This window comes from Brienomyrus brachyistius, unplaced genomic scaffold, assembly GCF_023856365.1.
Source record: "Brienomyrus brachyistius isolate T26 unplaced genomic scaffold, BBRACH_0.4 scaffold60, whole genome shotgun sequence".
Classification (NCBI taxonomy): Eukaryota; Metazoa; Chordata; class Actinopteri; order Osteoglossiformes; family Mormyridae; genus Brienomyrus; species Brienomyrus brachyistius.
Window position 1 is genome coordinate 98894 of NW_026042335.1, and position 72089 is coordinate 170982.

Below are 72089 nucleotides of genomic sequence, written 5' to 3' on the forward strand. Positions count from 1 at the left end.
TATTAAAGTCGTTTACTCTGGTATTTGCGCTCTGGCTGTGAATGCAGCAGGTGTCCACAGTGTAACAGGCAGGCAGGTACACAGACAGACTGACTGGCAAGCAGATAGATAGACAGACAGATGGAGAGGCAGGCAGGCAAGCAGGTAGAGAAATAGAGAGACAGGAAGGTAGATAGACAGGCAAGCAGACAGACAGGCAGGTAGATAGACATGTCTAGGAGGGCAGAATGAGGCTGTGAGACCCTGATAAATACTCCTGCTTCCTGTGAGGTTTTATGTATTTCCTCTCCAGGACCAAAGAGCTTTCTCCCTTCCTCCATCTCTGAGCTACAGGATGGTATGTGTCACCTAACCTCTGCACACTGCACGCAGTGATTTGCAGTGATTTGCAGTGATTTGCATATGCCATAGGACGCTTGGCCCTTTGCCTCCTTCCTGATCCAAACTTCCAGGGTCTCCATGGGTAACCAGCATCCTGATGCCATGAAGAGGGTGTTGAGGAAGAGGAGAAGCTTCATGGTGTAGTAATACCAGCCACATTTAAATCAACATGTAGGAAAAAAAATCACCTGAGCTGCAAAACACATAGCAATCCAGTGGGGGCGCTGTTTGGCTCATTGAGTTTGGATGCTATGTCTATGATGGGAAGGTCACCTGTTCAATGTCACTACTGGGCCCCTCCGTAAGGCCCTTAACCCCCCGTTACTCCAGGCACTGTTTGGCCCTGCTTTCTCAAAAATGTCGCTTTTTATGAAATTGTCTGTTAAATCTAACATTCATTTAATTGATAGAAATGTGCATCACTGGTGAAAGGTAAGCAAGTACTTAACAGTGATAAATTCAGTGTCTTACTTTTAACAGGGTTCTAAATACATATATAAAGCAAGCTGTGATTGGAAAGCAGTTCATACCCAAAATGGTACAATGGCCAAAAAAATCCATCCGTCTGTGTCTGCACTCGTTCTGCCGTCTCATTCGAAACCAAAGCGGGTCGTACCTCCCACTTCACCTGGTGTCAGTCAGAACCATCCATCCATTTTCCAAACCACTTATCCTACTGGGTCGCCGGGGGTCCGGAGCCTATCCCAGAAGCAATGGGCACGAGGCAGGGAACAACCCAGGATTGGCAGCCACCAGAACATTCTGGACACTCTTTGGATGCTTTTCCTTTCCTCTCCAATCCAGCTCATCCCAAACTGTGTCAGCTGGGTTTGGCCCAGGTGACTGTGCTGGCTGGTTCCATCACTCTCCTCACATAGCCAGGAGACGTGTTTTGGGTCACTGTCCTGTTGATTAACAAAGAACAGGAGGTGTGTCCAAACTTTTGAACATTGTATGTAATAGAGCTACGAATCCTGAGCCTTCTGATTCTGATATACAGAAGCCCCCCCACCACCAAGCCCAAACCATTGCCATGCGTGTCAGCTGCATGCGTGTAGTACTGGCTGTAACGACTTGCCTGGTGACAATGTCTGTACTAGACTCACGGCCCTTGACCCCGACCCTCCTTGGTGACACAGTGGCTGGTATGACAAGAATCTCTGTTCTGTTCTTCCTATACTTGGCCAAGTCTAACCCCCCGCCTCCCCAATTCAACGCATTGACCCCATGGTCATGTGTGAAGTACCCAGTGTCTCATTCCAGGACCTAAAATATGCACCTTGGCCGTCCAGGGAGTCATGCTCCGCAAGACAGTGTTTATGTCATAGCTATGTCATGGGGGAGAGCCATTAAATAAAATGAGTTATTGTCAGACACAATTTCTAAATGATTTTAATTAATGATCCACTTTAAAGAACAAGAAGAACTACAAGAGCCTCTTTCCAGAAAATACTCAAATTGGACTTCGGCTGTGTTCAAAACGTCCGCTTGTTTGCTCATTCACTCACTCTATAGTTTTCGCTACATAGAACATTCGCTAGAGGATAAAGGCAGATAACGGTGGATGTACTTCGTACACTAGGGGGATGTTATTTTGTAATTTTGCTACATAATTATGCACCAGAAATTTGTAATTGCTATCTTTGTCACAGAAACAAATGCCAGAATATCCCAATATATAGTGTGAAACTACAACGCTGAAAAATGTACTTGTTGATTTGTTATATATTTTGTGATAGTACTAGTTGTACTAATTGTAATAGAAAACACACCAGAACATGGGCACCAACGTTGCTATTTTTGGACAAGTCCTCATTGTAATTGACATTCATTCACAATGCTTAAGTAAAAATAAAATAAAACTTTATAATGCAAATTTGTACATGTAACTCTGTTATTAATGTACTTGACTGCACTGTATCCACCTACACAAGCACGATGGGGACTGCAGCTGTAACTATGGTATTTTATATTAATGTTCAACACTATATTTATTGTGTGTTAGCTTTGCCCATGTAAAGCAATCAAATACAATAAAATGAGTTTTTAAGGCAGTGGTAGCCCTACCACTATGTAAGCACACATGCAAGTATTTAATGTGCAAGCTACTTAACAACGGTTAATGGTTATAATTCAGACCGTGAAAAGTTTCTCAAATATGGTTTCAACACTCACGGGACAGGCATGATGCATGATGGTCTAAGTCGACAGACGTAGGGTACAGTTTCTATACACTGCATTTTGGTGTGCCTCACACTGTTTTGCAGTGCACTGTAAAGTGGGTGAAATATATAGTTGAGAATTTGAGCAGCATTTCAAAGTGACTAACTATATAGTGGACGAGTGGACATTTCAAACACAGCCTTTGATGGTGATGATGATGATGATGTCTCCACTTTGCCCAGGATAGTGTGTGCATATTCCCTGCAAAGGCTGCTGCCAAGTGTGGAAAGTCAAACAGCATTAGTCTAATGAAAACATACAGAACCTCATCTTTTAATCATTCCATAAGTATGGGTTTTATCCATCCATCCATTTTCCAAACCGCTTATCCCAATGGGTCGTGGGGGGTCCGGAGCCTATCCCAGAAGCAATGGGCACGAGGCAGGGAACAACCCAGGATGGGGGGACCAGCCCATCTCAGGGCACACTCACACACCATTCATTCTCACATGCACACCTACAGGCAATTTAGTAAGTCCAATCAGCCTCTGCATGTCTTTGGACTGTGGGGGGAAACCGGAGAACCCGGAGGAAACCCCACAACGACATGGGGAGAACATGCAAACTCCACACACAGGTGACCCAGGTGGAGATTCGAACCTGGGTCCCAGAGGTGTGAGGCAACAGTGCTAACCACTGCACCAGCATGCTGCCCCCATGGGATTTATATGTAAGCTAATTATATGCAAAAACTTTTGCTATCAATAAACTGATCTTTTGTTGTTGTTGTTGTTTGGTCGTTACACAAACGCATATTTCAGACATTTTATAGATGCTGCACACTTTCTGCCTGAAGGTTAAACAGTAGAGCATAGGGATTTAACATTCCATTTCATTATAAGCTTCACCCTTCTGACACGACACATAAACCTGCCATTGTTATTCTCAGACGAACGATGCCTGAAGCCTGCGGAATGGCACAGGTGTAATATTCACTGTCGAGGTGTCACTTTTCATTCATGTTGTAATTATGGAGGCCCCAGCTGCCTTACTGTGAGGTCAAAGCGAAACGTGGCTTTCATGGGTTTTTCAAATGTTGCCACACGAATGCAGCAGTGCTATTACCTGTCAAAGTTTACAGGTTTTCAGTGACTGACATTTCAGTCACATTTAACTGATTTTACTGGGTCACATGATCGGGGGCGGGGCCTCAGGATTGCATTTCTCTCCACAGTGGGATTTCAGTCACTACAGTCATTGATAAAACAAACACCCAGCAAAGTATTTTTATTCTGTTCTTCAGCTGTATGATCCACTGAGGTGAAATATCGTTCTCGTTGGTTATAGAGCAAATGGAATGATAAATAGAATATAAATAGAGACATATAAACGTGATATTTTAAGACATAGATAAATAAAATGCAGTTGAGCCACCTGAGTTACTAGTCCTTAAAACAGACCCAGTCTTAGACTTGAACTCTCAACAAAGACACTGTGCTTTCTGTGAACTTTCCGAGGGAACCCTGGGCTTTGAGTTAAAGCCAGCGGTTCATTTTCAAATAATGCCAGATAAAAATAAATTCCCCCATGCCCACTGGCCCCCTGCTCCTCAATCACATCAATGCAGTGTAACGGCAGTAAGCTTTATTACAGTGTTGGCGTTGTGATGGGAAGCATACTCAAACTGCAGAATCATGTGTATGCCCCCCCACCCCCACACACAAAAACCACCCCCTGCCCTCCAAAGTATTTACTACTCAGCAACCCAAAAAGGCCAACCTCAGACAGCAGACTTATCACTCAATACTGACTCTGAAGGCAAGAGGGGCCACGAGAGAGGTGAGTGGACTTTCCTTTCTGTTGCAGTGGCGAAGAACGTGCTGTAACATCTGTGTGATTTGGCTACGCTGAGCAGTAGGTTGCTTCCAGGTTCAAAATTTCTGAGACAGCAGTACCCAGGAACAATTTGAGGAGACACTGGGAACGACCAGAAACCAGCCAGGTAAAGGGCGGAAGCGACATTCTAATGGCAGAGATGACCGTCAACTTATCCGACAGGTTCTCATGAATCGTAGGAAGACATCAAGTAACCTTCAAAAGGAACGGGAAACAGTGTTTGTGTGTGTATCACTAATGTGCCAATATGAGAGAGTACAGTGTGAAAATAGAGCAAGAGGTAATACATTAAATTCTAGATTTTTTTTGTCTTCAAAATCAATAAAAAAGACATTGAAAGTCATTATTGTCAATTATCTGTCCGTCAAATAGTATCTCATCACAAGCCTTTTAAAGGCAAATCCTCATTTTTTTCTAATTTCTTATGTGTGCTGATTAATGGTGGGTCAGGAGGACAGCGGCAGTGAGCTTCATGTGATTACCGTACATCTCAGATCTCAGAGTGAGGAGAACAGAGGGACAATTTTCCTCCAGTGATATGAAGTCACAGCACAAACTCTTGGTGTGAAAGGTGACCGTCGAGGGGTGTGCTGCTGTGCACCTCAGTGGGTCAAGATGCTATGCCTGTGATCAGAAGGTTGCTGGTTCAACTCTCACTGCTGGCAAAATGACTTCACCCTTAACCCCATACTGCTCAGGGACGGGCTGCCCTTGCTAACTCAGAAAAAGCTGTTATTTTGTATAAAATAATTTGCTATGTAAATTAAGATGCCCTTTTACTTCACTGGAACATCGCATGAACATTCATGTCTTACTGTGTAATCTTACTGGGACAGCTAAGTACAGCTACACAAGCTACAAAGCTACTGTACACATATAACAGCAAGTATTACCTAATTAACAATTACTTACTAAGGTGTTCACTAACATTTACGTATACGGCTTTAAATTATACCTTACTGGTTAAAATATTTGTTGATTTATTACAGTTAAGTGACGCCTTGATCCGGAAGCACAAAAAATGCTTTCTCTCACAAACTTTTTTATCAACAAATATCAGAAGTTTGTCACTTAATCGAGTTTCTAAGACCATCTTTTACTGCACCTGTCTATGTATGATGTATTAGACTAGCACAAAATAATTATGAAGCTTATAAATAGAAATGAAAATTCCTATGAAACCGGAAACATAAGCTTGCCGGCAGCACTGTGTCGCACGGCACACAATTTGCTCATTTTTAATTTGATTTCTGCCTCTACTGACACATCCCTTTTTGGCTGTGTCACCCTGGCATCGGGCTCCGATTGTGGGTCACTTATATAGTGGGTGTCACTCTGTCACTCTGCTTCCTGGTGAGATGGAAGCCAGCGTGACTGTCAGGTAAAAGAGAGTCAGGTTCTGAGACAGAGAGCCTCAACCTGCGTCTAAAACGGGGAGCCTCCATCCATTTATAAAACAGAGCCTCCGCCTTCCTATAAATCAGAGAGCCTCCATCCATTTATAAAACAGAGCCTCCGCCTTCCTATAAATCAGGGATCCTCCATCCATTTATAAAACAGAGCCTCCGCCTTCCTATAAATCAGAGAGCCTCCATCCATTTATAAAACAGCCTCCGCCTTCCTATAAATCAGAGAGCCTCCATCTACCTCTAAAACAGAACCTTTACCTGCATGCCTCTAAAACAAAGAACTGCCCCCAATTTATTAAACAGAAAGCCTCCATCTACCTGTAAAACAGAAGGCCACTATATTTGTCAAGGGTGACCTCGGCAGGTCTTTGTCCCATCCGCTAGCAATGACATGTGGCAGTATATAAAACCATAAAAACATTCCTTCCAAGTGCAGTTTAATTTTCTGTATACAGTAACAGTGGTAACAGTGAAACAGTGCCCCCTAGGGTGGTATCACGGTAACTACAGAGCTGGGTTTCACTATCCTGTTCGATGCTCTCATAAATACCACAAAGTTGAGAAAATCAATACAATTTCTACCCAACCCACCTTGGACACAAACTTGTTACACCTCTGCCATCTGGTAGATGCTGCAGAACCCTGTACGCAGACACAAACTGGCTGAGGAACAGTTTTTACCTCACATCCATCACACTTCTGAACTCACAGCACTGATCTCAAACATTCTGATGCAATACCCCACATGTGCAATATCCATATTTATGTGCATTTAAAACACTTGATAAGCTCTACTTCTGTGAATTGCTCACCCACCAACTTACCAGCACCGTATTGTGTGTGTGTATGATTCTATACATGTACAGTGTCTGTACATCATTTATTTTCTGATTCTGTTTTATGCCTCGGATTCTATTTAAATGTAAGTTTACTGTGCATCTGCTGGCGTGTTCCAAACTAAATCTCATTGTACTTACAATGACAATAAAGCATCTCTATCTTCGTCTGTATATAAACTAGGCAACAGTAACACTGTTGCCTCACCAGTCAAGTTAAAAGGGTTAAAATTCCACCTCTGCTGACCGTGGCGTGGGTTTCCTCTGGCAGTCCAATGGCATGTACACAGGCTGCGTGGTACCTTTAATAGCCTAGAAGTGGACCTGCATCCTGTCCTCCAGTGCTGTGCCTCTTGGGATGGACTCCAGCACCTCAAAACCCTGACAAGCATAAGTGGCTAGAAGCTGGATGAATGTGCACCTGAAGACACAGCTCAGATATTTTACATCGCTGGATAAAGTATGAATAAATCTGTACCCGCTGAAAGGCAAACTCTGTTGATGTCCATCTAAGAATAAGGATTATTTCTCTGAGCCTCAGTGTTTACTTCTGTCTCTGTTTTTGTCTACAGCGAGGTGCCTGAGTACAAAACCTCAATGACAATACACTGACATTAGGTTTATATTTGTCTTTGTTTTCTTCACCCATTGGCCTAGTCTACTTTTTGTTCCTGGGAAAAGGATTTGCATTCTTAAGTTCATTTTACACCGTTAATCTGGAATGTTGGTATAAGCTATATCAATGAATAGTTTCCCAATAATAGCAGGAAAATCTATTTCCCATAATTTGGCAGCATTTGGTGATTGGAGACGTAAATTCAGTAATTAAGCAGTGTGGGGGTATACTGGTGTTAATTAATAATATGTTCTATATTGTTACAGATTCCAAGGGCTTCCTCAAGATTATTTGGACAGTATTGCAGATGTCCTTAAAAACACAGTCCGCTACCTTGAGAATCCAATTCTTGACGACAGTGATTTTATTTACTATAGAATAGAACAGATAGAAACTACTCTAATCAGATCTTTTCTGAAACGTGAAACTGATTTAGTTTTAGAAAACTTGTCAAGAGCAAAGCTGCTCTTGAAGTGTGAACCCAAAAATGTCTGCACAGGTTTTGTTGTAACACCAAGTCATACAGGAACTAGAGGTCAACCTAAAATTAATGTCACCAAAGATCAGCTGGAGTTTTTCCTGGACCATAACTTCTCAGTTCCACAGATAGAAGAAATGTTGGGTATTAGTACAAGAACTGTCCACAGAAGAATGGAATAACATGGACTTTCAATCCATAGCACTTATCAATATCTGAGGAAGACCTGCATAACCTGGTGACAAATGTGATCACAGAGTTTCCAGATTCAGGCTACAATAACGTGTCAGGGTTTCTTTGCAGTATGGGAGTGAGGTAAGTTTTAGATAAATCTTAAGCATCAACCATATTTGTCTATAATCAAACAACAAATTTAGTTTTTTATAAATATATATATATTTGCTTGCCTCAGAACGTATGCAGGTAACTGCAGCACATACTGTACATTCACTACTGTCTGTAGTAATTTGAATTACCAATTCATCTTTTTTATGTCTTTCAAAATTTAGGGTGCAGAAAAAGAGGCTAAGGGAAGTTATGAGGGCTGTCAATCCCATTGGTGTTTTCTTAAGGGGCCTGACAATTAACACCATCAAGTGAGGAGGCTATAGTGTACCATCGCCATGGGCACTCTGGCACATTGATGGCAATCACAAGTTAATCAAGTTAGTAATAAACAATTTACATAAATATTATGAACATTTCTATTACGGAAAATCAAACTGCTGCTTCAATTTGACCAGATCATCTTAATATAGTTACAAAATTAATATAAAATATATATATATTAAATGATTTCTTTATTTTTTAATAGGTGGAGGATTATAATCCAAGGAGGAATTTGTTGTGATCGCCGGTGAAGGGGGTGATCGCACGGGCAGGCAGACGGGCAGGAAGCAGGCAAGCAGACGGAATACGGGGAAAAACGGGAATTTATTCACGGTACAGGGACCAGGAAACATCTGACATCGACTAACATCCATGACGGACAAGACATGGACTGAAATAGACGGGACTGGGCGACACAGCTGGGCAAGATCAGGGAAGCACACGTGGATAATGAGGGGGCGTGGCACACACGAGGAGCGGACGAGCCGGGCGTGACAGAATTGGTGGATACAGCAGAAAAATCATGTATCTAAAAGCTGGCACCAATAACAAAGCCTCAGTTATTAAAAACTTTCTTGAATCTGTGAACCAGTAGTGTTAGTGAAGAATACTGCTGGGCTTTAAACTGTAAAAATTTCATACAATGCAACATCAACTACGCGTAAACAAGCCATTCCAAAACCAGGCGAATTCTTAATTCCAAAGTCCATGTCGCATTTGAAATCTTCATATGAGGCATGGCATGATATTTTTAAGATGTTTGAACAAGTGCTGGCTTGAGGGAACCTTGAAGAATGATGAAGAAAATCAAGTGTAGGTGCAGGGTTACAGCCAAGAGCTGGAATGCTGTCACTTCCGGTGGCAAAAATAAGGATGTCCTCCAGTGTCCGTAAAGGCTGGCTGCTTTTGCCAGGCTTCATGTATAAAGTAAATAAGGCTGAATGGTACTTAAATATATGTGGTTAGAGTGCTGATAGGGGGCGGCATGGTGGTGCAGTGGTTAGCACTGTCGCCTCACACCTCTGGGACTGTCGTGGTTATTTCTCCTTCTCCGCCAAATCAGAAGTCAGAGGTCCGCTTGTGCAGTATCCAGAATTCAGTCTTTATTGCAACAATGAAGTTACAACCAAGGCTAGACACGTAAAAGTGTGTCCAGTACTGTTTTACACAAATTTTTATAAGTTCTTATCATTTAACAATATCTCGTCACTTAAGCATCATCATTCCTTCAGCCATTCACAATAATTGTTTATTCCCTTAAATCCACACCCCTAGGTGATAAGTTTGTCCATCATTTCTTTTACCGTTTGGTCTCTCGGCTGAACATAATGGTGGCGTGAGCAGCTCCACTTGGTTTTTTAAAAATACTCAGCCGTGAACTCAGGCGAATCCCTTCCTTCAGTAGTAAACCTAGGCAGTTTCAGCCTTTTACACATTGTCTAACTAAAAGGTTGATAATATATTTGTCCTTTAACATAGTGATAAAATATACGCTAATAAAAGTGAATATTCATAGATTCAGGACTAACATAATGTAGCTAACAGAATCTCAGACTAACAAAAGGTGCAAATACATACTCAGTTGATTACATTGTGTTGATTACATTATAATGTTTATATTGTAATGATTACATCATGGATATTTGGCATACTTTTTAATAATATCATAATACTTGTATTCTACGTTATATAGTACTAAATAATATTCCATAGGACCCGGGTTCGAGTCCCCGCCTGGGTCACATGTATGTGGAGTTTGCATGTTCTCCCCATGTTGTCGTGGGGTTTCCCCCCACAGTCCAAAAACATGCTGAGGCTAATTGGAGTTGCTAAATTACCGATAGGTGTGCATGTGTGAGTGAATGGTGTGTGAGTGTGCCCTGCGATGGGCTGGCCCCCCATCCTGGGTTGTTCCCTGCCTCGTGCCCATTGTTTCCGGGATAGGCTCCGGGCCCCCCGCGATCCAGTAGGATAAGCGGTTTGGAAAATGGATGGATGGATGGATAGAGTGCTGATTTTATGAAGAATTATCATTCTTTAGAATTCCACATCCTTCTAAGTTTGGTTCTAATTGTGGTTGAGGAATACTTACTCTTAGCATCCAAGAGATAGTCTCTCCAATGGCAGATGGCTTCATTTTCGTATGTGTCGCTCACCAAAATAGGGAAAAAAAACACTAATTTTGAATGGCCTAAAAACTTTGAACATGGATAATACATAATGATGAACACACCTTTCAAAGTGTGTCCTTGTGCTGAAGGACAAACCAATTAATGATGTCTTGCACCAGTTCGTTTTTATTGCTGACAGTGATGCTTTGCAGACATCCAGCTAGTATCAGGAGGTTCTCACATCTTTCAACAGCTTTGTCCAGGTTTTCCTTAAACTCTGAAGCCACAATCTGATATTGGATTGAAAACATTTATTTTTACAGTGAATTATTTCTTCATCCAAACATTAATATAATATCAAGCTTTTCAAAAACGCACGAGCTGAATATCTCATAAGGAGAACTGACAAGACTTACTAAGTTGTCACGCCCAGCTCGTACGATCCTCATGTGTGCCACGCCCCCTGATTATCCACGTGTGCTTCCCTGATCGTACCCAGCTGTGTCTGATTATGTTTGCCCAGCCTTGTGTATTTCAGTCCGTGTCTTGCATTGGTTCCTGGTCTGTCACTGATGTTAGTCTGCGTCAGATGTTTCCAAGTCCCCGTTACCGAAATAAATCCCCGTTTTTCCCCGTATCCTGCCTGCCTGCCTTGCCTGTTTCCTGCCCGTCTGTCTACCTGTTCGCCGCACCCGTTAACCAGCGATCCTTACAGAATGACGGACCACAAGAAGAGAAAGCAGAGGAGAAGGAGACCCGATGAGCCGACGATCAGCCTGGGAGCTTCCTCTCTCGTCAGGCTTTGGGAGCAAGTAGGAGGAGGAACTCCTCCTGCTCCATGAACGGGAGCCGGTCACCGAGGAGCTGCAGCCACCCCTCGAGCGGTATTACTTCCGGCCCGAGAGGCTGGCTAATAGAGGGGCCAGAGTGGTGCGGGACGCTATCCCGCGGGTGCCCTGCACCCTTAAAGGGGCCACGCCCGTCTCTCCTGTGCGGGACCTGGAGGTCCCGCCGCCTGCAGCCGCCCAGCCCGAGGCACTCCCTTCTCCTCTGCCAGCTGCAACCGCTGCGCCTCCGCTGGTGGTTCCAGTTACGCACGCGGCCCTCGCGAATCGATACTTCACCCTCCAGGGACTTTATTGGAGGGTAATGGACGAGCCGGCCATACAAGGCTCGTTCATTAAAGACTCTTCCCACCTGTAGATGGCAGCAGTGAGCTGCTAGGGAAGGTTGAAACTGACCCTCCGACAGAGGGGTCCTCTTGCTGCAGGAGGTCATGCAAGAAAACAGAAGACTGCAGTGAGTGTGTCCATTTGCCGCTGTTGTTTTATCTGCTTTATCAATGTTTTTCCAGTAGCATATTACGTCATGCGTTTCACTAACACCTATTAGTTCAAATAAAAAAAAAGTTGACTCAGTTTCCTACCTGTGTTACTGCGACCAGACCCCTAACCAATACTTAACATATGCACCAGAGAGTGGAAAAGGGAGCATTACTCAACCGCATCCAGTCCTCCAAGCAACAGGGGGCGCAACAGTGCTGCACAAACTGGACGAACTGCAAAGGTTTGATACGCCTGTGATCTGTGTTGTCTCACCTCTAACCACATGTTGTAAAAGTGTCTGCTGCATGTGCAGGTTCATATCGGGCACCGCACACGCCACCAGCTGCTGCTCGGATCCATCGCTGTGTGGGCGAGCTGCTCTCTGCAGCCTGCAGTGTGTCCATCATCAGCTGCCAATGGCTGTCATCAGCCCCCTGCACAGATGCCGTGCTGTGAGTGTCTGCATGTCAGGACACAGGAGTATTACAGTTATGATCTGGGTCACATAGCACCCAGACACCAAACTGTTTGACATTTTACTAGAATGATTAAGGTGCTGTTTCTGAGAATATCAATATTCTGTCAGCTGTCCCAATGTAATTTAACAGGTAAGTTCAGCTTTTAAGTAGACTGTGTGTGTGTGTGTGTGAGAGAGAGAGAGAGAGAGAGAGAGAGAAAACCTGTTACTTTGACCTTGTGAGGACATTTTTCCAGTTCCCACAATGGAAAACTCAATGTTATAAAAAGTCTGTCCATGCAATTGATGAACTAAAATACCAAAAGTCCCGTATTACTTATGGTTAAGGTTAGGGCTGGGTAGGGGTTAAGGTTGTCATAGTTAGGATTAGGGTTTTGCCAATAGAAATGAGTCCCCATAAAGATATGAATACAAATGTATTGATATCTATGTGTGTCTCTGTGTGTGTGTTTCCCTAACATTTATAACACCGCCCCAGCCTGTGCGATACCTGTGTAATTAAGCAGTTCAAGTGAAATTTCCATTCCAGTTTCTGAGAAATACACACTTAATATTTAATGACCTTCACGACTGGTCAGGACTGCTGTAAGATTTGATGCACCTTTCATCTCTGCCATACCTCTGTTTTGCCAGTTGGTGGCACTGCCTCCTCTCTGGGCCCTGCAGGCTGTTGCCTGTGGGGAGAAATATCCAGCCCAAACTGAAATCCAGAGTGAGCCTCCCAGTCAGAGCGCAGGACTTCATGGACAGAGGAGGTGAGATTGCCTCTCCAAATATCAGCTGTCATAATATCAGAATATTTAGGAGCTTATATGTATGTTTAACATGACGTGTATGTTTATGCACATAAGTGTTTAACACCACATGTGTGTTTATGTACATGTATGTTTCACGCGACATATGCTGTGTGTGCCCAGCTCATGGACTGAGAGCAGGGGCCACGTTCAGCATTTCCCGGCTCTGAGGGACAGCAGGGCCCTTTGGGGTCAGCCTGTGGAGCCCCAGTCCTGAAGTTCTCCCATCAAGGTGCTCCTGAGTGCCCCCCTCCATCTCGGCACTGAGCAAAGGAGCCACAACTCACTGAAAAGCGCAGTGATGTTTCAGTGATAATGGCTTGCAGCCTTAAAGATCATCATTTTGAATGTCTATATGGCTCTTAAAATGTAATGTTCATGTTTTTGCATTGCATTGAACTCACTTGGTCCCTGCATAGATCAACCATAAATGCAAAATGACTCTGGCTAAAGATCCTCTGGCCTGTTATCATCCAGAGCAGCAGATTCAGATCTGATTGACAATCATGGGAAGCTGCCAGGTTTGGCCAGATTTGATCACATGGCTATGAGCGCATGTTCACTAGCCACCACAGTAAAATGCAGATAATACCTTTTCATTCTCTGTTGTTCATTTTCCAAAATAATTTAATTCATTTGTACATCCATCCATCCATTTTCCAAACTGCTTTTCTTACTGGGTCGCAGGGGGTCCAGAGCCTATCCCGGAATCAATGGGCACGAGGCAGGGAACAACCCAGGATGGGGGCCCAGCCCATCGCAGGGCACACTCACACACCATTCACTCACACATACACACCTACGGGCAATTTAGTAACTCCAATTAGCCTCAGCATGTTTTTGGACTGTGGGGGGAAACCGGAGTACCTGGAGGAAACCCCACGACAACATGGGGAGAACATGCAAACTCCACACACATGTAACCCAGGCGGAGACTCGAACCTGGGTCCCAGAGGTGGGAGGCGACAGTGCTAACCACTGCACCACCATGCCGCCCCCAGGGTCATGAGGGTACAGCAGACAAATGTGCTGCAACTGTGTGGCCAGTGTGTGTATCTTCTTGACAAAGATTAACTGGCACCAAATACAGCACAGCAACAGAAAAAGGTTATATTTGGAAGAAAAGGGGTGGTTATACACTGGACCCAGTGCCTTGAGACCCTTCCTGGCAGCAGATGCCATAACAATCACTGGTATTCAAAAGCACTATAGTACTGTTAATCATTAAACGATCAACAAAAATCTCTTACTTTGAAACAGTGCTGGGCCTCAGCTGACACCTGTTTAAAGTAGAATAGAGAATTTCATATTCGTTTTGTGAGGGAAAGTATCATTCCCCACTCATCGGATCCTCCCATGTGGCCACGCCCCCTCATCAGCGTGTGGATTCCACATGTTCATTCCTGTCATTAGTTCAATGTATTTAGTTCCCGTTTCAGTTTGTTTCCCCAGACTAGTCATTATATTGTCAATATGTGTTTGCTGCTTGTTCATTCCTTTTCGCTTTAATTAAACCCTGCATTTTCCTGTTTCCTGGCGTCCTGCCTCCCTTTCTGTGCCAGAAAACTGAGTGTGTAAGTATAGCATACGTGTATATCACATGCACGGTCTGAATGAGGTCCCAACGTATATTTAGCTGTAGTGCTGAGGATTCTCACATTATCTACGTTGACATTTTACGCAGGATGGTGGTGATACCGCTCTGTCGGTGACACTGGTCCTGCGCTCATATTTCTTGGCTTGTCTCGGTCAGCAGGGGGTGTAGCAGCGTCACCCCGCTCGTGCCGAGAAGATGGGCGACCGCTGAGCAGCAGATACGTATATGAAGCAGAACGAAAATCGGAGAGCAACAAAGAATGTACGCGGTGCGCTCTGGCCAAAACGCCGTCTGGCATTTCCAAAGGGTCCAGGCGGAGCTGGGTAGCTCCTTACAGGTGTTGCATCGTATTTTGTGACCATCGTAATGTGTGACTTCAGGGTCGCTGTTTCACATGTTATTGGGAATGAAGGTTCCTGTTCACATGCACGAGCCTTCTGTGCATTTTATGTAACGGAATTATTTAAATTTTTCTAAGCAGTACACTTTTTCAAAGCAGCAGCATTTCCACTTTCTGTTCCGTCATCTTATTTGGGGACATTCTAAAACGCTTAATGTGAAAAGGGTTAATGTGGTCTAATGTACCAAAATAGCGACACCAAAATTCTTACACACATATCTGGTCATAAATACTTTCACTTGACAAAAAAAATATAAAATGCTAGTGTGTGTGTGTATATGTACAAAAAAAAAAAAAATTGTTGCACTTTCTTAACAGTGTTCGGATAGATGGTATTCATAGCTTGGGTCCTTATTGAGCTAGTATCGGAAAAATTCATCGCAGCATCTTGAAGCACTTATGTAAGTCACTCTGGCTAAGGGTGTCTGCCAAATACTGTAAATGTAAATGTTATAAGGAAAAGGCTTAACGTGACTAAATGTACTGTAATAGATTTTCCTTGCCACTAGAGGGCGATATTTAAACCTCAGTAAACAACAGGTTAAGCTGCCACCACCTTTAATTATACCCCGGTCTTGTCCAGTAGGTCAGAATACTCCACTCAGAATCAGGGAAACTGAGGCGATAACAATACTTTATTATTCAATTATTTCATTAATCAATGGGCTCACGTTGGATGCCTCGCAGCACACAATTACCCCGCATACACTAAGGGCGTCTGATAAAACAGCACAGCACATGTGAAATAAGTTAGGTTACGCTCTCAAAGCAATAAATCATTCCAGCTCATCACAGCACGGCACCAATAAGAAAGTCTACACAGCAATCAACATCGCAATCCTGACCAGGAAGATACACACGTGATAAAAGACAGAATTCCCATTAAATCCTCAGTCTCATTATCTCCAGGTGAGTGAATGTAGCAGTCTCCGTCAATTAACCCCCCCCCCCCCCCCTTTCCAAAACAGAGTCTGTACTGGTACTTCATCAGTCTTCATCATATTACCAAAACAGCCACCAATAATCACCAAATTACTCACACATATATATGGTCATAAAGACTTTCACTTGACAAAAAATCAAAACCGAAATACTAGGAATATAGACTTTATACTCTTTTCCTTGCCTGTGCCATGTTATGCTATCACAGAAAAAACAAGACACAAGCAGGATACACCAAAAGTCAAGGATAAAATAAAACCCTAAAACAAAGAGGTGAGACAGACCAAAGTCCAGCCTTCTTCCATGACTGGAAGGGTGTCAACTTTTAAGCTGCTCAAACAACCCATTGAACTACATAGCAGGCCAGGGAATAAGGATTCCCTGTCATTACACAAATAAATCACTCCAGGTAATAGCAGACGCTATAGCGATGGAGGTGAAAAAAGACAAAAGAAGAGATGGAGGAGAGGGGAGAGAAAGCAGAGGAGTCTGAGATCAAGAGACGAGAAAGAGAGAGTGAGCTGGGGCATTTGGGGCAGCAGCTGCAGAAGCTGAGGCGGTTGGGGCATTAGGTGTAGGAGCAGTAGTAGGAATAGTGGGTGTAGCTGTGGGGGCTTTGGCTGCAGCAGGAGCTATAGGAGGGAGGTTGAAGGAGCCAAAGATGCAGCCAGAGCAGACAGTGTAGGAGAGGCTGCAAAAAATGAAGCTGAAGCTGTGGCAGAGATATCAGGAAAAACTGCAAAAGAAACTTGGGAATTAGGGCTGACAAAAGCAAAGGAAACACCTTATAAAAAACTGTAGTAGATCAAATGTAAGGGAGCATCTGCTTCTGTGAGAGATGCAAGTAAATAGCTGCTACATTTATTAGATGCAAGGAAAGAGCCGCTTCATTAATTAAGCCGCATGGGAGTCAGGACTATCTACTGTGACAGAAGTGTGGGGAGCGACACAAAAACTAGTCAGACCTGGAGAATAAGCTGACACACAGCTTCAGCAGAGACTCTGCTAAGACAGGATGACTCCTCCCAGCATGAATGCAATCAATTGTGATCAAATGCTGCATGGGAATCGGGGGGTTTAACCGTTATCCTACCCACATATTTACATACATGGGCTACCGACTGGGGGCATCAAGAACTAAAAACAAACGCTAGTGTTAAAGCCCTGCGCAGGACTGTTTTTTTTTTAACCCGCTCTCACAGGCTGTCTCTGTCACTCCCACCCGCCCCCGCAATATTTCTGTCCAATCCCGCCCGCACCCGCAGATCCATTAACGGATATACTGTATGATTAAATAAGTTTATATGTATTCAATTCTTATTCCAGCAGAACAAGAACTGAATAAATAAAACAAATTCAACAAAAAATCACGAAAAAATGTAAACTGAGCCCAAAAACTAATCAAATGTGCAAATATCTGCAGTTATTAAAAAAAACAATAACCAAATTGATACAACAAATGTTTAAATATCATTATAAACAAACAAGATCAGCTTAAAAACAAAAGATAACCCTGAACCCAATTTCAAAGAAATACATTCAAACTAGCTGAACATCACAACTTAATACAATGGCTCAGAACAAACACGAATATATAACACAAAATAAATGACATCAGTTACATTCTCCATCCTGCCAATAATCTTGGGATCCGCTGTCTATTTTTAGCCGCCCGCTCCCGCGAGATTTCCGTTGGGGCCCGCTGGATCCCAGCACCAATGCAGGGCATCCATATGCATAGCAAATTATTTTACAGTGCTATCTTGTATAATAGGACATAAACAGTGAATTTGACAGTTATCTTTTATTTTCACATCTGAACACAACACACGGACATTAAGGGATTGTTTGCATTTGCAACCAACCCCTCTGCAAAACCAAGCTGGAAGGCGGTACTGCTTCATGTTCACATGAGCTAGATGGCTAGTTAGGATGGATTCAGAATGCACTGTACTACAACTATAAATGACATAACGTGATATAGTAAAACAATTACTAACCGGCAATGCACATTTGCATTACTTTAAACGACAACTTTACCTGTTACTTACCAGAGTCGCCTATATCTTAGCGGAATGACAGCAGGCAAGAAGGCGGCGCGTTTTCAGTAAGATACCGGAGTTAAACTTATTTGCAGACACTTTTAACACAAACACTGGCAGCCATTAACTCATAGGTGGCAGTAAAGCTGAAATGACTCTTTCTGTGTTAAAAAAATGCAACACTGTCATTTTGATACTTTTTTTGTTTGTCTTTTACTCCCATTTGTCTGTCTCTGGTTATTGACGTTTAGGAGAGTGCCAAACACATTAACGATGCACATTTTTCAAATAAAGACAGACACAACACTAAAGAGATGAGAAAGACACAGTTGAATATGTAACATGCGTTTTATGCAGAAAAATAGTGTAGTTAAAACCATCTGGGATTTAAGAGGTTAAACTCAATTGGCTTGAGTGAAGCCACGCCCTCTCATAAGTGAAGAACAGGAATATTCCGGTTTTTCCCAGGTTGCCTGAAAAAATGTAGTCACGTAGTTTTCTTAGACGGTGAACAAGCTGTATTACAAAGAGCAAAAGGTTTTTTCTTTTGGAGATACACCGAAATATTAAAGAAATATTCAGAGAGCGAGACAACATTGGTTGTGATGGCTGAACGTTTTTTCCTGCTACTAGTCACCCATGAGGCACGGAGCAGCCGCGTGAGCACATTTTGACCAGAGGTACATTTTCCTTATTCGCTAAACGTGTGTGCAGTAAAGAGGCACAATTTAGTAATTTGGTTTAGAAATATGTGTATTTTGAGTGTATTATATAATTCAATACATTTCGGTATTGAAGTGAATGTACAATTCTTTATGCTGTAAAAGAAAGGTAACTAATACTTATCTCTCCGGAGTACCTGTTAAAGAAAGGTTATTTGTTGATTAGCCCACTTAAAAAAAAAATTGGTTCTCGTACTTGTTTGTAGATTTGCATTTTGTAAATTCCTCGTGTTTCAACATGTTTTAATACACGTTCTTTCTAGATATATATTTTAAAATCTTGGTTGTTCATTTAGAATGGAAATGACAAACAGAATATTGGTTTCAAATAGTATCATTTTTATATTCACGAATGAAACATCAGTATCCAAATCCATGGTTAGGAAGGCATTTATGAGATGCACATGGATCAAGGAATTTACATTCTTGTACTTTCTTACATTTAATATATTTGAAACGCAACAAACTGGAAGAACTGAGGAGGCGTACTAAGTAGGTCTGCTCTCTTCGGTATGTATTTTCAAATATGTATTTTCTTACATATTTGAAAGTTCAAACAATCAATCAAATAAAAAAAAAAATCCCTCCCCCCTGATCCACCCCCTCCAAAAAAAGGACATTATGTGTAAAAGTATTTTCTTTGATATAGTGTCATATATTTGATTAATTATAACTGTAATGATTAGACAGAGTGACTGATATAGTAAATATTGTAGTGTATTATAATACCTGTTTGCTTACGCAGGTCAGGTCCTTTTAGCGGGAACCTAAACTTCCTGGAGCTGCATTCGAATATCGTTGGATGTCGATGGTGAGTCACCCAAGGAACTAAACCGATTCTTGTGTTGACAACTCATTTTCATTTAACTACCGGATTTGTGGTAGGACTGTTAAATTGTTTTATGCAGTTTACGTAACTAATTTGTATTTCATTTAAGTTGTTATATACTTACCCTTTCTTCACCTGAGTGGAGTTGGACTAAGAAGGGTAATCAAAAAACATATTGGAACTGGTGAACCTAAATCTAAAAACATCCCTAAGTCTAATCTACGGCCAATTACAATTTAATCTTGACATAATTGGTTATTGATTCTAAATTTAGCTATGAAAGTCTAAACATACAGTAACTAAACCTAAAATAGGGTAAATTGGTTAAAGAGGAATTTAAATCTAGTTTTAATCAGAGAAACTAAGGGTATAAAACTGAAGCTCACAGATTCAGTTAATGTGTATTTTATGTTTGGTTGTGCATTTTATTTTCTGTGTATGTCTTTCCATTTTTCATCCCTATCCATAAAGCTGGAACTGGCGTGAACAGGAAGTTGGGGGAGGTACTCAATGGTAGGGCTTCACTGCACTTACTCAGTACTTCCTCTACAGCTTGTAGCAGGTGCATGAACCAGTTGAAAATCTTCACAAATCGATTTACTGCTTTAAGCTGCGGCGCTTTATCACAGCTACTAGCTGGCAGTGCCTTTGGAGTGAAACCCTAGGGTGTTGGTTTAACATGCATCAGTTAAGCAAACCAATCCCATACATCCATCCATCCATCCATCCATCTTTTGTTACTGTAATTTTATAGGAAGGGTAAATACCAGTGACCTCAGCAGACCAGCTAATCATCCACATCCCACCAGTTTGCAAGTGGACCAACCTTTGTGAAGAACTTGTGGCCACGGATATTCTGCGGTGACGGGCGATCCCGTGGGTCGATTTGAAATATTTTGCCCATCAGTTTCCCAGCTTCAATACCGAGGTTCTGGGGTAGAATAAATTTAGCTTCTTTGATGTTCTTTATCATTTCACAGCGATCGTCGTGATCGAATGGGATTTCCCCAACCAGAAGCTGGTACCTGTAGTAAGAAAGGCAGCAAAGGTGTTTGAGGTCTTTCACATTTGACATAAAAATGCTGTGCTTCCAAAAGAGCAATTCCTCTCAACTGTGTGCCAGTATTCATTTTTCTTTTCTATTTCAAGTAGAAAAAAAAAACATATTTATGTATGTTAGACGCATGTCTTCTTAAAATGTTAGACAGATTTTATTAGCCATGCTGATCTTTGGCCGGGAGGAGGGTTGATAGGGTATACGTACATGACACAGCCCAGTGCCCAGACTTCTGCTTCCGTTCCATGGCCGTCTCGTTTCCACACTTCTGGAGCCATGTAACATGGAGTACCACACACTTTTCTACAACACACACAAATGGAAAACGTTAAGCGCACATGTGCTTTAGCTTGCTGTATAAACAAATTTGAAAGCTTAGCCAGGAATTCTGCAAAAAACACCTACTTCTCCCTCGGCTCCAGCTTGACCGCCAGTCCAAAATCCCCGATTTTCAGTTTCATTTTGTCACTGACAAATAAGTTTTCTGAAAGACAAACAAATTTGCATTAAGGATAGACTCAAATACTTTGCCAAACTGCAGACTTTACCAAATTGATAAATGAACACTACACAGAAATCCAGACGAGCTACACTCGCAATGCCATGTGAAATGCCAGCATTATTAAACAGAGAATTGAGTAAAGCGTGAGTGCATGTACACATATCGAACTAGATTTCCCTATGGACATAATATTGCCGGTAGATGTGTTTTATCCCCGATATCAGCTGTTGAATGTAATAGCGGACTTCGGGGTCAATCAGAGTCCCGCGAGCTTTCAGGATGTCACCAAGTGTCTGGGCAGGGAGAAACAGGGGCAGCCTGATCCATCACAAAGTCTTTGCCTTAGTAAGACGTCTATAAAAGTCAGGGACTCACCTGCCTACTGCACAACTCCATGAAAATATACATGAACAGATCGTCTTCAAAAGAATGGGAGAAGCCCACAACGTTCTTGTGCCGTGGTTTTTTTCAAAATTTCCACTTCTTGACACACCTGAGTGAAATATCAAACACACCATCTCATCAAGTACTGTAACAGGGAAATGCAGATAAACTGCAAAGAGGGATGACATTAAGCACAATCCATACCACATACCTCCTCCAGTCCCCAGGAATGTGGAGGTATGACCATCACAGCAAAGGTGTCACCACTTTCAAGGTCGGTCATCTTGTAGCACTTGCCACAAGCACCCTAAAGAACATGTCAATAAAGGGCATTTCTGACTGACCCTGTTCAAGCATCTCCTCTCCGCAGAAAAAGATCAACTGTAATCACTTTCAACAACAACTTTGTGGTGCACACCTGTCCCAAAAGCGGCCAAGACAGCTGGGCAATTTGAACTTGCTAGATGGATTACATCACCACATTGAAAATTCCATGGACGGAAAAAGAGGTGAACTTGCTAAGACATTGCAACAAAACACGGATAAAAACTTTCATTACAATCAACTTCATTGAAGAAAAAAAACCCGTTTTGTACACCAAACATTCAGTTTCGGTAATGCAGTAACACATGCTCAGGAATAAAGACTTTTATGTAGTGTGCAGTGACTATCACATCATATGTTACTGCGGCTCTTTAGGCACTCAGCTATCGGTCTCACTTTGTCATACAGAACAGGGATTCATTTCCTGGTGAAAAACTTCCTATGTGGTATGTGATACCTCAGCTCCAAGATGTGGAGCAGTTATCTATTACACCGTAAGGCTGGATATTTTTACAAATAAAGGCAGCAATGGTGTCGGTTATTGCCTTAGAACGAGCTGTTAGCTGGCAGGGTGTGAAAATTAGGGCGTTTATTTTTTTTAAAGAGTTTTGTGTTATTTGAAAGCATTGTGAAATGTAAAAAAAAAAACAGTAATGATATGATGAAAATGGGAATACTGACGTTGACAATGCCAATATAATATTTTGGTATGTTAAGGCATGTTTGTTCTCTGCTTTAAAGAAAGGGGGATGTGTTGATATGTAGTGCAGTACCTTTGGTGACCAGCAGAGAGACCTGGAGGGTTGGGAGGAGGTAAAGACAAGGGGTAGGGAGACCGACGGCACAGAGCAGGTTGTGGGTTTGCATGGAAGATGTTGATGGTTAAATAAAAGTTCATTGTTCATGAAACAAGGTCTCTTCAATGACATATGAACAACACAATGTATCTCTTCCTTCTCATGATAATCTGACTCGCCAAACATGCCTCCAGCTCGCGCGACGTGGCCGAGGGACTTGAGGAGAATTATACACTGACAGCAGTGGAGATGAGAGCGCACTTGAAATTATCAGGTAAGAGAGGGTTAATCGAGCAAAATGTACAATTATTGGTCAGAAAATGTCGGTCAAATTTCTAAATAATTATGGCGTACGAATAATGATATATCCGTAAATCGTATTTTACCGATTTAAAGATGTTCATTATTCATTGTATTGTCACGCCCCCCTCGGGAGAATGCAGCGGCAGCAGCCACACCTGAGTTACGTCAACTCCCTGTTTAGTTCTGCTTGGCGCTGCATTATATGCAAGGTACTGTTGAGGGTTTTCATAAGAAGTACAGGGCGGTCTTCCTCCTGTCTACCCCGATCCGGTCCATCTGCCTGCTTTGCTGCCATCCCATCCCATCCCATCCTGATCCACCCGGACCTCTCCCTTGTACTTGTCCTGCGTCTCGCATGCCACCTGTAGAACTGGCTTTTGGACTCGATTGTACTTGCTGATTCCAGTCCTGTTTGCGTGTTCCCAACAATAAACCCCGTACAGTACGTTGCCTTCTGTGTCTCTACCATCCTCCGGGGTTGCATGTTGTGCAATACTGTAGTAGCTTGGATTCAACCATTAGATGGCAGTAGTAGCATATAGTTGGAGGGAAGTAGAAGAAGGCAAGAGAGGGAAGTTGAGTGTTTGTGCGTTGTTCCCGGAGCTGATAAGTTAATAAATATTGAACCTCTTGCCATCCCCAAATGTGTCTCGGCTGACTCTCAATATATCAAAAGTACATACCGTCTATTTATTTATGTCTGCCCTTCAAACCGCTAGATTCCTTCACTAAGCAGGAAGTTTGTCACGACAGCTGACACCAAATCTCCTGCTGAGCTGGTTCAGACAGAACTATCCTCAATTCACCACGAGGGGGCGCCAACGCAGCAGCTTAGTTCTATTGTTTCGCTTTTTCAAAGACAGTTTTTCTCTTCACAAAAGGACAACTTAACTGAATAATGCACTTTCATAGTAATTGTTTTTAATCCGTGTTAATGTTCTGAACAATGACTACTAAAGGTTCTGTAAGGTTGTCCCACATACTATGGATTTTAAGTTTTTTATCAAGGTGTTAAAACGTACCATCTATTTTCTGCTGAAAGTTGCCAGTCCTGTGTTTTATGTCTAGCAATTTGTACAGTTTCTTCAGTATGGCACATAAACACATGCCATCATCTACAGTATGAGAATCTCCTCCAGAACTCTGCATTTCCTCAAGATTTTTTTGTAATATTACATAGGTGCATCTCATGAACCTTAATTTGCCAAGCATGTATTGACTGGGCACAGTACAGTGGTGCAATTTCTGACAATGAAAGAACATCATGGACCCCTACTCCCCATTCCTTAACCCGATCGAGGGGCTCTGCTCAGCATGGAGTTAGAAGGCTTACGATCGCTAGCCACATGCTCAGATGGCCCTGCTGTCTGACATGAATGCAGCATGTGAGGACATTACAGCAGATGCCTGCAGAGGCAGGTAAGACATTAGAAAAGATTCCTTTTTTTCTTATATTTTATTCTTTCTGTTTTTTCTTATGTACAAATACATAAGTGCACATTAGGATGCTTTTTCACTATTACGTAAGTTCCCATGTGAACAGCCAATCAGATCAGCCTGATGTGTGTCTTGTTCCTCTCTGTTTCCTGCCCTTTCATCCCGACCACGACCATGATCTCTCACTTAGCAGCAGAGCAGTTTATTCTAAACAGTGGAACCGCAAAGATGTTCAGACTCTTTGGTCTTCTCATTTTCATTAGTAGGGTTCTATACTATTAAATCATATTTTGGGGGGATTTTTATATATCCTGTACGATGTGATTAGTGTAATAAGTATTTGGCCATTTAATCTTCATCATATGTAATAGGTATTCTGATTATTATTATGATATTTATTTATTTGTTTGTTTGTTTATTCATTTGTGTTTCTCTCTTTTTCCAGACACTTCACTGGCTGTGGATGTTGTTCAGCCCAGCTACCTGATGAGGGTCCAGCATGGAGACAGTGTGACCCTGACATGCTTCCGTCCAGAAGATATTTCTTTTGCAGTTTGGTTTTAGCAAGCTGCTGGTCAGAAGCCCCAGCTCATCGCGAAAGCACTTCTCTACGTACCTGGTGAATTTTACAAGGAATATAAAAACATAAAACGTTACTCCTTACTGAATGCAGAGGGGAGTTTTAACCTCACTATTTCTAACGTGGAGCCGTCAGATTCTGCAGTGTATTATTGCGCTGCTCTGTTCTATAATGAAATCGCATTTGGAAATGGAACCTTTGTCATAATCACAGATAAATGAGATTCCAACTATTTTCATATTTGCTTTATTAAAGTGTCAATAATATTGTCCTTTGACAAACATTTTTGACAGTTGAGCTCTGTGTCAATATAAAATTAACCAACATAGTTGATGTAGATTGCGAGCATTGGTCCTTGAATGTTTTTCTATATACAGCATTAAACAAAAACATTTATAAAAGCTTTCCAATTAGAATTATAAACTTTTTATTATTATTACACGCATAAATAGCTGAAATATGTAAAAATAAGTATACAAGAATACAAATTAATAGGAGGCATTAAGTATCATCTTACTTGTGTGAAGTGGATTTAGTTATGTGTATACAGTTATGTGTTGGACCCCTCCTGATGTTACATTTATACATGAACATGCACTGCATCACATCATTATACAGTTTGTTACATTTATACATGAACATGCGCTGCATCACATTATTTCACAGTTTGTTACATTTTGCTTGCTGTCAGAAATCTTCAGCCATATGGAATCTTCAGATTTGGAAAAATGTTACACATTGCAGCCTCTTTCAAATAAATTAAAGGAAAATGTTTACATTTCAGTTTTGAGTTGATATATATATTACTGCGTAAAAGTCTTAGGCGACAAAGAAAATATATTCTTAAAATTTTTTAACTCAACAGTCATTGTATATTGTCTCAGAAAGACATGCTATAATATAAGAGTCGGATATGCACCATTCAGAACTGGTTTGAGAATGGACCTTAAATTTCAATTAATTTTGTTCATCTGAAATAAAGTTGAATCACTGTTGAAAACAGGATGCAGAATTACAATTCATTTTTGAATTTAAGGAAGCAGAATGAATACGTATTTGAATTCAAATAAATTCATATACATACAGTACATATAGCTACAATATAGCTTTTAGCTATACAGCCAAATATTTAAATATGAATTACACATAAGCACATTAACATTGTTGTGTATCACTATTATAATTTTATTCAGAATGAAATAATGCAACATTTGAAGTGTCACCTAAAACAATAATTATACTGTCATTTTGTGCACCATGGTGGATCTGCTCATAGGAAGAGCTGAGTGTCTCTCCTTAAAAGTCAGTGTTGGCTGCAGTGACTGCAGTTTCTAACCTAAGAAACGTCCCAAACACTTTTCCTGCATCAAAAGTCAAACTAGTGCCTATTCCTGCCATGAAAGCTTCACATAATGTCACCGATACCTGAGCCAACCATGTTTATCAGAGGATGCCAACCCTTTGGCTGCAGCTTTCTCTGCACAGGCTGAGAGAGTTTTCAGTGTAGCAGGAAAAGATTTCAGGCCAGACGATTGCAGATTAAATCATGAAACCTTTGAAGATATTATGCTAATCAACTGTAATATAATAATAAATGTAATCATGTTTATTTGAATAAAGCATAATTGCATTTGCCATGATGTCTTGCTTTTTGCTGTAGTGCTATGGTAGAAAGGAAAAACTTTCCTTTCAACACACAAGAAAATAAATAGTAGAAACCGCATGAAACCAAGTAATTCCTTTTGCGGTGCACACTTCTTATTTAATGTTTAAAAAATAGACAAACAAAATGGTCAACATAAGCCAGAGGGATATTGATAGTCACGAAAATCATGAAAATATAAAATACACTTTACACACTTCAGTTCTTTACATTGAAATTAATTAAATTCATCTACCTTCATGCACTAACATGAAACATATGATTATACAATTATAATGTTTGTTCTTATCATATAATGTTTGTTATTGTCATGCCCATGCAGGCGGAACCCACCGACTAGCCCGTCTCGATCACGCCCACATGGGCGGGACCAGCCAGGTGCTCCGTAGAACGCTTAATGACGGAATGGATTTAAGCACTGAGCTCCATCGGGACATTGCGAAGTATTGAGCCATGCTATTGAGCCATACCGAGCAATCTATTGTCTATCGTCTACCCGTTGCTTCCTACCTGTTCCGTCCGCCCAGTGTACTTACCTTGTCTGTTCCTCTTCCTCTTCCCAGACCCGTTCCCGAACCTGAACCTCCTGCCCCGCTGAGACCGGCTTCTCCTGGTACTCTTTCCCTGTGTTGTCATGTCCCGTGTTTGTTCCTCTTTCGGCTTCGGACACATGCTTCTGCCCCTCGACCATTCTCCTCGCTTAGCCCCTTTCATTGCTACGTACTAGTGCTGCCAATAAAACTTCTGGCTGCATGCAATTCTGGATCTCCGTTCCACTTCTTGGGCCAGTGTTACAGTTATAATATAATCTTTGTTATCATATAATGTTATCAATGTATATTAAAGCTGTTAAGGTATGTTAGGATATTAAGGTATACAAATTACATGGTGATTATGAATGTTATATGAATGCATTGTAAATGTATAATGTAGGTGCAGTTAATGTAAAGTGTTACTGAATATATACTAATAAATAGTTATACAACAAAAAGAGACAAGAATGTCAACTATTCTCCAAGAAGTTACTTATTTTATGGATGGATAGAACAACATGACATCCATTCCAAAATATTTCTAAAATCGGCAAGAAATATTTTTCAGGATCTGTGTTTTCCATTGTGACTCTCAAAGCGCTGTCATCATGAACATTTTGCTTTTCAGGTAAAGACTCCAACAGCAAGACTGTGGTACAGCAGCCTGTGTCTGACACTGTGTCTGACACAGACTCTGTGAGCCTGCAGTGTACGATAGAGACTGGGAGCTGTGCAGGAGAACACAGTGTTTACTGGTTCAGACATGGATCAGGAGAATCCCTTCCTGGAGTCATTTACAGCCACGGAAACAGGAGTGATGAGTGTGAGAAGAGCCCTGAGGCTGGATCTCCTACACGGAGCTGCGTCTACAGCCTCCCCAAGGGGAACCTCAGCCTCTCCGATGCTGGGACTTACTACTGCGCCGTGGCCATGTGTGGGGAGATGCTGTTTGGCAATGGGACCAAGCTGGATATAGATGGTAACACCCAGTGAGGGGAGATGCTGTTTGGCAATGGGACCAAGCTGGATATAGATGGTAACACCCAGTGAGGGGAGATGCTGTTTGGGAACGGCACACAGCTGGATATAGATGGTAACACCCAGCGTGGGGAGATGCTGTTTGGGAACGGAACACAGCTGGATATAGATGGTAACACCCAGTGAGGGGAGATGCTGTTTGGGAACGGCACATAGCTGGATATAGATGGTAACACCCAGTGTGGGGAGATGCTGTTTGGGAACGGCACACAGCTGGATATAGATGGTAACACCCAGCGTGGGGAGATGCTGTTTGGGAACGGCACACAGCTGGATATAGATGGTAACACCCAGCGTGGGGAGATGCTGTTTGGGAACGGCACACAGCTGGATATAGATGGTAACACCCAGCGTGGGGAGATGCTGTTTGGGAACGGCACACAGCTGGATATAGATGGTAACACCTATTGTGGGGAGATGCTGTTTGGGAACGGCACACAGCTGGATATAGATGATAACACCCAGCGTGGGGAGATGTTGTTTGGGAACGGCACACAGCTGGATATAGATGATAACACCCAGCGTGGGGAGATGCTGTTTGGGAACGGCACACAGCTGGATATAGATGGTAACACCCAGTGAGGAGAGATGCTGTTTGGGAACGGCACACAGCTGGATATAGATGGTAACACCCAGCGTGGGGAGATGCTGTTTGGGAACGGCACACAGCTGGATGTAGATGGTAACACCCAGCGTGGGGAGATGCTATTTGGGAACGGCACACAGCTGGATATACATGGTAACACCCAGCGTGGGGAGATGCTGTTTGGGAACGGCACACAGCTGGATATAGATGGTAACACCCAGCGTGGGGAGATGCTGTTTGGGAACGGCACACAGCTGGATATAGATGGTAACACCCAGCGTGGGGAGATGCTGTTTGGGAACGGCACACAGCTGGATATAGATGGTAACACCCAGCGTGGGGAGATGCTGTTTGGGAACGGCACACAGCTGGATATAGATGGTAACACCCAGTGTGGGGAGATGCTGTTTGGGAACGGCACACAGCTGGATATAGATGGTAACACCCAGTGTGGGGAGATGCTGTTTGGGAACGGCACACAGCTGGATATAGATGATAACACCCAGCGTGGGGAGATGTTGTTTGGGAACGGCACACAGCTGGATATAGATGGTAACACCCAGTGAGGGGAGATGCTGTTTGGGAACGGCACACAGCTGGATATAGATGGTAACACCCAGCGTGGGGAGATGCTGTTTGGGAACGGCACACAGCTGGATATAGACGGTAACACCCAGCGTGGGGAGATGCTGTTTGGGAATGGCACACAGCTGGATATAGATGGTAACACCCAGTGTGGGGAGATGCTGTTTGGGAACGGCACACAGCTGGATATAGATGGTAACACCTATTGTGGGGAGATGCTGTTTGGGAACGGCACACAGCTGGATATAGATGGTAACACCCAGTGAGGAGAGATGCTGTTTGGGAACGGCACACAGCTGGATATAGCTGATAACACCCAGCGTGGGGAGATGCTGTTTGGGAACGGCACACAGCTGGATATAGATGGTAACACCCAGCGTGGGGAGATGCTGTTTGGGAACGGCACACAGCTGGATATAGATGGTAACACCCAGTGTGGGGAGATGCTGTTTGGGAACGGCACACAGCTGGATATAGATGGTAACACCTATTGTGGGGAGATGCTGTTTGGGAACGGCACACAGCTGGATATAGATGGTAACACCTATTGTGGGGAGATGCTGTTTGGGAACGGCACACAGCTGGATATAGATGGTAACACCTATTGTGGGGAGATGCTGTTTGGGAACGGCACACAGCTGGATATAGATGGTAACACCCAGCGTGGGGAGATGCTGTTTGGGAACGGCACACAGCTGGATATAGATGGTAACACCCAGCGTGGGGAGATGCTGTTTGGGAACGGCACACAGCTGGATATAGATGGTAACACCCAGCGTGGGGAGATGCTGTTTGGGAACGGCACACAGCTGGATATAGATGGTAACACCCAGTGAGGGGAGATGCTGTTTGGGAACGGCACACAGCTGGATATAGATGGTAACACCCAGCATGGGGAGATGCTGTTTGGGAACGGCACACAGCTGGATATAGATGGTAACACCCAGCGTGGGGAGATGCTGTTTGGGAACGGCACACAGCTGGATATAGATGGTAACATCCAGTGAGGGGAGATGCTGTTTGGGAACGGCACACAGCTGGATATAGATGGTAACACCCAGCGTGGGGAGATGCTGTTTGGGAACGGCACACAGCTGGATATAGATGGTAACACCCAGCGTGGGGAGATGCTGTTTGGGAACGGCACACAGCTGGATATAGATGGTAACACCCAGCGTGGGGAGATGCTGTTTGGGAACGGCACACAGCTGGATATAGATGGTAACACCCAGTGTGGGGAGATGCTGTTTGGGAACGGCACACAGCTGGATATAGATGGTAACACCCAGTGTGGGGAGATGCTGTTTGGGAACGGCACACAGCTGGATATAGATGATAACACCCAGCGTGGGGAGATGTTGTTTGGGAACGGCACACAGCTGGATATAGATGGTAACACCCAGTGAGGGGAGATGCTGTTTGGGAACGGCACACAGCTGGATATAGATGGTAACACCCAGCGTGGGGAGATGCTGTTTGGGAACGGCACACAGCTGGATATAGACGGTAACACCCAGCGTGGGGAGATGCTGTTTGGGAATGGCACACAGCTGGATATAGATGGTAACACCCAGTGTGGGGAGATGCTGTTTGGGAACGGCACACAGCTGGATATAGATGGTAACACCTATTGTGGGGAGATGCTGTTTGGGAACGGCACACAGCTGGATATAGATGGTAACACCCAGTGAGGAGAGATGCTGTTTGGGAACGGCACACAGCTGGATATAGCTGATAACACCCAGCGTGGGGAGATGCTGTTTGGGAACGGCACACAGCTGGATATAGATGGTAACACCCAGCGTGGGGAGATGCTGTTTGGGAACGGCACACAGCTGGATATAGATGGTAACACCCAGTGTGGGGAGATGCTGTTTGGGAACGGCACACAGCTGGATATAGATGGTAACACCTATTGTGGGGAGATGCTGTTTGGGAACGGCACACAGCTGGATATAGATGGTAACACCTATTGTGGGGAGATGCTGTTTGGGAACGGCACACAGCTGGATATAGATGGTAACACCTATTGTGGGGAGATGCTGTTTGGGAACGGCACACAGCTGGATATAGATGGTAACACCCAGCGTGGGGAGATGCTGTTTGGGAACGGCACACAGCTGGATATAGATGGTAACACCCAGCGTGGGGAGATGCTGTTTGGGAACGGCACACAGCTGGATATAGATGGTAACACCCAGCGTGGGGAGATGCTGTTTGGGAACGGCACACAGCTGGATATAGATGGTAACACCCAGTGAGGGGAGATGCTGTTTGGGAACGGCACACAGCTGGATATAGATGGTAACACCCAGCATGGGGAGATGCTGTTTGGGAACGGCACACAGCTGGATATAGATGGTAACACCCAGCGTGGGGAGATGCTGTTTGGGAACGGCACACAGCTGGATATAGATGGTAACATCCAGTGAGGGGAGATGCTGTTTGGGAACGGCACACAGCTGGATATAGATGGTAACACCCAGCGTGGGGAGATGCTGTTTGGGAACGGCACACAGCTGGATATAGATGGTAACATCCAGTGAGGGGAGATGCTGTTTGGGAACGGCACACAGCTGGATATAGATGGTAACATCCAGTGAGGGGAGATGCTGTTTGGGAACGGCACACTGCTGGATATAGATGGTAACACCCAGTGTGGGGAGATGCTCTTTGGGAACGGCACACAGCTGGATATAGACGGTACACCCAGTGTGGGGAGATGCTGTTTGGGAACGGCACACAGCTGGATATAGATGGTAACACCCAGACTGGGGAGATGCTGTTTGGGAACGGCACACAGCTGGATATAGATGGTAACACCCAGCGTGGGGAGATGTTGTTTGGGAACGGCACACAGCTGGATATAGATGGTAACACCCAGTGTGGGGAGATGCTGTTTGGGAACGGCACACAGCTGGATATAGAGGGTAACACCCAGCGTGGGGAGATGCTGTTTGGGAACGGCACACAGCTGGATATAGATGGTAACACCCAGATTGGGGAGATGCTGTTTGGGAACGGCACACAGCTGGATATAGATGGTAACACCCAGTGAGGGGAGATGCTGTTTGGGAACGGCACACAGCTGGATATAGATGATAACACCCAGCGTGGGGAGATGTTGTTTGGGAACGGCACACAGCTGGATATAGATGATAACACCCAGCGTGGGGAGATGCTGTTTGGGAACGGCACACAGCTGGATATAGATGGTAACACCCAGTGAGGAGAGATGCTGTTTGGGAACGGCACACAGCTGGATATAGATGGTAACACCCAGCGTGGGGAGATGCTGTTTGGGAACGGCACACAGCTGGATATAGATGGTAACACCCAGCGTGGGGAGATGCTGTTTGGGAACGGCACACAGCTGGATATAGATGGTAACACCCAGCGTGGGGAGATGCTGTTTGGGAACGGCACACAGCTGGATATAGATGGTAACACCCAGCGTGGGGAGATGCTGTTTGGGAACGGCACACAGCTGGATATAGATGGTAACACCCAGCGTGGGGAGATGCTGTTTGGGAACGGCACACAGCTGGATATAGATGGTAACACCCAGCGTGGGGAGATGCTGTTTGGGAACGGCACACAGCTGGATATAGATGGTAACACCCAGTGTGGGGAGATGCTGTTTGGGAACGGCACACAGCTGGATATAGATGGTAACACCCAGTGTGGGGAGATGCTGTTTGGGAACGGCACACAGCTGGATATAGATGATAACACCCAGCGTGGGGAGATGTTGTTTGGGAACGGCACACAGCTGGATATAGATGGTAACACCCAGTGAGGGGAGATGCTGTTTGGGAACGGCACACAGCTGGATATAGATGGTAACACCCAGCGTGGGGAGATGCTGTTTGGGAACGGCACACAGCTGGATATAGACGGTAACACCCAGCGTGGGGAGATGCTGTTTGGGAATGGCACACAGCTGGATATAGATGGTAACACCCAGTGTGGGGAGATGCTGTTTGGGAACGGCACACAGCTGGATATAGATGGTAACACCTATTGTGGGGAGATGCTGTTTGGGAACGGCACACAGCTGGATATAGATGGTAACACCCAGTGAGGAGAGATGCTGTTTGGGAACGGCACACAGCTGGATATAGCTGATAACACCCAGCGTGGGGAGATGCTGTTTGGGAACGGCACACAGCTGGATATAGATGGTAACACCCAGCGTGGGGAGATGCTGTTTGGGAACGGCACACAGCTGGATATAGATGGTAACACCCAGTGTGGGGAGATGCTGTTTGGGAACGGCACACAGCTGGATATAGATGGTAACACCTATTGTGGGGAGATGCTGTTTGGGAACGGCACACAGCTGGATATAGATGGTAACACCTATTGTGGGGAGATGCTGTTTGGGAACGGCACACAGCTGGATATAGATGGTAACACCTATTGTGGGGAGATGCTGTTTGGGAACGGCACACAGCTGGATATAGATGGTAACACCCAGCGTGGGGAGATGCTGTTTGGGAACGGCACACAGCTGGATATAGATGGTAACACCCAGCGTGGGGAGATGCTGTTTGGGAACGGCACACAGCTGGATATAGATGGTAACACCCAGCGTGGGGAGATGCTGTTTGGGAACGGCACACAGCTGGATATAGATGGTAACACCCAGTGAGGGGAGATGCTGTTTGGGAACGGCACACAGCTGGATATAGATGGTAACACCCAGCATGGGGAGATGCTGTTTGGGAACGGCACACAGCTGGATATAGATGGTAACACCCAGCGTGGGGAGATGCTGTTTGGGAACGGCACACAGCTGGATATAGATGGTAACATCCAGTGAGGGGAGATGCTGTTTGGGAACGGCACACAGCTGGATATAGATGGTAACACCCAGCGTGGGGAGATGCTGTTTGGGAACGGCACACAGCTGGATATAGATGGTAACACCCAGCGTGGGGAGATGCTGTTTGGGAACGGCACACAGCTGGATATAGATGGTAACACCCAGCGTGGGGAGATGCTGTTTGGGAACGGCACACAGCTGGATATAGATGGTAACACCCAGTGTGGGGAGATGCTGTTTGGGAACGGCACACAGCTGGATATAGATGGTAACACCCAGTGTGGGGAGATGCTGTTTGGGAACGGCACACAGCTGGATATAGATGATAACACCCAGCGTGGGGAGATGTTGTTTGGGAACGGCACACAGCTGGATATAGATGGTAACACCCAGTGAGGGGAGATGCTGTTTGGGAACGGCACACAGCTGGATATAGATGGTAACACCCAGCGTGGGGAGATGCTGTTTGGGAACGGCACACAGCTGGATATAGACGGTAACACCCAGCGTGGGGAGATGCTGTTTGGGAATGGCACACAGCTGGATATAGATGGTAACACCCAGTGTGGGGAGATGCTGTTTGGGAACGGCACACAGCTGGATATAGATGGTAACACCTATTGTGGGGAGATGCTGTTTGGGAACGGCACACAGCTGGATATAGATGGTAACACCCAGTGAGGAGAGATGCTGTTTGGGAACGGCACACAGCTGGATATAGCTGATAACACCCAGCGTGGGGAGATGCTGTTTGGGAACGGCACACAGCTGGATATAGATGGTAACACCCAGCGTGGGGAGATGCTGTTTGGGAACGGCACACAGCTGGATATAGATGGTAACACCCAGTGTGGGGAGATGCTGTTTGGGAACGGCACACAGCTGGATATAGATGGTAACACCTATTGTGGGGAGATGCTGTTTGGGAACGGCACACAGCTGGATATAGATGGTAACACCTATTGTGGGGAGATGCTGTTTGGGAACGGCACACAGCTGGATATAGATGGTAACACCTATTGTGGGGAGATGCTGTTTGGGAACGGCACACAGCTGGATATAGATGGTAACACCCAGCGTGGGGAGATGCTGTTTGGGAACGGCACACAGCTGGATATAGATGGTAACACCCAGCGTGGGGAGATGCTGTTTGGGAACGGCACACAGCTGGATATAGATGGTAACACCCAGCGTGGGGAGATGCTGTTTGGGAACGGCACACAGCTGGATATAGATGGTAACACCCAGTGAGGGGAGATGCTGTTTGGGAACGGCACACAGCTGGATATAGATGGTAACACCCAGCATGGGGAGATGCTGTTTGGGAACGGCACACAGCTGGATATAGATGGTAACACCCAGCGTGGGGAGATGCTGTTTGGGAACGGCACACAGCTGGATATAGATGGTAACATCCAGTGAGGGGAGATGCTGTTTGGGAACGGCACACAGCTGGATATAGATGGTAACACCCAGCGTGGGGAGATGCTGTTTGGGAACGGCACACAGCTGGATATAGATGGTAACATCCAGTGAGGGGAGATGCTGTTTGGGAACGGCACACAGCTGGATATAGATGGTAACATCCAGTGAGGGGAGATGCTGTTTGGGAACGGCACACTGCTGGATATAGATGGTAACACCCAGTGTGGGGAGATGCTCTTTGGGAACGGCACACAGCTGGATATAGACGGTACACCCAGTGTGGGGAGATGCTGTTTGGGAACGGCACACAGCTGGATATAGATGGTAACACCCAGACTGGGGAGATGCTGTTTGGGAACGGCACACAGCTGGATATAGATGGTAACACCCAGCGTGGGGAGATGTTGTTTGGGAACGGCACACAGCTGGATATAGATGGTAACACCCAGTGTGGGGAGATGCTGTTTGGGAACGGCACACAGCTGGATATAGAGGGTAACACCCAGCGTGGGGAGATGCTGTTTGGGAACGGCACACAGCTGGATATAGATGGTAACACCCAGATTGGGGAGATGCTGTTTGGGAACGGCACACAGCTGGATATAGATGGTAACACCCAGTGAGGGGAGATGCTGTTTGGGAACGGCACACAGCTGGATATAGATGGTAACACCCAGATTGGGGAGATGCTGTTTGGGAACGGCACACAGCTGGATATAGATGGTAACACCCAGCGTGGGGAGATGTTGTTTGGGAACGGCACACAGCTGGATATAGATGGTAACACCCAGCGTGGGGAGATGTTGTTTGGGAACGGCACACAGCTGGATATAGATGGTAACACCCAGCGTGGGGAGATGTTGTTTGGGAACGGCACACAGCTGGATATAGATGGTAACACCCAGCGTGGGGAGATGTTGTTTGGGAACGGCACACAGCTGGATATAGATGGTAACACCTAGTGTGGGGAGTATATCTGCTTCTGTTTTGCTTTTTTTTTGCTATTTGGACGTGAATTTATTTCTTATACTATTTGAAGTAATGTAATTCCTAATTTAAGTGTATATGCACTTACATTTAATTACATAATTGTTAATTTAATAATCTTGAATATATTAATAAATGTTAAAATGTTAAATATAAAAAAATGTGTTAAAAATGGATAACTTCTATCTACTTTAATTTATTATCGATTTGATCTTTAAGTAATGTAATGTAAGCAAATGGGAAATGTGTCTCTATATCATTATGCTGAAATCCATCTCTCTGTTACAGGCTTTCAGAAGCTGCTGGATCCTCTTCACTCTGGCTTGCTGATAGTTTTATCTTGCAGCATTATTCTTGTCACGGGAGACGGCAGCGATCGCGGGCAGAGCGGCGATCGTGCGGGCAGGAAGTAGGCAAGGCAAACAGAGTACGGGGTATACGGGGATTTAATGAAGGCAAGGCAGGACAGGACATGGGCATCGACAACATCAATGACGGACGAAGGACTAAGGTAAGACACGGACTGAAATACACTGGACTGATTGAAAAGAAGCAGACACAGCTGGGTACAATCGGGAAAGAACACGTGGGTAATCCGGGGGCGTGGCACACAGGAGGAGCGGACGAGCCGGGCATGACAATTCTGAACATTGCTCTCATTTATATAAGATGTAAACTGACCTGTACACACTGTGCAGGTACGCTGCCCGGCTTTATGCACTCAGAAGAAGGACAAAATGTAGTTTTTAACAAAGACTCATGTGCTTATAACAGAGTAGAATTGTTTAATACTAGATACAATTTTCGTATTGGAAAACCACTGGGTTACCCTCTAAAATCGCTTATTAAATCTTACCTTATGTATTTAAAGATTTTTGTAAGATCTTTGTGTTTTCTTATTAAATCTTTAGTATTTTGCTAAATATACTGAAATATACAACACATGTTGCAGTAAGTTGCATATAAATAACATTTATTAGTCTGCCTGGCCCTCCTGTCCCCTCCCCAGTGTGGCCCTAATGAGCCACTCCATTACTCGTTGTCCCATCGTTAGTTATTGTATATGCCTGTCACTGTGCCTGTCACTGTGCCTGTCACTGTGCCTGTCACTGTGCCTGTCACTGTGCCTGTCACTGTGCTCATCTTCCCGCATCTTTCTCTGCCCCTGGGTCTTTCCCCTGCTTGTTCCCTGTTCTCCGGTTTGGATCCCTCGTGGTTGCATTTGGTTTTCCCAATAACTGTCAAAGTTTTGCCTCAAAGTTTTGCCCTCTCCGTTCACCTTACTCCAGTCCACAGGTTGTTCCTTTCCTTGTTGTGACACTTCAAATCTCTTGAAATATTTGTATAGCTTTTTTACTATACATAACATATCATACAGTACTAAACAACACATATCCAAACATACACTGAAATTGACAGAAATAATTTTTACTAAGTGTTAATTTCCTCCCAAAATTAGGAATATTATCCTACCATTGAATTGTTATATTGTGTGAAATTATATAATATGTTAATTTATTGTATATTTTAAACAGATCAGAAAAACAGTGATTTATCAAAAGTGGAATGGTCACATAAGCAGGTATGGTATCAAAATCAGCAAAAAAATTCCAACTGACTTCCGTCCTGGGATCAGCATTTAAGAGCAATTTGTACATGTAAGTGATAGCAAACCGAATTGATCCATCCAATTCTGCCATCTTTGTCTCCACAGTGCCATGACGAGGACACACTGAATTACGCTGCCCTGAACCTTAAGAACCCAAAACCCAGGAGACAGAAGAAAGACGGGAATAATGACACTCTGTATTCTGACCTCCGCTACAGAGATTATGAATAAAGATGCTTCTCATTCATGTCAGTCACACAGAGTGTTCAGGGTGTAGCTTTAATAATGTTCAGAGGAGGGCAGGGGAGCCAGTGCTTCTGAGACTGAATCATGGGATTTTACGGAGCCCGATCCTCGTGTGTGCCACGCCCCCCTGATTATCCACATGTGCTTCCCTGATTGTACCCAGCTGTACCCTGTTGTCTTGTCTATTTCAGTCCCAGTCTTGAAAAGTGACATACAGCTGTAAGCTGTTTTGGTTTGTTTGTCTGCTGAGTGCTTCTCTGCAGTGCTGCAGATGTTTCCACTGGTTAGATGCAGCTCAGGAAGACTGACCCACTGACTGCACTGTGTTGGGCTCACTTTGCAAAGAGTAAAAACCACACAGAGAGAACAATACCTGCTTCATTTAAGACCCTGTTTGATCTCTACCTCACCCAGGTCACGCTTTGAAGTAGCCCTAGATATCCAAACAATCTACCATTTTCATTGACGCAGTACACCTTTGACACATGAGTACTACACACAACAGACCCTGTACATTGAATATAGAATGTATAGCTTTCACAACAGAGCACACCATTTATATTATTTATATATTGTTCCCATTTCTAATGGCATGCTTTTGTCTGCGTGTTGAAAAACTCCATTCATCTATCTTCCAACATATATGATGGTCAGGGAGAAGTACTGATAGGGATCTAATATTGATAAACATGTAATATTGGCCAGCAATAATGACCATGATTGACACATACTGATATTATCGTGTCCTGCAGGATGGGGCTGGCCAGTTAGTAACAATTAGCACCTATCTCCAATAGGGTATCTCTCTCCCCTAGGATTGTCTGTTCTCCGTGTCCTGAGGAGGCTTATGTCCACGTACATCACAGCATGAGATCTCCCCCATTACCCACCCCATGCACAGCGCATGGGCCCAGCATGAGGTCTCCCCCATTACCCACCCCACACACAGTACATGGACCCAGCATGAGGTCTCCCCCATTACCCACCCCACACACAGCGCATGGACCCAGCATGAGGTCTCCCCCATTACTCACCCCACACACAGCGCATGGACCCAGCATGAGGTCTCCCCCATTACCCACCCCACACACAGCGCATGGACCCAGCATGAGGTTGCCCACGCGATCTCCCCTTTACTGCTCGAGCAGAGCACACGCACATCAACAAATGTCAAGGCATTAAGTGCATTCAAACAACTTCTCAGGACAGTTATAGGCTTGTCAGAACTCGCCCTCTAGTGGTTTGGACACATACATCCAAGTTTTTAATAGAGTAAAAGGACCTCCAATAGAAGAAACAAACGTGTAAGATCAAACAAAAACCGCTTGTTAAATTCCAAAAAAGACAAAACACACATTTTCCCATAAAAATGACTGTCATGCTCTCAAATAGCTTGCTCACTCATCGCAGAAAAATTTCAGTTAGCATTCTGTAAACACGTGCTGTGTTTTTCATCTCCAGAGTTTTTGAAGAAAACCACTGAATGAAAAGTTACCCTCGTTTGAAAGCTTGATCTCCTATGTATACGAATCAATCACTGTCATTCTTCGTTGTCAAGTATTTTTAAAATATACGCTCTGCTTCCCTGCAAGCATATCAATTTTTACGCACTGAACCTTTGCCCATGGTTATGTTTCACTATAATAAACTTTTTGTATGAACATCAAATTACAGTGTCACTTGTTTTGTCCAATAGAGGTGTGTCTAAGGTTTGAGAAATGGTATGGGATGTGCTGATTCGCCATTGTTTTTCGCACTGGGGACAGAAACGCGCAAATGCTTCTCTGTCGGCGCAGTATCTGTGGGAGTGTCTCCAGTTCGCATTGCACAGATAATCTCGGTGAGTTTTCCCAATTATTTTCGCACAACATTTTTGAGTGAAGAAAAATGGCTCGGAAGACGTTCATGTTTGAGGAAGCACAGAACATGATTTTGGAAGTGAGGCATCCATCGCTGACTCCGTTGATTCGATGGAGGTGGACGCTTTTTTGCACGGAGAGGATGCAACATTTTGCTCTTTAATTCTATAGATTTTTATAATTCCGTGATTCAGCAATTCATAATTAACATTTGCTTTGGTGATAATTGTATTGTGGTACATTGGGAAAAGTTACGCATCGCCTTTGTCGGGCTTTGTTTGGGCAAAGTTACGTGGGGCATTTGTCGGGCTTCGTTTGCATAAAGAAAATGTACATATTTTTGTTGCCAAGATCCTAAATATTTTTCCTTTTTCTTTGTTTTAGCCCCCAAAGCTTCATCATCCTTACAGTCATCGCCAGAAGAGGCAGAGGCCTCTCACACAGAAACGCTTTTGGGCGCAGCAGGACACAGCAGCAGTGCTTCCAGAGCCACAGAAGCAGATGTGCGTCCCAGTGGCCATCACTGACACTTCTGTTGTGGACTCCAGGCTGAAGGCCACACAGGGCAGGAAGTACTGTGTGCACTGCCACTCCGAGAAGCTAAGCAACAAGACAATTTACAAATGCTTAGCATGCATTGTGCCACTCTACATAGTTGCAGACCGAATCTGTTTCACAGAGTGGCATTTGCAGAAAAACACATAGAGGTTGTGGCAGTGCAACTTGAAATTTCTTATGGTGTTTTGTGTGTGAATAATAGTTTTTTTCCCAGCATGTGTGGTGATGTTGTGTGACAAAATGTTTCTTATGACCCATGGGTGGTAATGCATTTATAAATAAAGAGGCTATCCCAAGAAAGTTTTTCTGAATTGCTAAAACACATTTCCTTATATCTCCTCTCCTTTAATCAAACCACTAAGCACAAACGCTCAAATACAACTCACAAAACCTTACACTCGTCCTGCAAAATCAAACAATCTTCTCAAACCTACAGTATATTATCTTTGCCCAAAGACAAACACTGCTTTCAGATCATACATCAAGCCTATGGCTTAAATAAACACTACTGAACAGTCATTACACACTAAAGGACAAAGCCAAAAAGTAAACAAACGAGAGGCATATTACAGTAAAATGTTGTGCAACTGCCAAGCCAGAGTCACAGAAGAATATTCATTCTGCCTCATCACCATGTCTCAGGGCTGGGACTAGCGATGCTATCCCTTGTTGGGCGATGCAGAAGGTATCCTCTGTGTGACCCATTTGTACCTTGATGTCGAATTTCAACTCCAATTCACCTATGGCACGTATTCTATGTTCTAGTCACTGTTTGGCTTCTTCAAATGTTTAGAAGTGTGTGCGAACAATTTTAAGTTATTGTGTTTAAATGTTTAAATTAACCTTGGCATATTTTTAGACTGGGGGGGAAAGCAGAGGAAAGCCCTTGACAACACATGGAGAACATTCCAGGCTCGGCCCACCGTCAGGGTCCATGGCTGGCATAGTTCATGAACTAGAAACACTCAGATTCAGATCCCACCTATAGTGGGATCGTCGTAAAGTAGTGGAGAGGATTGCCGTATAATGAACTCCCATAGATAAATGGGGAGGTTAACTGTTAGGCTGAAGAAACTGTTATTAATCATTTTGTTATCACTCCTGTATGATCAGCAATGAATGTAAATATGTATATTCATTATTTTGTTTTCCTCTACCCTCATTCTTTAGATTATATTAATAATAGCATTTCCACCTTAGCAAAACCAGAACTTTCTCTTCTTGTTCTCACCTCCCTATTCTGCGTGACTCTTGCGCCTCCCACTGACTATAAATAAAGGAGCCAAGGGGAACCACCCTTTGTAACACATTCTGCTGTAGTTTGCATTGCAGAGAGTGTGGGTACCCTTGCAAGTAAAACTATAAAGTGTGTGTCTCGTAAAGTGTGGAGTTGGCGTGGAAACGCCGGGCGCTTTCCCCAATATTAACTGATAGTGCTGCAGTCCAACATCCATAACATACACTTCTTCATGATTCTACTCTTTCCAGCTGTCGGATTAGGCCGTGGTGGCTTTATGGTTAGGGAAGTGCACTTGTAGTTGAAACACTGTAGGTTCGAATCCCCGACCAGCAAAGCCTCACTGAGATACTGACCCCCAAGTACTGCTCCCTGGGTGCTGAATTTGCTGCCCCCTGCTATGTCACATATGGGTTAAATACAGAGAATGCATTTTGTAGTTGTGCACCATGTGCTGTGGTATGTTGACAATTAATTGCTAAATTCTAATTCGAAATTAGGCAGTCAATCCCTGCAGTTCCTTCATGTTGCAATTTTGCAGGCAGGGCATTGTCAGCGATGTCTTTTCCTTTTCTGTGTTGGATCCAGGATCTCGTCGTTTCAGACGGTCCTCCCACCACCTTTGACATGGCAGCTGTTGTCACATGTTGAGACAGAGCTCTGCTCACTAGGGTGACGACTAAAGGATCTACACAGCAGAAGATTAGTATCAGAGTCAGATTAATCACAGCTCCTAAGAAAAGCCCTTTCATAACAGCTTGCTGCCAACCTCCCCACATATCATACCACCAATCCAAACATTCCTGTGTGTTGACCTGCATCTCTTGCCATTTCACCCTGAATCCCCTGTGATTTAACACGCGGAGGTGTACTCGGTCTGCTGGGGAGATGACTGGCTCCCCCTGGTCGGTGCTGTCTCTTGTCATCTGTGCTGCCTCCTTGTCCTGTTTGAATATAGCTTTATATATTTCGGTTAGACTCCTTATGTACTTCAACTCATGCAAATCTGAAGACCATCCATTGTGAAAATGTCAACCGGTGACTGAGGTGCTTCAACAGTAAAGGAGAGATCGCATGCAGAGCTGATATTCTATAGCTTCTTAGTCTAAGTAAAAATAAAATGTTCTCGTCATATAAGAACCAAGTCTCTGGCTGGAAATTTCCACAAAACAGCCATTTAGTTATTTCTAGAAAAATATACAGAGCCAATGAAGGAACCAGATGTCACAGTAACACAGGTCTGCCCTGGTGCCTTAGGATACGTCTGTCTAAACATGAGTGAGGAGATGGATGCACAGTTCTATAGAGGCCTCTGAAGAGAATAAATGATCCCAATATTATGTTGAGAGAGATGGTTAATTCCGTTTTAATCCAGACTGGGTTCAGTGCACCTGTTCTGCCGTTGATCTTTTGCATGCGTGTTACCATGTATTAGTTTACTCTGAATTTTGATTACTTGGCAAACTAAAACATTTTTGGTCGTATTTTTTTATTCCTAAATTTAAAGTAATTGTACAGTACAATAATATGTTTTCCCCGCCATGCTTTGTCTTGCTTCTGCAGGTTATGCTTGCATTGAACTTGCTTTGTAGAAAATAAGTGTCATGCCCGGCTCATACGCTCCTCGTGTGTGCCACGCCCCCTGATTACCCACGTGTGCTTCCCTGATCGTCTCCTGCTGTGTCCAATTACTTTGATTAGTCCCGTCCTATTTAAGTGCTGATCTTACCTGTTCCCCGTGTCCGTCATTGTAGTTTGTTGTGGATCTTGTGTGGTTTGATGTTCCCTGCTCCCTGCTCCCGATTCCCTAATTAAACCCCGAGTTTACCCCGATCTCGACCTGTCTGCCTGCTCCTTTCACGCCTGCCCACACGATCGCCGCTTACCGCCGTCCTGCTCGCAACCGCTACGCCGTGATCGTGACAGGGGCCATTCGCGAATCAGTTCTGAATGGTGCACAACCTTAGTTCTTATGTTAAATCATGTTTTTTTTTTCTGACAGCCCAGATAAATGAAATAAAAAAGAATTTTCTTTTGTTGCTTAAGAATTTTGCACAGTCCTATATACAGTATAGCAATTTTTAAAGCTTTTTTTTTTCATTTCTTTTAAAGAGGCTGCAATAAGTAGCATTAACATCTGTATAAAGAAAAGGCTAAGCAGAAATGTAACAAACTGCATAATGTGATGTAGTGCATGTTCATGTATAAATGTAACAAACTGTATATGATGCAGTGCATGTTCATGTATAAATGTTTAAATGTAACAAACTGTATAATAATGTGATGCAGTGCATGTTCATGTATAAATGTAACAAACTGTATAATAATGTGATGCAGTGCATGTTCATGTATAAATGTAACAAACTGCACAATAATGTGATGCAGTGCATGTTCATGTATAAATGTAACAAACTGTATAATAATGAGATGCAGTGCATATTCATGTATAAATGTAACATCAGGAGGGGTCCATCACAGCCCCACCACCATCTCTTGTTCAAACCCTTTGGTCTTCTCATTTTCATTAGTAAGCTCCCGATCACCGTAACTGATCTGCATTTGAGACATTTTTCCCGCATCTCATTTTCACAATAAGCTGATAATACTAATAATACTACTGTAATGATAGTATTACAGTAGACTTACTCTTTAAAGCCAGATGGCAGTGGTCACATACTGATGAACGGTTGGGCAGCAAATGCATTTAATGTGGCTAGATAGCAAATAAACTGATTCACCATTTACTCTCATTTGCATCAATTAAAATGTTTGCTGGAAATGTAAATGTAAGCAGTAAAGCTACATTTTACGTTCTTTAAGAAAGTTTAAGAAAGAACAGTTAAACTGTATTTTGAGTGTGGTTAGAAGATCCAGTATTTCAGAAAACTTAAGAATTGTGTAATATGAGAGACTAGCGAGTCTAATATCAGACTGACTGCGCTGAGCTTGTCTGAGAGAGATGATTAGCGAATGGCCTCCCACAGTGTCTCAGCACTCCGTACAAAGAACTTCATATGCTCAGCATATGTTCCTGTTTATCTAATTGTTCTTATTTTAACTGGCTGTGAAGGAGTAAATGAATAAACTTTGCCTGTAGAGTGAACTGGTTACTATGGTTCGGGGCAGCTTTTATTAGACATTGTAGACACCACGTTAGTCTATCAAGAGAGTAAGACCGATCGCTAAGGGTGTCATCTGAGTAAAAACAAAGTTACCTCAAAATAGCCAACCAATCACGAGCCAGTACGCATCAAGGCCAACATCTGATTGGAATGCACCATTACTATGCGGTGAAAGGTTAATAGCTAATCACTGATAAACTCAAACACGAACAGCATGCCAAGCAGACTATCTGTTCCCTTCCCTCCATGTTGTCCTTCCAACTGATTGCTCAATGACAATATTTTAAAATGTGGACTTCCTAATTACTATAACATAATTTCTATTTGTTAGATTGTTGTTGCGATTACTTTTATTGTTATTGAATGTCATATTTATTTATTTATTTATATGTTATTCTTGTTATTTTATTTCTTATTGATTAAAAACAAAGTCATTGAGAAAGTTTATGAAATTCTGTATTTTTTCTATTTTTAGATATTCATTATCTTACAGTCGCATGAATGAATGAATATTCATTCATTACTTTACATCTTACAGTCCCAATAAGAGTTAAAACTGCAACCCCCCACCCACCCATCATTCTTTCTTTACTTTCCAGCCCAAAATAATTTCTACAACATAAGTAAAGGACAACTATCAGTAACACGTAGGTACATGTAGGATTTTCCGTTGTTAGTTGTCCTGTACATACGAAAGTAGTCTTCCAGCTCCTGTCAAGCGCTCATTTTCGGACACAAAATACATTCTGTGTGACAAAATGCATTATTCAATGACAAAATCAAGTAATGCCTTGAATTTTGTCCAGAGAAAGACATACTACAGTTACATTTTGTCCACAGAAGCATAAATACATTACTGTCTTTGGTGCCCCGAAATCAACAGGAATGTTTCATTTTGTACACAGAACTGATATTAGCACCTAGCATATCATGTTCAGAAGGTTGAATGTATCTGCTTTCGTGAATGAAAAAGGGCATTTCATCCACAAAATGCATTTTGTCAAAGAAACAAGTTCATTGCGTGCAGGAAATGCACTTTGTGAGTGAAAGAAATGCATTTAGTAGAGGGGCGTAGTACCTTCCAATAACCAGGAGGTGGAGAGCCAACTTTGATTTTGGTAATCCCAATTGACTTTGGCACATATAGGAAAATATAATTTTCAAAATAACATGAGTCTTATGCAATTTACCCAAGTAATACAAGCTCTTTAGGTGACACACAAAGAATCAATTCCCATCAACATAGTGTCAGAACACATATACTCAGTGACCAAACAATTAAGCAGAACAGACTGAGTGGTGAAAATGAAATCTGCATGAGATTGTCTAGTGTGTTCTTGGTATGAATGTGGCCATAATCATACAAGAAAAAAACTGAATCCATGCCTGAATGCTTGAAACACAAAAGAACTTTATTGAAACAGGAGTGGACAGGGAGCTGGGGGAGGCACTCAGGTGTGGGGCGTCACTGCACTTGCTGAGTACAGCCTGCCTACAGGTCCCTGTGTAGAAAAATAGAGGTTTTCAGTTAACATGGCATTCACTAGAGTTCAAGGACGACTACACTAATATTCAATATACCCCAGCTTTATCCATGCAAATCACCAAGACAAGCTTAAGCTACAGAATGGTAACAGAGATGGAACAGGACAAGGATTCACTATTGTGAACAGCATATCTTTACCTCAACCACTTTGACCAACTGGACCAGGTCAATTTGTTCATTGGTCTGTTGACATCCTCTAGAACACGGAGTGACTCCACAGGCTGGGGGATCTCAAGTCCACTCTGCTCGGCATCCTCCCGTAAAGGCTCAACTGCGAGAAAGCATGGATTTGCCAAGTCATGCATCTGAGCCTGAGGAACTGAGAGATGATCTACTAGTAGGATTTATGTCGATGGAATTTACCTCTGGATCGCTTTTTTCGTATCAGGCGCATGAAACGGTTGAAAATCTTTTTGAATGGGTTGACTGATTTATGCTTTGGTGGTGTATTGCAGCTACTAGCTGGCAGTGTCTTTGGAGTGAAGCCCTAGGGTATTAGTTTAATATGCATCAGTTAAGCAAACCAATTCCATACATCCATCCATGCATCCATCCATCTTTTGTTACTGTAATTTTAAAGGAAGGGTAAGTACCAGTGACCTCAGCAGACCAGCTAATCATCCACATCCCACCAGTTTGCAAGTGGACCAACCTTTGTGAAGAACTTGTGGCGACGGACATTCGATAGTGACGGGCGATCCCGTGGGTCGATTCTAAATATCTTGCCCATCAGTTTCCCAGCTTCAATAGAGAGATTCTGCGGTAGAATAAATTTGGCTTCCTTTATATTCTTGAGCATCTCCCAGTAATTGTCATCGTAGAATGCGATTTCCCCAACCAGAAGCTGGTACCTGTAGTAAGAAAGGCAGCAAAGGTGTTTGAGGTCTTTCACATTTGACATAAAAATGCTGTGCTTCCAAAAGAGCAATTCCTTTCAGCTGTGTGCCAGTATTCATTTTTCTTTTCTCTTTCAAGAAGAAAAAAAAAATATTTATGTATGTTAGACACGTGTCTTCTTAAAATGTTAGACAGATTTTATTAGCCATGCTGATCTTTGGCCGGGAGGGGGGTTGACAGGGTATACGTACATGACACAGCCCAGTGCCCAGACGTCCGCTTCCCTTCCATGGCCCTCTCGTTTCCACACTTCTGGAGCCATGTAGACGGGAGTACCACACACTTCTCTACAACACACACAAATGGAAAACGTTAAGCGCACATGTGCTTTAGCTTGCTGTATAAACAAATTTGAAAGCTTAGCCAGGAATTCTGCAAAAAACACCTACTTCTCCCTCGGCTTCAGCTTGACCGCCAGTCCGAAATCCCCAATTTTCAGTTCCATTTGGTCATTGATAAATAAATTTTCTGAAAGACAAACAAATTTGCATTAAGGATAGACTCAAATACTTTGCCAAACTGCAGACTTTACCAAATTGATAAATTAACACTACACAGAAATCCAGACGACCTACACTCGCAATGCCATGTGAAATGCCAGCATTATTATACAGAAAATTGAGTAAAGCGTGAGTGCATGTACACATACCCAACTTGATGTCCCTGTGGACGTAACCTTGCCGGTGGATGTATGTTAACCCTGAAATCAGCTGGTTAATGTAGTATCGCACTTCGGGCTCAGTCAAAGTCCCCCGAGCTTTTAAAATGTCACCGAGTGTCTGGGCAGGGAGAAACAGGGGCAGCCTGATCTATCACAAAGTCTTTGCCTTAGTAAGACGTCTACAAAAGTCAGGGACTCACCTGCCCACTGCACAACTCCATGAAAATATACATGAATTTGTCATCTTCGAAAGAGTGGGAGAACCCCACCACATTCTTGTGCCGCAGTGTTTTTAAAATCTGTACTTCTTCACAGACCTGAGTGAAATGTCAAACACACCATCTCATAAAGTAAAAGGGAAATGCAGATAAACTGAAAAGAGGGATGACATCAAGCACAATCCATACCACATACCTCCTCCACTCCCCAGGAATATAGCCGGATGACCTTAACAGCATAGGTGTCGCCAGTTTCAAGATCGGTCATCTTATAGCATTTGCCACAAGCGCCCTAAAAAACATGTCCTCAATATGTTAACAATAAAGAACATTTCTGACTGACCCTGTTCAAGCATCTCCTCTCTGCAGAAAAATATCAACTGCGATCACTTTCTACAACATTGTGGTGCACACCTGTCCCAAAAGCTCATCCCTGCCGTAGGACCTTAATGTCTTGGGATCTACCAGAATCTCAGGCACTTCCGATGCCATCTGAGCGCGGGAAGGTTCACTGACAGACATGATTTCACCAGAAGAGAAGCGCGATCCGTAACTAACCCGTGGAATACTCGAAATGGGTAGTGAGCGCTCGCGTTCTAAATTACGTGTACACTGCGTCATCAGTCTTAGAACGCGGCCAAGGCAGCCACGCGATTCGAACTTGTTAGATGGATTACGTCACCACATTGAAAATTACATGGACGGAAAAAGAAGTGAACTTGCTAAGACAATGCAACTAAACACGGATAAAAACTTTTATTACAATCAACTTTATTGAAGAAAAAAAATGTGTACACCAAACATTCAGTTTCGGTAATGCAGTAACACATGCTCGGGAGTAAAGCCTTAGAGCAGAGGCCAGGCGGACCGCGGTCCGGGTCCGTACCCAGAAGCTGTCCCATACGGAGCTGGACCGATAGTCAAAACAAAAGGTTATGATTTAGAACCTGACTGGGCGCTTTTATTTTGTCGGCGCAGCTTTTATAGTCTTTTCGGTAGCGGTTTAGCACTAGAACCGCCGTTTCCCACGCCAACGAACGTTAACTGCCAAGCAAGACGCAACTCGCCGTATGCAGCCCTGTCTTTGCGCTAATGTGCCATTAGTGTTAATAGCACCAGCGAAGCTACTGATGTTCCTTGTTCCTAACAGAGTGGCTTTTCTGTCCTGAAATCGTAAAGCTTTCAAACACAGCATGTATTATATAACATGTTGTTTATTGGTGATTTCATGCTCGTCGAAGTTTCCGCTTTTTAACAACTGTATAAAGTAATGTTATTTATTATATAAATCAACTCAGGTGAAACAAATGTACGTTTCCAGGGTCGCCGAACCTCGTGTATCTGGCGTGAGACTCACGCTTTCAGACTCACGCAGGAAATCTTACCGCAAATCTATATTATTTCATTGAACCAAAAATGTTATACGTCAAAAATGTAATTACACGATTAGATACCTGAAAAAGTCAGGTATCGGTTACATGCAATGTTTATACAACTAATAGGCTACTAAAATATACCACATTAAATAGTTAGACATTTTGATCTTCTGAACCTTTGCTTCAAGAATTTTAAGTAAACGGCCAACAACCGCTTTATTTACTTCCGCCCTTCTTCCTTCTCTTTATTCCCTTTTCGTTTTTGAAATCCCGAATTGGGGCGGACATTGTTCACGTGTGGCAAATATCTAGCCAGCTAGCTAACAAGCATATCGTACTGTATAAGTAATGTCTAAGCCGTTAAGTTTGCTGCTGCAACATTCGGGCTTAATGAACTAGGTTCATATCTTGTCTTCCTGAAGAAAGGCCCCGAATCTGGACTAAACCGATTTTCACCACGTAAGAGGGTCTCCTACACTGAGATCATTCCCATATATATACCATAGAGATAATTTATATATGGTTTCCAAAGGAGCGTAGTTTAGGTAACCTTGTCCTATCCACGTGTATAAAATGAGTTTTTACCTATCGTTTCTGGTGCGCATTTCACCTGTCTGTCAGGTGCCGCACTTTACATTCCGTTACAACAATGTGCATGGATGTAAATAAATGTAAACAGCTGAAAGTGGGACTGATCTCAATGTAGCCCTCCTGCGTGGTGAAAATCGGCGTCTTTCTTCAGGAAGACAAGATATCAACCTACTTCACCAAGCCCGAATGTTGGAGCAGCTTAGACTTTACCTACTTACAAAGTACGTTAGCTATCTGGCTAGATATATGCTACACGTGAACAGTGTGCGACACAAGTCGGGATTTCAAAAACGAAAAGGGAATAAAGAGAGGGAAGAGGGACGGAAGTAAAGAAAGCGGTTGTTGGACGTTTGCTTTCATACAAAAGGTCAGTTTTTTTTTGTTTCCTGGGCAATTGCTTAGAATGTACAATAGCCTATATTAACAGCACGACCGCGCAGAATAGTGCGATCTTTAGTGTAATATAGTTTGTTTCGATGCGTTAGGCTGCAGCACCTTGCAGCAAGAGCGTGTACGATCTTCCGTTTACTATTCTAAGAAAAAAAAGAAAAACTAAAATTGTATTAAGCCAACTGCCTTTGGCAGGGGTATTCAACTAAAATGTAAAGACATCCAGTTAGAGAAAATTCTTGAAGCAAAGGTTCAGAAGATCAAAATGTCTAACTATTTAATGTGGTATATTTTAGTAGCCTATTAGTTGTATAAACATTGCATGTAACCGATACCTGACTTTTTCAGGTATCTAATCGTGTAATTACATTTTTGACGTATAACATTTTTGGTTCAATGAAATAATATAGATTTGCGGTAAGATTTCCTGCGTGAGTCTGAAAGCGTGAGTCTCACGCCAGATACACGAGGTTCGGCGACCCTGGAAACGTACATTTGTTTCACCTGAGTTGATTTATATAATAAATAACATTACTTTATACAGTTGTTAAAAAGCGGAAACTTCGACGAGCATGAAATCACCAATAAACAACATGTTATATAATACATGCTGTGTTTGAAAGCTTTACGATTTCAGGACAGAAAAGCCACTCTGTTAGGAACAAGGAACATCAGTAGCTTCGCTGGTGCTATTAACACTAATGGCACATTAGCGCAAAGACAGGGCTGCATACGGCGAGTTGCGTCTTGCTTGGCAGTTAACGTTCGTTGGCGTGGGAAACGGCGGTTCTAGTGCTAAACCGCTACCGAAAAGACTATAAAAGCTGCGCCGACAAAATAAAAGCGCCCAGTCAGGTTCTAAATCATAACCTTTTGTTTTGACTATCGGTCCAGCTCCGTATGGGACAGCTTCTGGGTACGGACCCGGACCTCGGTCCGCCTGGCCTCTGCTCTAAGGCTTTACTCCCGAGCATGTGTTACTGCATTACCGAAACTGAATGTTTGGTGTACACATTTTTTTTCTTCAATAAAGTTGATTGTAATAAAAGTTTTTATCCGTGTTTAGTTGCATTGTCTTAGCAAGTTCACTTCTTTTTCCGTCCATGTAATTTTCAATGTGGTGACGTAATCCATCTAACAAGTTCGAATCGCGTGGCTGCCTTGGCCACGTTCTAAGACTGATGACGCAGTGTACACGTAATTTAGAACGCGAGCGCTCACTACCCATTTCGAGTATTCCACGGGTTAGTTACGGATCGCGCTTCTCTTCTGGTGAAATCATGTCTGTCAGTGAACCTTCCCGCGCTCAGATGGCATCGGAAGTGCCTGAGATTCTGGTAGATCCCAAGACATTAAGGTCCTACGGCAGGGATGAGCTTTTGGGACAGGTGTGCACCACAATGTTGTAGAAAGTGATCGCAGTTGATATTTTTCTGCAGAGAGGAGATGCTTGAACAGGGTCAGTCAGAAATGTTCTTTATTGTTAACATATTGAGGACATGTTTTTTAGGGCGCTTGTGGCAAATGCTATAAGATGACCGATCTTGAAACTGGCGACACCTATGCTGTTAAGGTCATCCGGCTATATTCCTGGGGAGTGGAGGAGGTATGTGGTATGGATTGTGCTTGATGTCATCCCTCTTTTCAGTTTATCTGCATTTCCCTTTTACTTTATGAGATGGTGTGTTTGACATTTCACTCAGGTCTGTGAAGAAGTACAGATTTTAAAAACACTGCGGCACAAGAATGTGGTGGGGTTCTCCCACTCTTTCGAAGATGACAAATTCATGTATATTTTCATGGAGTTGTGCAGTGGGCAGGTGAGTCCCTGACTTTTGTAGACGTCTTACTAAGGCAAAGACTTTGTGATAGATCAGGCTGCCCCTGTTTCTCCCTGCCCAGACACTCGGTGACATTTTAAAAGCTCGGGGGACTTTGACTGAGCCCGAAGTGCGATACTACATTAACCAGCTGATTTCAGGGTTAACATACATCCACCGGCAAGGTTACGTCCACAGGGACATCAAGTTGGGTATGTGTACATGCACTCACGCTTTACTCAATTTTCTGTATAATAATGCTGGCATTTCACATGGCATTGCGAGTGTAGGTCGTCTGGATTTCTGTGTAGTGTTAATTTATCAATTTGGTAAAGTCTGCAGTTTGGCAAAGTATTTGAGTCTATCCTTAATGCAAATTTGTTTGTCTTTCAGAAAATTTATTTATCAATGACCAAATGGAACTGAAAATTGGGGATTTCGGACTGGCGGTCAAGCTGAAGCCGAGGGAGAAGTAGGTGTTTTTTGCAGAATTCCTGGCTAAGCTTTCAAATTTGTTTATACAGCAAGCTAAAGCACATGTGCGCTTAACGTTTTCCATTTGTGTGTGTTGTAGAGAAGTGTGTGGTACTCCCGTCTACATGGCTCCAGAAGTGTGGAAACGAGAGGGCCATGGAAGGGAAGCGGACGTCTGGGCACTGGGCTGTGTCATGTACGTATACCCTGTCAACCCCCCTCCCGGCCAAAGATCAGCATGGCTAATAAAATCTGTCTAACATTTTAAGAAGACACGTGTCTAACATACATAAATATTTTTTTTTTCTTCTTGAAAGAGAAAAGAAAAATGAATACTGGCACACAGCTGAAAGGAATTGCTCTTTTGGAAGCACAGCATTTTTATGTCAAATGTGAAAGACCTCAAACACCTTTGCTGCCTTTCTTACTACAGGTACCAGCTTCTGGTTGGGGAAATCGCATTCTACGCTGACGATTACTGGGAGATGCTCAAGAATATAAAGGAAGCCAAATTTATTCTACCGCAGAATCTCTCTATTGAAGCTGGGAAACTGATGGGCAAGATATTTAGAATCGACCCACGGGATCGCCCGTCACTATCGAATGTCCGTCGCCACAAGTTCTTCACAAAGGTTGGTCCACTTGCAAACTGGTGGGATGTGGATGATTAGCTGGTCTGCTGAGGTCACTGGTACTTACCCTTCCTTTAAAATTACAGTAACAAAAGATGGATGGATGCATGGATGGATGTATGGAATTGGTTTGCTTAACTGATGCATATTAAACTAATACCCTAGGGCTTCACTCCAAAGACACTGCCAGCTAGTAGCTGCAATACACCACCAAAGCATAAATCAGTCAACCCATTCAAAAAGATTTTCAACCGTTTCATGCGCCTGATACGAAAAAAGCGATCCAGAGGTAAATTCCATCGACATAAATCCTACTAGTAGATCATCTCTCAGTTCCTCAGGCTCAGATGCATGACTTGGCAAATCCATGCTTTCTCGCAGTTGAGCCTTTACGGGAGGATGCCGAGCAGAGTGGACTTGAGATCCCCCAGCCTGTGGAGTCACTCCGTGTTCTAGAGGATGTCAACAGACCAATGAACAAATTGACCTGGTCCAGTTGGTCAAAGTGGTTGAGGTAAAGATATGCTGTTCACAATAGTGAATCCTTGTCCTGTTCCATCTCTGTTACCATTCTGTAGCTTAAGCTTGTCTTGGTGATTTGCATGGATAAAGCTGGGGTATATTGAATATTAGTGTAGTCGTCCTTGAACTCTAGTGAATGCCATGTTAACTGAAAACCTCTATTTTTCTACACAGGGACCTGTAGGCAGGCTGTACTCAGCAAGTGCAGTGACGCCCCACACCTGAGTGCCTCCCCCAGCTCCCTGTCCACTCCTGTTTCAATAAAGTTCTTTTGTGTTTCAAGCATTCAGGCATGGATTCAGTTTTTTTCTTGTATGATTATGGCCACATTCATACCAAGAACACACTAGACAATCTCATGCAGATTTCATTTTCACCACTCAGTCTGTTCTGCTTAATTGTTTGGTCACTGAGTATATGTGTTCTGACACTATATTGATGGGAATTGATTCTTTGTGTGTCACCTAAAGAGCTTGTATTACTTGGGTAAATTGCATAAGACTCATGTTATTTTGAAAATTATATTTTCCTATATGTGCCAAAGTCAATTGGGATTACCAAAATCAAAGTTGGCTCTCCACCTCCTGGTTATTGGAAGGTACTACGCCCCTCTACTAAATGCATTTCTTTCACTCACAAAGTGCATTTCCTGCACGCAATGAACTTGTTTCTTTGACAAAATGCATTTTGTGGATGAAATGCCCTTTTTCATTCACGAAAGCAGATACATTCAACCTTCTGAACATGATATGCTAGGTGCTAATATCAGTTCTGTGTACAAAATGAAACATTCCTGTTGATTTCGGGGCACCAAAGACAGTAATGTATTTATGCTTCTGTGGACAAAATGTAACTGTAGTATGTCTTTCTCTGGACAAAATTCAAGGCATTACTTGATTTTGTCATTGAATAATGCATTTTGTCACACAGAATGTATTTTGTGTCCGAAAATGAGCGCTTGACAGGAGCTGGAAGACTACTTTCGTATGTACAGGACAACTAACAACGGAAAATCCTACATGTACCTACGTGTTACTGATAGTTGTCCTTTACTTATGTTGTAGAAATTATTTTGGGCTGGAAAGTAAAGAAAGAATGATGGGTGGGTGGGGGGTTGCAGTTTTAACTCTTATTGGGACTGTAAGATGTAAAGTAATGAATGAATATTCATTCATTCATGCGACTGTAAGATAATGAATATCTAAAAATAGAAAAAATACAGAATTTCATAAACTTTCTCAATGACTTTGTTTTTAATCAATAAGAAATAAAATAACAAGAATAACATATAAATAAATAAATAAATATGACATTCAATAACAATAAAAGTAATCGCAACAACAATCTAACAAATAGAAATTATGTTATAGTAATTAGGAAGTCCACATTTTAAAATATTGTCATTGAGCAATCAGTTGGAAGGACAACATGGAGGGAAGGGAACAGATAGTCTGCTTGGCATGCTGTTCGTGTTTGAGTTTATCAGTGATTAGCTATTAACCTTTCACCGCATAGTAATGGTGCATTCCAATCAGATGTTGGCCTTGATGCGTACTGGCTCGTGATTGGTTGGCTATTTTGAGGTAACTTTGTTTTTACTCAGATGACACCCTTAGCGATCGGTCTTACTCTCTTGATAGACTAACGTGGTGTCTACAATGTCTAATAAAAGCTGCCCCGAACCATAGTAACCAGTTCACTCTACAGGCAAAGTTTATTCATTTACTCCTTCACAGCCAGTTAAAATAAGAACAATTAGATAAACAGGAACATATGCTGAGCATATGAAGTTCTTTGTACGGAGTGCTGAGACACTGTGGGAGGCCATTCGCTAATCATCTCTCTCAGACAAGCTCAGCGCAGTCAGTCTGATATTAGACTCGCTAGTCTCTCATATTACACAATTCTTAAGTTTTCTGAAATACTGGATCTTCTAACCACACTCAAAATACAGTTTAACTGTTCTTTCTTAAACTTTCTTAAAGAACGTAAAATGTAGCTTTACTGCTTACATTTACATTTCCAGCAAACATTTTAATTGATGCAAATGAGAGTAAATGGTGAATCAGTTTATTTGCTATCTAGCCACATTAAATGCATTTGCTGCCCAACCGTTCATCAGTATGTGACCACTGCCATCTGGCTTTAAAGAGTAAGTCTACTGTAATACTATCATTACAGTAGTATTATTAGTATTATCAGCTTATTGTGAAAATGAGATGCGGGAAAAATGTCTCAAATGCAGATCAGTTACGGTGATCGGGAGCTTACTAATGAAAATGAGAAGACCAAAGGGTTTGAACAAGAGATGGTGGTGGGGCTGTGATGGACCCCTCCTGATGTTACATTTATACATGAATATGCACTGCATCTCATTATTATACAGTTTGTTACATTTATACATGAACATGCACTGCATCACATTATTGTGCAGTTTGTTACATTTATACATGAACATGCACTGCATCACATTATTATACAGTTTGTTACATTTATACATGAACATGCACTGCATCACATTATTATACAGTTTGTTACATTTAAACATTTATACATGAACATGCACTGCATCATATACAGTTTGTTACATTTATACATGAACATGCACTACATCACATTATGCAGTTTGTTACATTTCTGCTTAGCCTTTTCTTTATACAGATGTTAATGCTACTTATTGCAGCCTCTTTAAAAGAAATGAAAAAAAAAAGCTTTAAAAATTGCTATACTGTATATAGGACTGTGCAAAATTCTTAAGCAACAAAAGAAAATTCTTTTTTATTTCATTTATCTGGGCTGTCAGAAAAAAAAAACATGATTTAACATAAGAACTAAGGTTGTGCACCATTCAGAACTGATTCGCGAATGGCCCCTGTCACGATCACGGCGTAGCGGTTGCGAGCAGGACGGCGGTAAGCGGCGATCGTGTGGGCAGGCGTGAAAGGAGCAGGCAGACAGGTCGAGATCGGGGTAAACTCGGGGTTTAATTAGGGAATCGGGAGCAGGGAGCAGGGAACATCAAACCACACAAGATCCACAACAAACTACAATGACGGACACGGGGAACAGGTAAGATCAGCACTTAAATAGGACGGGACTAATCAAAGTAATTGGACACAGCAGGAGACGATCAGGGAAGCACACGTGGGTAATCAGGGGGCGTGGCACACACGAGGAGCGTATGAGCCGGGCATGACACTTATTTTCTACAAAGCAAGTTCAATGCAAGCATAACCTGCAGAAGCAAGACAAAGCATGGCGGGGAAAACATATTATTGTACTGTACAATTACTTTAAATTTAGGAATAAAAAAATCCGACCAAAAATGTTTTAGTTTGCCAAGTAATCAAAATTCAGAGTAAACTAATACATGGTAACACGCATGCAAAAGATCAACGGCAGAACAGGTGCTCTGAACCCAGTCTGGATTAAAACGGAATTAACCATCTCTCTCAACATAATATTGGGATCATTTATTCTCCTCAGAGGCCTCTATAGAACTGTGCATCCATCTCCTCACTCATGTTTAGACAGACGTATCCTAAGGCACCAGGGCAGACCTGTGTTACTGTGACATCTGGTTCCTTCATTGGCTCTGTATATTTTTCTAGAAATAACTAAATGGCTCTTTTGTGGAAATTTCCAGCCAGAGACTTGGTTCTTATATGACGAGAAAATTTTATTTTTACTTAGACTAAGAAGCTATAGAATATCAGCTCTGCATGCGATCTCTCCTTTACTGTTGAAGCACCTCAGTCACCGGTTGACATTTTCACAATGGATGGTCTTCAGATTTGCATGAGTTGAAGTACATAAGGAGTCTAACCGAAATATATAAAGCTATATTCAAACAGGACAAGGAGGCAGCACAGATGACAAGAGACAGCACCGACCAGGGGGAGCCAGTCATCTCCCCAACAGACCGAGTACACCTCCGCGTGTTAAATCACAGGGGATTCAGGGTGAAATGGCAAGAGGTGCAGGTCAACACACAGGAATGTTTGGATTGGTGGTATGATATGTGGGGAGGTTGGCAGCAAGCTGTTATGAAAGGGCTTTTCTTAGGAGCTGTGATTATTCTGACTCTGATACTAATCTTCTGCTGTGTAGATCCTTTAGTCGTCACCCTAGTGAGCAGAGCTCTGTCTCAACATGTGACAACAGCTGCCATGTCAAAGGTGGTGGGAGGACCGTCTGAAACGATGAGATCCTGGATCCAACACAGAAAAGGAAAAGACATCGCTGACAATGCCCTGCCTGCAAAATTGCAACATGAAGGAACTGCAGGGATTGACTGCCTAATTTCGAATTAGAATTTAGCAATTAATTGTCAACATACCACAGCACATGGTGCACAACTACAAAATGCATTCTCTGTATTTAACCCATATGTGACATAGCAGGGGGCAGCAAATTCAGCGCCCAGGGAGCAGTACTTGGGGGTCAGTATCTCAGTGAGGCTTTGCTGGTCGGGGATTCGAACCTACAGTGTTTCAACTACAAGTGCACTTCCCTAACCATAAAGCCACCACGGCCTAATCCGACAGCTGGAAAGAGTAGAATCATGAAGAAGTGTATGTTATGGATGTTGGACTGCAGCACTATCAGTTAATATTGGGGAAAGCGCCCGGCGTTTCCACGCCAACTCCACACTTTACGAGACACACACTTTATAGTTTTACTTGCAAGGGTACCCACACTCTCTGCAATGCAAACTACAGCAGAATGTGTTACAAAGGGTGGTTCCCCTTGGCTCCTTTATTTATAGTCAGTGGGAGGCGCAAGAGTCACGCAGAATAGGGAGGTGAGAACAAGAAGAGAAAGTTCTGGTTTTGCTAAGGTGGGAATGCTATTATTAATATAATCTAAAGAATGAGGGTAGAGGAAAACAAAATAATGTATATACATATTTACATTCATTGCTGATCATACAGGAGTGATAACAAAATGATTAATAACAGTTTCTTCAGCCTAACAGTTAACCTCCCCATTTATCTATGGGAGTTCATTATACGGCAATCCTCTCCACTACTTTACGACGATCCCACTATAGGTGGGATCTGAATCTGAGTGTTTGTAGTTCATGAACTATGCCAGCCATGGACCCTGACAGTGGGCCGAGCCTGGAATGTTCTCCATGTGTTGTCAAGGGCTTTCCTCTGCTTTCCCCCCCAGTCTAAAAATATGCCAAGGTTAATTTAAACATTTAAACACAATGACTTAAAATTGTTCGCACACACTTCTAAACATTTGAAGAAGCCAAACAGTGACTAGAACATAGAATACATGCCATAGGTGAATTGGAGTTGAAATTCGACATCAAGGTACAAATGGGTCACACAGAGGATACCTTCTACATCGCCCAAGAAGGGATAGCATCGCTAGTCCCAGCCCTGAGACATGGTGATGAGGCAGAATGAATATTCTTCTGTGACTCTGGCTTGGCAGTTGCACAACATTTTACTGTAATATGCCTCTCGTTTGTTTACTTTTTGGCTTTGTCCTTTAGTGTGTAATGACTGTTCAGTAGTGTTTATTTAAGCCATAGGCTTGATGTATGATCTGAAAGCAGTGTTTGTCTTTGGGCAAAGATAATATACTGTAGGTTTGAGAAGATTGTTTGATTTTGCAGGACGAGTGTAAGGTTTTGTGAGTTGTATTTGAGCGTTTGTGCTTAGTGGTTTGATTAAAGGAGAGGAGATTTAAGGAAATGTGTTTTAGCAATTCAGAAAAACTTTCTTGGGATAGCCTCTTTATTTATAAATGCATTACCACCCATGGGTCATAAGAAACATTTTGTCACACAACATCACCACACATGCTGGGAAAAAAACTATTATTCACACACAAAACACCATAAGAAATTTCAAGTTGCACTGCCACAACCTCTATGTGTTTTTCTGCAAATGCCACTCTGTGAAACAGATTCGGTCTGCAACTATGTAGAGTGGCACAATGCATGCTAAGCATTTGTAAATTGTCTTGTGGCTTAGCTTCTCGGAGTGGCAGTGCACACAATACTTCCTGCCCTGTGTGGCCTTCAGCCTGGAGTCCACAACAGAAGTGTCAGTGATGGCCACTGGGACGCACATCTGCTTCTGTGGCTCTGGAAGCACTGCTGCTGTGTCCTGCTGCGCCCGAAAGCGTTTCTGTGTGAGAGGCCTCTGCCTCTTCTGGCGATGACTGTAAGGATGATGAAGCTTTGGGGGCTAAAACAAAGAAAAAGGAAAAATATTTAGGATCTTGGCAACAAAAATATGTACATTTTCTTTATGCAAACGAAGCCCGACAAATGCCCCACGTAACTTTGCCCAAACAAAGCCCGACAAAGGCGATGCGTAACTTTTCCCAATGTACCACAATACAATTGTCACCAAAGCAAATGTTAATTATGAATTGCTGAATCACGGAATTATAAAAATCTATAGAATTAAAGAGCAAAATGTTGCATCCTCTCCGTGCAAAAAAGCGTCCACCTCCATCGAATCAACGGAGTCAGCGATGGATGCCTCACTTCCAAAATCATGTTCTGTGCTTCCTCAAACATGAACGTCTTCCGAGCCATTTTTCTTCACTCAAAAATGTTGTGCGAAAATAATTGGGAAAACTCACCGAGATTATCTGTGCAATGCGAACTGGAGACACTCCCACAGATACTGCGCCGACAGAGAAGCATTTGCGCGTTTCTGTCCCCAGTGCGAAAAACAATGGCGAATCAGCACATCCCATACCATTTCTCAAACCTTAGACACACCTCTATTGGACAAAACAAGTGACACTGTAATTTGATGTTCATACAAAAAGTTTATTATAGTGAAACATAACCATGGGCAAAGGTTCAGTGCGTAAAAATTGATATGCTTGCAGGGAAGCAGAGCGTATATTTTAAAAATACTTGACAACGAAGAATGACAGTGATTGATTCGTATACATAGGAGATCAAGCTTTCAAACGAGGGTAACTTTTCATTCAGTGGTTTTCTTCAAAAACTCTGGAGATGAAAAACACAGCACGTGTTTACAGAATGCTAACTGAAATTTTTCTGCGATGAGTGAGCAAGCTATTTGAGAGCATGACAGTCATTTTTATGGGAAAATGTGTGTTTTGTCTTTTTTGGAATTTAACAAGCGGTTTTTGTTTGATCTTACACGTTTGTTTCTTCTATTGGAGGTCCTTTTACTCTATTAAAAACTTGGATGTATGTGTCCAAACCACTAGAGGGCGAGTTCTGACAAGCCTATAACTGTCCTGAGAAGTTGTTTGAATGCACTTAATGCCTTGACATTTGTTGATGTGCGTGTGCTCTGCTCGAGCAGTAAAGGGGAGATCGCGTGGGCAACCTCATGCTGGGTCCATGCGCTGTGTGTGGGGTGGGTAATGGGGGAGACCTCATGCTGGGTCCATGCGCTGTGTGTGGGGTGAGTAATGGGGGAGACCTCATGCTGGGCCCATGCGCTGTGTGTGGGGTGGGTAATGGGGGAGACCTCATGCTGGGTCCATGTACTGTGTGTGGGGTGGGTAATGGGGGAGACCTCATGCTGGGCCCATGCGCTGTGCATGGGGTGGGTAATGGGGGAGACCTCATGCTGTGATGTACGTGGACATAAGCCTCCTCAGGACACGGAGAACAGACAATCCTAGGGGAGAGAGATACCCTATTGGAGATAGGTGCTAATTGTTACTAACTGGCCAGCCCCATCCTGCAGGACACGATAATATCAGTATGTGTCAATCATGGTCATTATTGCTGGCCAATATTACATGTTTATCAATATTAGATCCCTATCAGTACTTCTCCCTGACCATCATATATGTTGGAAGATAGATGAATGGAGTTTTTCAACACGCAGACAAAAGCATGCCATTAGAAATGGGAACAATATATAAATAATATAAATGGTGTGCTCTGTTGTGAAAGCTATACATTCTATATTCAATGTACAGGGTCTGTTGTGTGTAGTACTCATGTGTCAAAGGTGTACTGCGTCAATGAAAATGGTAGATTGTTTGGATATCTAGGGCTACTTCAAAGCGTGACCTGGGTGAGGTAGAGATCAAACAGGGTCTTAAATGAAGCAGGTATTGTTCTCTCTGTGTGGTTTTTACTCTTTGCAAAGTGAGCCCAACACAGTGCAGTCAGTGGGTCAGTCTTCCTGAGCTGCATCTAACCAGTGGAAACATCTGCAGCACTGCAGAGAAGCACTCAGCAGACAAACAAACCAAAACAGCTTACAGCTGTATGTCACTTTTCAAGACTGGGACTGAAATAGACAAGACAACAGGGTACAGCTGGGTACAATCAGGGAAGCACATGTGGATAATCAGGGGGGCGTGGCACACACGAGGATCGGGCTCCGTAAAATCCCATGATTCAGTCTCAGAAGCACTGGCTCCCCTGCCCTCCTCTGAACATTATTAAAGCTACACCCTGAACACTCTGTGTGACTGACATGAATGAGAAGCATCTTTATTCATAATCTCTGTAGCGGAGGTCAGAATACAGAGTGTCATTATTCCCGTCTTTCTTCTGTCTCCTGGGTTTTGGGTTCTTAAGGTTCAGGGCAGCGTAATTCAGTGTGTCCTCGTCATGGCAGGCAGACATGGATGGCAGAATTGGATGGATCAATTCGGTTTGCTATCACTTACATGTACAAATTGCTCTTAAATGCTGATCCCAGGATGGAAGTCAGTTGGAATTTTTTTGCTGATTTTGATACCATACCTGCTTATGTGACCATTCCACTTTTGATAAATCACTGTTTTTCTGATCTGTTTAAAATATACAATAAATTAACATATTATATAATTTCACACAATATAACAATTCAATGGTAGGATAATATTCCTAATTTTGGGAGGAAATTAACACTTAGTAAAAATTATTTCTGTCAATTTCAGTGTATGTTTGGATATGTGTTGTTTAGTACTGTATGATATGTTATGTATAGTAAAAAAGCTATACAAATATTTCAAGAGATTTGAAGTGTCACAACAAGGAAAGGAACAACCTGTGGACTGGAGTAAGGTGAACGGAGAGGGGCGTTATTAGGCAAAACTTTGACAGTTATTGGGAAAACCAAACGCAACCACGAGGGATCCAAACAGGAGAACAGGGAACAAGCAGGGCAAAGACCCAGGGGCAGAGAAAGATGCGGGAAGATGAGCACAGTGACAGGCACAGTGACAGGCATATACAACAACTAACGATGGGACAACGAGTAATGGAGTGGCTCATTAGGGCCACACTGGGGAGGGGACAGGAGGGCCAGGCAGACTAATAAATGTTATTTATATGCAACTTACTGCAACATGTGTTGTATATTTCAGTATATTTAGCAAAATACTAAAGATTTAATAAGAAAACACAAAGATCTTACAAAAATCTTTAAATACATAAGGAAAGATTTTATAAGCGATTTTAGAGGGTAACCCAGTGGTTTTCCAATACGAAAATTGTATCTAGTATTAAACAATTCTACTCTGTTATAAGCACATGAGTCTTTGTTAAAAACTACATTTTGTCCTTCTTCTGAGTGCATAAAGCCGGGCAGCGTACCTGCACAGTGTGTACAGGTCAGTTTACATCTTATATAAATGAGAGCAACGTTCAGAATAATGCTGCAAGATAAAACTATCAGCAAGCCAGAGTGAAGAGGATCCAGCAGCTTCTGAAAGCCTGTAACAAAGAGATAGATTTCAGCATAATGATATAGAGACACATTTCCCATTTGCTTATATTACATTACTTAAACATCAAATCGATAATAAATTAAAGTAGATAGAAGTTATCCATTTTTAGCACATTTTTTTATATTTAGCATTTTAACATTTATTAATATATTCAAGATTATTAAATTAACAATTATGTAATTAAATGTAAGTGCATATACACTTAAATTAGGAATTACATTACTTCAAATAGTATAAGAAATAAATTCACGTCCAAATAGCAAAAAAAAAAGCAAAACAGAAGCAGATATACTCCCCACACTAGGTGTTACCATCTATATCCAGCTGTGTGCCGTTCCCAAACAGCATCTCCCCACGCTGGGTGTTACCATCTATATCCAGCTGTGTGCCGTTCCCAAACAGCATCTCCCCACGCTGGGTGTTACCGTCTATAACCAGCTGTGTGCCGTTCCCAAACAGCATCTCCCCACGCTGGGTGTTACCATCTATATCCAGCTGTGTGCCGTTCCCAAACAGCATCTCCCCACACTGGGTGTTATCATCTATATCCAGCTGTGTGTCGTTCCCAAACAGCATCTCCCCACACATGGCCACGGCGCAGTAGTAAGTCCCAGCATCGGAGAGGCTGAGGTTCCCCTTGGGGAGGCTGTAGACGCAGCTCCGTGTAGGAGATCCAGCCTCAGGGCTCTTCTCACACTCATCACTGCTGTTTCCGTGGCTGTAAATGACTCCAGGAAGGGATTCTCCTGATCCATGTCTGTTAGGAGAAAGCGCCGTAGCTTTCACTCCTACAACCTAGTTATGTTGGAGAAAGCGCCGTAGCTTTCACTCCTACAATCTCCTGTGTGAGGAAGCGCCGCAGCTTACCACTCACACACTTCCACTTCTAGGACCCAGGAATAATCGAGACAGCACACGTCTTTCTGTTTTACTTGCGCAAGGGTGCCCACTTCAGGTGCAACAGACAGTATCTGCGCCTCTGTTGAGTGTCACACCGGACAGTCCCTTGGCTTCTTTATTTATAGGGTAGGGGAGGGGTTACATGGGTCTTGTCTTTAACTAGTCAATGCTGTGTGAGGCCTCCGTGAAACAGGGTTAATACAAAGCATTACATATCTCAAGGTGGGCCCCCTGCTATGTTGACAGAATCTGTTTCCTTTCTCAAGGTCTCTTATTCCTGCGTCACAATCTGGTAGGCCCCTGTGAGGACATCTTGTCTGCAACCCTTTCTGGGCCATGGGTTAGTTGTTAAGGGTTGCACGTGCACATATAGGAGGATAATAATATGATAAAATACACAGATACACTCTAACAGTCCCTCCTGTTTATCATGTTAATTATACATTTGCTGTGATATAAAAAGAGACAAGGGTGTAGCATCTCTAAACTTCGGGACTGGGCCATGCCGGTGAGGATTTCGGCCCGTCCGTCATGGTGCGTCATGCATCCACCCCTGCTCCTCTTCATCTGCATCTGTTTCCATGTTTTGGGTGAGGGACAAAAACATATTCTCCTGGGCTCGGAAAGCAGAGCTCAGGGCAGAATTAATCATTATACGAAAACAAGGTATCACTGTGATACAACAACAGAAGAACATCACAAAGAATGCAAAAAATGGTATACTCAATTTGAGTAATATGGACCACCAAGCCCCGGTAGTGAACCAGGACATCCAATAGTCGTTCTGCGTCCTTGTGTCGGTGGTCATAGCAATTTGCAAGTCCTTCAGCCTTTGCATTGCCTTAGTCATGTTGGGTGAATGCACATTGTCAGGAATGTATGTACAACAGGTTTGGTTCAACAGCACGCACACTCCTCCTTGCGCTGCAGTGAGGAGATCTAGCGTCATGCGATTCTGTATCACCATTTGCCTGGTTATATCTAGTTCTTCATTTTGTTGTTGATCTATGATAACAGAGGCGTTCATGAAAAGACCTAGCCTATAGGCTAGGGTTTCAGTACGGAGTAGCAACTTTCCAACACCCACATTGGGAAAGAGGGAGAGCGTCACTTTCCCTCCTGTGGTCCAGAGTTTTTGGTCTACGGGGACATCTGTTCCCCACACACTGTCATGTGGTTCAACCGAGACGTGTCGTTTCTCACGCGAGTTCTGTTCTTGGGGTACTATTACAAACGTATGGTCTGATACAAAGATGGGTGTGCATACTCCGAACCAATTGGGCGGCAACACAAAATATGCTCTATTTCCGCATAGCCAGGCCACTCCTTGCACCCAGTAAGTACCATTGCTGGGGTCTGACAACCTGCTTGGGGCGCCTTCTCCTGAAATGAATATCTGATTACAATTTGTGGTGTTCCCCATAAGGCGAGTACCGTTCATTTGATTAAAACATATAGTGTGATTAAAAGTTGCTGGGTCGCGATTCATTAGAACAGAAAAGGGGAACGTAACATTGGTTTTTGTCACATTGTAATCTATCCAAAATAATCGGTCACATGTGCCATTGCGTAGGCCGGGAGCATATGTGTCTGTGTCATTTATCTTTATGCCAGAATGTTGATATCCGACCCCACCGAATGAAGAAGCACACTTAGCTTGTGATATGTTCATGGTAGCCCCATATAGGGTCGGTCCTTCGCTGTGGTGTGGCATGACAGAACAAACGTAGCAGTTAGTCAAATTTTATTGGATACCACATCATATACATATCGATACCAATAGTTCCGTAGGAATGGATGGGTTTCGTCTCCTTTTATGCTAGTGAGGTTCACTCCGTCCGGAGTCCACCTTTTCTTCTCCTGCACCTCAGTGTCTGGTACCAGCCATAGAATCAACATTACCATAAGACAGAAAAGACTTCCCAATATTCCCTTAGCCCACCACGGACACCCTACCAGAGCCATCCTAAAGGAGTACAGTTCAGCTGTTTTCTTCACCGGGTTGAGACAACGAAAACCTATTGTTTCTTCGTGCCTTTGTAGCGGACTTCCACTGTTACTCCGCGAATGAGGCATCTGGTAAGGGTTGAATGAGCTTACAGTGGCTCTTGTGGATCCAGGAAGGTCTTTCCGCGATTTTCAAGGCTGTTGGTGTCGTCAGGAGGACTTGGTATGGCCCGTCCCACCGAGGTGAGGTCCAGTCTTTCCTTTGTAGTACTCTTATCAGCACCCAATCCCCAGGCTTCACCGTCTCCTGTAAAGTAGACACAGACGCTTCTGGCAGATTGCCAGGGTGCTGGGTGTTATTCTCATCCACAGTTTTACTAATGCTAAGCATTCTGGCCACGGTCTGCCTGTTTCTTCCATAGTTTTTCTCAATCTATTTTTTACTGTCCCGTTTGTTCTTTCCACCAAACCTGCACTTTGCGGATGATATGCACAGTGATTTTTTAATACAAAACCCAATGTTTGTGAGCATAAATCTAGCACCTTGTTCACAAAATGAGATCCGTTATCTGACCGTATTACTTCCGGTATTCCATATGTGGGGAAGAAATGGGACACCAGACACTTGGCCACTGTGACTGCATCACAGTGTTTTACTGGGTATATCTCCACCCACTTTGAAAAAGTGTCTATTATCACTAGGCAGTATTTCACTCCCTGTGACCATGTTAATTCCACAAAGTCCATATGTATTGCCTGAAACGGTTGTGTAGGGTTAGGGAATTGGCCTCGTTTGGGTCTTAGATTGCCCTGCGCATTATGTTTACAACATATAAGGCATGCTCTACAGTAGTTTTTTGCAAAATTGGAAAAATTTATAGTGTAAAAATGTTGTTGTATTATATGTACCATCCCTCCTGTTGAGACATGGGTTACCCCATGACTCACAACCACGGCGGTTTTATACAGGCTGCGGGGTAAGATAGGTTTTCCGTCTAATTTGAATAGGTCTTTCTCTTGTGTGGCTCCTCTCGAAATCCACTTGTCTTTCTCTGACGTAGGAGCTTGTTGTTGTGCATCATATAGTACATCTTGTTCTATAAGGAATAACCCCTTCTCTGTTTTTTCTGGCGTTTGCTGGGCTGCTGCCTTTGCGGCTTGGTCAGCAAACGCATTGCCTTTCGTTTCCTCTGAATTATCAGTCTGGTGTGCTTTGCATTTACATAACGCGAGTGTCTTTGGTTTTTGTACAACGTCTAACAATCGAAGTAGAAGTGCTGCGTGTGTCAAGGTTGTTCCTTGGGAGCTTTTAAATCCTCTATTTTTCCATACTGCTGCATAGTGGTGTACTGCAGAAAACACGTATTGACTGTCCGTATATATTGTAATTTGTTGCCCTTCATATATCTCGCAGGCTCTGATAACAGCGTATAATTCTGCTGCTTGGGCTGAGCATGTGGATGGTAAGGCTCCTGCCTCTATTACTTTGTCTTTAGTCACAACTGCGTATCCAACCTTATTTTCCCCGTATCTGTCTTTGGCTGCAGAGCCATCGACAAATAAGGTTATGGCGCTTGGAATTGGAGTTAGTGCAATATCAGCGCGAGGTTTTGTCTGTTCCTGTATTTCTGTTTTGCATACGCCACTATTTGATCTCCTCGGGCTACGAATGTTGCTTCTGGTTTAGTTTTTTTTAGCTTTCTGAGCGTGTTGGGCATACTCAACGGCTTGCTGCACTGTACCTGTGTTTTGATGGACCCAGTATTTATCAATATACTTCTTTATTTCAGGTTTTAACCCTGCTAGGAAAGCCCGTTTTAATTGTTGTTATTACACCCCGTTCTCGTCCTCCCCATGAGGAATCCCAGAGTTTGTCCTGAACAACGGGCGTACCCTGTCCAAGAAATCCTCTGGCTCTTCGCCTTCCTTTTGCTTACATTGGGCTATTCTCCCGTAATCAACTCGTCTTGTAAATGTTGTTTCTAGTCTCTGTCTCAAGTCGCCCAATGCTTGTTGTAATTGTGGGTCATCGTGACCGAGGGGCAAATTGTTTGCTCCTTGTCCAGTAAAGTCTCCAGCCACCCGGCCCCATTTATGATTAAGTAATTGTCTAAAACAGCGGAACAGCTCTCTTCCATTTAGGTGAAAACTGACCTGCAACTCAGTCATGGCGGACCAGAATTCAGGTACTCCATCCTCTATGGGTGGAATGCCTTTTAGGGCAGCAGCCCTATCTTCCGCTGTCCAGGGGCGGTATACTAATATTGTTGCTGGTGAGGCTTGGCCTCCTTCGCCAGGGGCTATACGGGGGTTTGCAACTTCTACCATGGGAGCAAGCAGTTCAGATTCATCCTCGGAATCCGAACGGTACCATTGTGTTTTTTTTATTCTCGGGATTTATTCGCATTCGTAAATGCGGGTCTGTCGCTCTCGTTTGGTGTGGCCTTGCACTCCCTCCTTCAGCTCCCCGCACAGCAGGAAGTGGGGTGTCTGGCATGTTATGCTATGGTGGGGGATGCTGTAGTATTGGTGGGCCGTCCGCTGGTGTCTGCGGGGGAGCAGACGGTGGTGTTTCCTCGTCTACGTTAACAAGGGCCGCTTGCAGCGTCTCCTTTTTCTTTTCCTGTTTCTTTTTTCTGGCTATATCACGGAGTTTGCTTTGTTCTAACCAAACATCGGATAAGACATATTCTCGTCTTTTCTGTACTTTGTCCTTGCCTGTACAGCGGCCGGACATCATTTCTAATTTCAATTCTGTCTGTAATCTCAGAATATTTTCTGTACTCAGGGTTCCTGAAAACCCATGCTTTTTCCGCCATTTTTGGTTGCTTATTATTCCTGCCCCCTCCTTATACCTTTCCATGAATTTCTCATCACCCGCTAATTCTACCTTGCTTTGACTTTGCCCCATTTTTTTTTTATATACAAAAAATAATAACCCCTAAGTGCAAGTCCCTGGCATGAGACCTCGGGAGGACACTGGCACGGCCTTCTACTGTCCTCTAAAGAGACAGCGGTGTCAGTTTTCAGGGGTGAAATCCGTCCTTTTTCCCTTGGTCACCAGTATGTTGTTGCACCTAGGTCGGGTGTATGGGGCCGCTGATGCCCTCTCACTCACACCCGCTTTCCCTGCTGCAGCGTCGTGCTTCTCACCTGGTCCTTCCTTTATGACGAAGTGGTTCTAGTTCTTGTCCGGGGACCCGTCAGGCGCCAGCCCAGCCGTCCGGGAACAGTTCTAACCACCGGCCTGTGGCGAATTCACGTCGCAGGTCTTTCACTCACTCCCTATGAGCGAGACTGTCGACAGCTTTCGGTGTCGTTCGTCGGCGGACTGGTCGGCGCCCTCTGGTATCTCTCTCCGGATCCGGCTCGAAGGACCAATTTATGTTAGGAGAAAGCGCCGTAGCTTTCACTCCTACAATCTAGTTATGTTGGAGAAAGCGCCGTAGCTTTCACTCCTACAATCTAGTTATGTTGGAGAAAGCGCCGTAGCTTTCACTCCTACAATCTCCTGTGTGAGGAAGCGCCGCAGCTTACCACTCACACACTTCCACTTCTAGGACCCAGGAATAATCGAGACAGCACACGTCTTTCTGTTTTACTTGCGCAAGGGTGCCCACTTCAGGTGCAACAGACAGTATCTGCGCCTCTGTTGAGTGTCACACCGGACAGTCCCTTGGCTTCTTTATTTATAGGGTAGGGGAGGGGTTACATGGGTCTTGTCTTTAAACTAGTCAATGCTGTGTGAGGCCTCCGTGAAACAGGGTTAATACAAAGCATTACATATCTCAAGGTGGGCCCCCTGCTATGTTGACAGAATCTGTTTCCTTTCTCAAGGTCTCTTATTCCTGCGTCACAATCTGGTAGGCCCCTGTGAGGACATCTTGTCTGCAACCCTTTCTGGGCCATGGGTTAGTTGTTAAGGGTTGCACGTACACATATAGGAGGATAATAATATGATAAAATACACAGATACACTCTAACAATGTCTGAACCAGTAAACACTGTGTTCTCCTGCACAGCTCCCAGTCTCTATCGTACACTGCAGACTCACAGAGTCTGTGTCAGACACAGTGTCAGACACAGGCTGCTGTACCACAGTCTTGCTGTTGGAGTCTTTACCTGAAAAGCAAAATGTTGATGATGACAGCGCTTTGAGAGTCACAATGGAAAACACAGATCCTGAAAAATATTTCTTGCCGATTTTAGAAATATTTTGGAATGGATGTCATGTTGTTCTATCCATCCATAAAATAAGTAACTTCTTGGAGAATAGTTGACATTCTTGTCTCTTTTTGTTGTATAACTATTTATTAGTATATATTCAGTAACACTTTACATTAACTGCACCTACATTATACATTTACAATGCATTCATATAACATTCATAATCACCATGTAATTTGTATACCTTAATATCCTAACATACCTTAACAGCTTTAATATACATTGATAACATTATATGATAACAAAGATTATATTATAACTGTAACACTGGCCCAAGAAGTGGAACGGAGATCTAGATTTGCACGCAGCCAGAAGTTTTATTGGCAGCACTAGTACGTAGCAATGAAAGGGGCTAAGCGAGGAGAATGGTCGAGGGGCAGAAGCATGTGTCCGAAGCCGAAAGAGGAACAAACACGGGACACGACAACACAGGGAAAGAGTACCAGGAGAAGCCGGTCTCAGCGGGGCAGGAGGTTCAGGTTCGGGAACGGGTCTGGGAAGAGGAAGAGGAACAGACAAGGTAAGTACACTGGGCGGACGGAACAGGTAGGAAGCAACGGGTAGACGATAGACAATAGATTGCTCGGTATGGCTCAATAGCATGGCTCAATACTTCGCAATGTCCCGATGGAGCTCAGTGCTTAAATCCATTCCGTCATTAAGCGTTCTACGGAGCACCTGGCTGGTCCCGCCCATGTGGGCGTGATCGAGACGGGCTATTCGGTGGGTTCCGCCTGCATGGGCATGACAATAACAAACATTATATGATAAGAACAAACATTATAATTGTATAATCATATGTTTCATGTTAGTGCATGAAGGTAGATGAATTTAATTAATTTCAATGTAAAGAAATGAAGTGTGTAAAGTGTATTTTATATTTTCATGATTTTCGTGACTATCAATATCC

General features: G+C 43.3%; 2 protein-coding genes, 2 long non-coding RNA genes and 1 gene segment (V, D, J or C); 4 read left to right on the forward strand and 1 right to left on the reverse strand.

Moving 5' to 3' along the window:
* Positions 1-11771: 11771 nt before the first annotated feature.
* LOC125725101 (uncharacterized) lies at positions 11772-13617 on the forward strand. The gene is made up of 3 exons (XR_007387330.1): positions 11772-11798; positions 11975-12065; positions 12936-13617. It is a non-coding gene; the product is annotated as an uncharacterized LOC125725101 (long non-coding RNA).
* Positions 13618-18550: 4933 nt separating this feature from the next.
* Positions 18551-25244, forward strand: LOC125725099 (uncharacterized). 2 transcript variants are annotated; one of them, XR_007387328.1, is made up of 6 exons: positions 18551-18757; positions 19545-19610; positions 20100-20141; positions 20383-22080; positions 22887-24414; positions 24878-25244. It is a non-coding gene; the product is annotated as an uncharacterized LOC125725099 (long non-coding RNA). The 2 variants fall into 2 exon arrangements; XR_007387327.1 differs by having other exon boundaries at positions 22887-25244.
* Positions 25245-27035: 1791 nt separating this feature from the next.
* Positions 27036-28201, forward strand: LOC125725047 (Ig kappa chain V region K29-213-like). The segment is given in 3 exon segments: positions 27036-27118; positions 27239-27288; positions 27837-28201. Coding segments are annotated over 3 exon segments (498 nt in total).
* Positions 28202-46679: 18478 nt separating this feature from the next.
* On the reverse strand, positions 46680-49374 carry LOC125725096 (serine/threonine-protein kinase PLK3-like). The gene is made up of 10 exons (XM_049001705.1): positions 49025-49374; positions 48807-48902; positions 48593-48709; positions 48381-48510; positions 48121-48199; positions 47923-48018; positions 47487-47685; positions 47198-47321; positions 46973-47105; positions 46680-46790 (listed from the first exon to the last, which is right to left on the reverse strand). Exons 1-10 carry the CDS (start codon positions 49229-49231, stop codon positions 46781-46783), a joined length of 1191 nt encoding a protein of 396 aa, XP_048857662.1. The 5' UTR covers positions 49232-49374; the 3' UTR covers positions 46680-46780.
* A 1451-nt stretch (positions 49375-50825) lies between these two features.
* On the forward strand, positions 50826-54700 carry LOC125725097 (serine/threonine-protein kinase PLK3-like). 2 transcript variants are annotated; one of them, XM_049001707.1, is made up of 10 exons: positions 50826-50944; positions 52478-52573; positions 52671-52787; positions 52870-52999; positions 53181-53259; positions 53362-53457; positions 53695-53893; positions 54059-54182; positions 54275-54407; positions 54590-54700. In XM_049001707.1, exons 2-10 carry the CDS (start codon positions 52502-52504, stop codon positions 54597-54599), a joined length of 960 nt encoding a protein of 319 aa, XP_048857664.1. In that variant the 5' UTR covers positions 50826-50944; positions 52478-52501; the 3' UTR covers positions 54600-54700. The 2 variants fall into 2 exon arrangements, with proteins under 2 accessions (XP_048857664.1, XP_048857663.1); XM_049001706.1 differs by lacking the exon at positions 50826-50944 and adding an exon at positions 52216-52355.
* The last annotated feature ends 17389 nt before the right edge of the window (positions 54701-72089 follow it).

Coding starts and splice junctions, on each gene's coding strand:
- LOC125725097 (XM_049001706.1), top strand. CDS start 52,248: ATGTCTGTCAGTGAACCTTCCCGCGCTCAGATGGCATCGGAAGTGCCT. Junction 53,000..53,180: donor CCACAGGGACATCAAGTTGG/GTATGTGTACAT, acceptor TTTGTCTTTCAG/AAAATTTATTTATCAATGAC. Junction 53,894..54,058: donor GCCACAAGTTCTTCACAAAG/GTTGGTCCACTT, acceptor CTAATACCCTAG/GGCTTCACTCCAAAGACACT.
- LOC125725096 (XM_049001705.1), bottom strand. CDS start 49,231: ATGACGCAGTGTACACGTAATTTAGAACGCGAGCGCTCACTACCCATT. Junction 48,200..48,380: donor CCACAGGGACATCAAGTTGG/GTATGTGTACAT, acceptor TTTGTCTTTCAG/AAAATTTATTTATCAATGAC. Junction 48,019..48,120: donor AAGCTGAAGCCGAGGGAGAA/GTAGGTGTTTTT, acceptor TGTGTGTTGTAG/AGAAGTGTGTGGTACTCCCG.